Genomic DNA, 72,089 nt, shown 5'->3' with positions numbered 1-72,089 from the left:
ACATCTTTTGCTCTTCTACTACATAGAGAATCAAGTTTTAGCTACTATGGATCTCGACAATAAATGCGACTTAAGGATAGTACTAGAGATAGATTTATTTGGAATGCAAGACTTGGTTGCGGATGCAAATATTGATGTAAATACTCTTTCTTGAATAATTTATCATGGACAAATCTTTGTCCTTTCCAATTAACTTGTATTTGCATAATGACGTGTGATTTTTTTATTTCATCATGATTATATGAAGGTATTTTAACCCAAACTTTGTGTGGAAGTTCTCAATAGTTTGATTGTTTAAATGATCAAAAGTACATAGTAGTATTTTTATGGGAGGTATACAAAACCACATTTTGTAAAGTTTTTGTAGTCTTAGTGCCATTATAGATCTTGGTATTATTGTCAAAAGGGTCGTTCATGACCATTACATATACGACAATCATTCTGATGCATATTTCAAGGCAAACTTTGCTACCAAAACTCAATTATATTTTTTAACGAAACATCTTCTTTTAGTATAAGTACCTAAAACCATTGCAAATAAATGAAAAAACAGCCTCTTATGTAGTGGCAAATTTATGGATGAGGAGGCAAATAAAGACAAAGTCTTTCTCAATGAATTAGGATGCCATCACCCCACATGAGCATTATCAAAGAACTAGGGGTTCCTACATGAATCCAAAAGTAAGCAAAGCCTACATTTTGAAATTTTTTTTGAAAGATACTAAAGGTGTTGTACGTGAGGGGCTAAGCTTTAGTGTGGAAGTGTTCACAAGATCGTGATGTACTGGAGTGGTGCTTGCAAATGGTTGGTTTGATTATAGTAGCTAGCGTGAATGTCCATATGAGAGTTATGGATGGCCTAAGAAATGTCACAAATATTTTTAGAAAGGAATTAAGCTTTGGTAAGGTTTCTATTTTGGCTCCTACATCTTCAAAAAATTGTAACTCAACATGTATAACTCAAAAGCAAGAATGATTTGTCACAATAGAAATATAAAATTCCAAAGAAACTATTATCTAACATTGTATTGAAAATAAACTATTATTTAACACTGATAATGCTCACCCCACATGAGCATTATCAGAGGACTAGGGGTGCCTACATGAATCCAAAAGTAAGCAAAGCCTACATTTTGAAATTATTTTTGAAAGATACTAAAGGTGTTGTACTTGAGGGGCTAAGCTTTAGTGTGGAAGAGTTCACAAGATCATCACATACTGGAGTGGTGCTTGCAAATGGTTGGTTTGATTATAGTAGCTAGCTTAAATGTCCATATAAGAGTTATGGATGACCTAAGGAATGTCACAAATATTTTTAGAAAGGAATTAAGTTTTGGCAAGGTTTCTATTTTGGCTCCTACATCTTCAAAAAATTGTAACTCGACATGTATAACTCGAAATCAAGAATGATTTGTCACAATACAAAAATAAAATTCCAAAGAAACTATTATTTAACATTGTATTGATAAAAAATGGATGATTTGTTTTTCGAAAGACATTGTATTGACATTATTGTTACTTTAATTAGTATCAATGACTTCAATTATTGGGTGGTTGCCACTTTCTTCACTACTTTTTTAATTCAACTAAAACGTTATTTTGCATTGATACATGTTAAAGATATCCAACAATATTCAAAATTACATTATGTGTGCACACAAAGTTGCACCATATATATTCTTGATAGAGTCCTCATTAAGAGTTGTAATAGTATCATAGGTATTGAGACTTGAATGTTCTTTTTTTAAAAATTGTGTATTCTATTAAGCCCAGAAGATTGAGAGTTCTTTCTTTCAAAAGAGGATATGTCACCAACAAAAAATAGCCAATAATGTCTTTGGAATATCCTTCCCCCTTTCAGCTATCACAATGTCTTTAGAATAAAATGCCCCTAATAGTTACTGAGAGAGGAAAATTGCATGGGATTCACTTGATACAATAAGGGAAGGTGGTTTTCTATTGGGGGATTTTAACATGGTTGAGACAAGTAAAGACAAATAGTTAGAAAAAGGCTCAACTCTTAAAGGTGTAGAAATGGATGCTTGGGAAGATGTCAAGGACCTATTGCTGTTAGTTGATACTGGAAGAGAAGGAGAATTTGTTAGATATGCTCAATGCCCCACCATCCTGGTAAACCACCAGTGGTCCAAGGTGCTCAAGTTGTAAGGCCCCCATATGAGGAGAAGCCATGTGTGAGCCTGGGACACTGGATGGATCCTGACTTGCATGTCAGATGATGTCTATCAATGAGACCGTTGATGGTAGAAAGGCGATCTATGTGAGTCTAGCCTATGGGCTAGGCAGGGTAGGTAAGTTGGTAGCACAAGGAGGCACATTGTGTTGATTGTGTGGGAGCCCCTTGCTTTCACTGGGGTCTGGCGATGGTGTAGGGAATATTCCCTAAATATTCCATGGACGACTATCGGTTCCACCAACTAGGTTGACTGGTCGGCTCCACCGACTACGTTGATTTGACTACTGCCCTCATAGCTATAAAGAGATGACCTTCCCAGTCCGTTGCATCAGATCAGATCTTCCAGCTAGTAGCTCTTCACCTAGTATCTGTCTAGATCACCATCTAAGCTCCATTGTGGGAGTGCACGGGTGGACGGAGCCATCATTTGTACTACATCAGTATTGAAGGAAAATTTTGTTTGTTGTTGTGTACTCTCTATTCTTTGTTCGGTTTCTGTTCCACTACACCGTGTAATTTAACAGAATTCACATGGTGTAATATCCTTCCCCCTTTTGGCTATCACAATGTCTTTAGAATAATATGCCCCTAATAGTTATAGAGATAGGAAAATTGCATGGGACTCACTTGATGCAATAAGGGAAGGTGGTTTTCTATTGGCGGATTTTAACATGGTTGAGACAAATAAAGACAGATAGTTAGAAAAAGGCTCAACTCTTAACGGTGTAGAACTGGATGCTTGGGAAGATGTCAAGGACCTATTGCAGTTAGTTGACACTGGAAGAGAAGGAGAATTCACTTGGTGTAATAGTCAAACTAGGAATAATAGGAGAGAGACTAGACTAGATAGAATATACACATCCCACAATTTGTTGAGCAAAGTAAGCTCCTTCTCTTTGTTGGTTCACCCCACTGTCTCTCTCTCTTGGATCACAAACCTATCTCCCTCAAGCGTGACTTTGGGTTGGCCAAGCTGTCCCCCTCTTGGTTCAAAGATGACCCCAAACTCTTTAAAGAGTATACAGGAAGTTATCACTCTAATTTGGGATGCTTTCTTTGCAGAGAACAGACCTACAACAGTGTCTTGGAAAGGGGCGACCTACAACAGTGTCTTGGAAAGGGGCAAACTCAAGAAGTGCTGACACAAGCCAAGAAAGATAGAACCAAGATCAAAGTACAAAGAATGGACAAAATAAAAGAGTTTAACTACACTTTCTTTGTAGAGGGTAGACTTGCAGCAGTGTCTTGGCAAGAGGCAGTGGAAAAAACTCAAAAGGTACTGACACATGCCAAGAAAGACAGAACCAAGATCAAGAGCTCAAAGAATGGACAAAATAAAAGAGTTCATCTATACTTTTGAAAGAACAGCCAAACTTGGGGAGTCAAAAGCCCAAGAAGAGCTAGTGAAAGCTAGGAGAGAGCTGAGAATACAACAATAGATCAAACTATATGAGTGCAAGGTCTATCTTAGGGATTGGTGGGCGGGCAAACTTGATCAACCCACAAAAGAAACTTTTAAGCTTATAAGAAGAAAGAGAGTAAATGAAGAAATCCCTCTTTTAAAGAAACAGGATAACTCTCTTACTACTGCTAATACAAAAGAAAATATTTAATTCATCCAACAACACTTCCAAAATTTGGTCTCCACCATCATCCCTCCTAATGCCTCTGTTTTACAAGCTACGTAAATATGTCAGAAGGCCAGAGAGCATATGGTTCAAAAGTACGGTTTGAAAGTTTGAGAATGTTTACCTTGAGAAACCTCTCTCTCTTGAAGAGCTTAAAAATGTAGTAGATGCCATTGTAGATGGAAAAATGCTTGGTGAGAATGAGGTACTAATTGACTTTGGGAAAGTGTTGGCCCTTGTTTATTGTAGGTGTGGAATGAAAGCCTCAACTCTTCTTGCGCCCTGCTCACATAAATGGGGGAATTATTAAACTCATTCCTCAGGAGAGTCCCAAGGATGAATTGAGAAACTGGAGGCCTCTCACCATGCTCAATTGTAGTTACAAAAAATTTGCTAAGGCCCTCTCCCTCAGAATTCAGAATAGAATGGACTCTTGGATTCTCAAAGAACAAAAGGGTTTTATCAAAGGAAAGCATTTACTAGAGACAATTATTAACATTTGGGAAGGTATGAGTTGGCAAAGGAAACTAAGTAGGATATTTGCTTCCTTAAAGTTGACTTTGATAAAGTTTATGACTACTTGGATTGGGACATCATAATTCAATCCTTGCAGGACATGCGTATTGCCCCCGTATTTGTTTCTTTTGTGAGGCTACTTCTCTCTAATGCCTCAGCTAAAGTTTGTGTAAATGGCAAGATGAGTCAACCATTCACTTCAAGAAGATCTATAAGACATGGTTTTCGATTAGCTCCCCTCCTTTTTTCAAGTGCTACAGATTCTTTGGGTTGGCTCATCCACAATGAGTTGAAGACTGTTGCACTTTAAGCCATAGAGCTTCCCTTAGGCAAATAGCTGATTTGTCAACAGTTTGCAGATGGTATACAAATTTCACACCACAAAACAGTTAACAGGACATACAAAGAGTTCTTGAACGCATTGATGTTTTCTTCCTGGCCTCAAGTTCTATAATCAATCACTAAAAAATAAGCTATGCAACACTAAGTGGCACAAAGCAAGAGGTTTTAAAAGATATTGGATGCCTCAGAATCCCCAACGGTTTAGTTTTTCCTCTCTTAGGAATACCAATGGGGTTCAACATTACTACGAAACAGTGGTGGGAATGTTCCTTTGCAAAATTTAGAAAAAACTTGACAGGTGGAGGGGCTATCAAGCTAACCTTCTTGGTAGAAAGCTACTATTAAACCATATACGCTGTGGCCATTTTCTATCTTTCCTTCTCCTTACCTTCAAGGACTGGCCTTGAGAAATTCATTAAATTATGTAGATCCTTTTTGTGGGGAGGGCCCTCAAGAATCTCTAAAATGAGATGGACATTTTGCACCAAACCCAAGGGAGAGCAGTGGACATTGAAAAGGCTGCCAACAAACTTTTTGCCTCTTGGATAATTAAGGCTATCCTAAAACCTTTGGAAGATTGGACCCAACCCCTTCTCAGAAATGCTGAGCATATCCGACCCATTAGGGCACCTAAATGGAAGTATACTTCCACTCTCAGCTCTGTGCTGCTTGGAGCCCTGCAGTACCAAAGGGATCTGCCTCTTGGGTAATTAAGGCTATCCTGAACCCTTTGGAAGATTGGACCCATCCCCTACTTAGAAATTTTGAGCATACCCAACCCATTAGGGCACCTAGATGGAAGAGATACACTTTACTCTCAGCCCTATGCTGCTTGGAGCCCTACACCACCAAAGGGATCCCTCTATGGACAACTTTTGAAGAAATTAAGAGCTATATATTCTTCTCTAGTAAAGGGGAATTTCTAGCTTTGGATTCAATCATATTCAAAGAGAGCCCCTTTAGTGTTGGAGAATTTATCAGAGCTAGCCTACTCTTTAATAAGGGTTTCCAAAGCTGGGGACAATTATGGGACAAGACCAATTTGAAGTGCCTAAAATTAGAGGAGAATTTTCCCTATCCAACAACCAACAAGAATTAATCATGAATGGGATAGCCCTTTAGCAAGGTGGAACTCAATGGAAGGGGAGAAATCAACTGCTCTACAAGAGGGAGTTTAGTTGGGTGGGCAGCTCTCTTTTCTTCCCAATCCCCACACCAAACTCTACAATAAAGGAGGTCTACAGAGAAATTAACAAAAGATGGAAGCTTGAGGATAGTGTAGAGAGGTGGAAGGGCAGATTTGAGCTTATTTAAACAAAGGATATCCTAGAAAAAATGTCCACCCTATTCTGGCTTTCTATATGGTAGTCTAAACTAATGCTAGAAGCTTAAGAATGGGAAAATGTGATGGTCAATGCAAGAGATGCCTAGGAGTTAGAGAAGACACCTTCCACCTTTTTTTAGCCTATCCTCATGCTCAAAAGATTTGGAAATTGGTCCACATGCTCACAGGAGAACCCTTAAACTGGAAAGCTATTCTCGTAGGAGATTCTACCAAAGTTAAAAGGGTTAATTGGCTTCAAACTAGAGCACAAACAGTCTAGTTCATATGGATTTCTAGAAACAACTTCCAGTTTAATAAAATAATATTTTGGCTGACACTCTTTTTGGGGAATGGTGGACACAAAAACCAAAACATCTTTACAAGGCCATTGCAGTGTACAATAAAGCCCACTCCCAGCTAAACATGGAAATTGAGACACATGCTCTCAACTATTAGGAGGGATCCCATACAGTGGTGGTCAAGTACCTAGTTGAATCTAATCAACATGTTGCTACCAAGGAGATACCGCTATTCACAAATATGGACCCTGATACCTCTCCCCAGACTTAGTATCTTCTCCCCTTGTTACTTACTTTTTCAGAGCTCCCTCCCCAATAAGTTTTGCTTCAAGATCCCCCCCATTGCTGCCAAAGGACCAGATGCCAGAGAACATATTATTTCACCAAAAATTGAGGTTAGGATACCTATTGATGTTGAGCAAAAGGACCATCCAGAACTTCTGCTGCCCCTAAAGGTCCCATTAAAGTTGCCCCTAGAGGATCTATAGCAAAAGAAAGAGCAACTTTTCGAAAATCCAAATATGCTAAGAGGTAGGCGTCTATTTCCTAAAAGGCTAAAGATAAAGAGGAGTGATTACTCTCAGATGTTCTCTCTCATTTTTCTTAGAGAGTTTGTTGTTGATACTTTTTTTAAGATTTTGAAGATGTATAAATCATGCTATGTAAATAATATACTACAACTTTTTCTGCTAAAAATAAATAAATTAATGTCTTTGGAATATCCTTTCCTTAACTCTCACTACCCATTTAACTTTGATGCATCTGCTGGTAGACTTTAGCGTCCTAGTTTAACTTGCTTAACAGCTCATTGAAGATTTGAATCTATTGCACTAGCAAATCTTGTTCTTGCTCATCCATTGAAAAAAACATTACTTAATATTGATGGTTATTCTATGAAATCAAAAGCTATTTTTGGATGTCCAAATGGACCACAAAGCATGTGCACTCAAAATAAATCCTTGTTCCCACTTAACTTTGATTAAATCCCCCAAGAGAATGGCATTATAGTTGTTGATAGGCTCACCTTTGATCATTTGCAATACTTTCTATGCTTTGATTGCATGGGGACAAGTCAAGAAAAGGTGAGAGATGGCCTCTTTATGATCTGGGTGCTTCTTGCATCTCCCATCACCTTTGCCTATATTTTTCTAGTATTAATCCACACTACCTTGTGTAAAATAAGCCAAAGAAATGTGGATACCTTTACTAGGATTCCTATGTGCCACGTCCTTGAAAACCTAAACTTCCAAAGCCAATGATTATTAAAGCATTTCCATCTTTGATTTAAAACATGAACAATGTCACTAGGGTTAGCGTTGGGGGTTGGGATGAGAAGAAAAGAGGAGCTACCCACCTAGCTACATTCCTTTTCACAGAGCACAAAAGTTGCACCTTTTTGTTGGTTATTTCCTTGCCAAAGATCTAATCTATTCAAAATTATCTCTCTATAATTATTTGTGAGATAGAATTTCCTCCTTATCTCAAGTCATCTTTTCTACTTGAGTTCTCCTTTGCAACAAAGTTGTCCCTGGGTTTGAAGACCTTTCTCAAAGAGCTTGCTGGCCTTGGGGATATCATTATCATTTAAGTGTGAATCCCTAAAACTTAAAAAGAATCACATATAGTTATTAATCACAAAGTCTCCTTCCCTTGAAAGAAGACAACTTGGGCTTTAATGTCCTTAAATGCCAACCAAATTCATCTCTAAAAGGCACTACATTTGGTAGAGAAATGCATGCCAATTTGTTGAATATCAACAACCACTAGACCTCTATCTCCTTCCCTTAAATGCACAAAGGTCCACTTCACGAGAGAGATTTTGTTACTATTTGTAGGTAGCTTGTTGAATATCAACAACCACTAGACTACCACCTCTTTCTCCCTTGGATGCAAAAGGTCCACTTCACATGAGAGATCTTGTTACTATTTGGATTACCTTCCACTAAAATGACATACAGATCATGGAAAATTTATGTACATGAGCATGTGAGGGACACATGCACAATAAGTAGAAAATCCCAATAGGAGAGATTCACTATCTAAGGATCAAATTCCTTCCTCCCAAATTTCCTTGATATTCTTGAGTCGCCACCTTGCAAGTTTATCCTTTTTACAAACTATTTCCCCTTGCCTTTCATTGAAACTTAAAACCCATGGGGATGCCTAGTAATATGAAAACTTCACCTTTTGGTAGCTTCAAACACCCTTTACCAGCAAGAAGACGTTGGCCATCTTCGAGTACCATGCAATACCCTATCTTATTAGCATTGTTGATTAAATATATTTAGTCTAGGCAAAAGGTGTCCAAACATGCTAGAGCACACTCAATGTCTTCTTGAGTATTCCTAGGATTTCAGTTTGTGTCATTAGTGAATTATTGGTGTAGTAGGGATCCCCCTAAAGGTAGCTCCAACCCTTTGAGTTTTCCTTCACCCACTATGAGACTCCCAAGGGCATCTATAACTGTAGCAAAGAAAAGTGGAACACTAGGGCCTTGCCTTATGAACCTTTTAAATGAGAAAACCTCTAACATTTCTCTACTCACACAAACCTTTTCCTTGGCATTTGGAACTTTATGAAAATCCACTTTCGAAGAATATAAATCATAGTAAGTGTCTTTAGCATGTTTGCAGCCCTCCCATATGTTTACTATCACTTTAGTAAATGTTTACCTTTTATAAAGTCAAGGAGAATCCATTAGATCTCATTCTCGATTGAACCCTTAGATCTCATTCTCGATTGAACCCTTAGAGCTAGCACCTTGAAGGAGCCAAAAAACTACCACAAAGGGCAAGCCGTCTTGTTGGAGAGCTTCACCCCTTAGAAGCGGCCTGGGGGGGCACCACACAACTTCAAAATGGAGCTTTAGGGTGGCTCGGTCTTCAAATAGGTGGCCCAAAGACAATCAAAAACCATGCAACTGGTCTTAGCCGCACCAAAGGAGCTCGAGGGGGGGATGGATCCCTTCCAACTGATTCGCAAGATTTGGGGAGCCACCAATACCCCATGCAGGCCTGTGGGGGAGTAATAAAGGTGTCGATCAGGGGTATTGAGATCAAGGTGAGGCTACAAGGAGGATCACAAAGGCCAAGGAGAGGGGGGGGGTGGAGAAGGTGTTGCACGGGGAAGAAAGGCAAGTGAAGGGAGAGCTGAAGCGAGGGAAGGGAGAGGGGGGAGCGGCAACAAGTAGGGAGAAGCGTTATGCAGGTCTAGTTCAGTACGAGACACTAACACCATTATCATTAATCGCGATACCAAGTAAGCAATTTGTCTATATAGTTAGGTGCACAATAACACCAATCACAGTATCATTGTCAATCTTAACCCATGTCACCAAGTAAGCTAGCCTAGCAAAATATAGGTTTAATCTATGTCCCTAACTAAACCTTTAAAAATGCATTGCATAGCTACCTTGCCACATCTAGTGTAGTTCCATGGATCACATTGCCATACTCTCCCACTATGAGCAAATATAGTTTTAATCGAACACTCCCTAGCCAAATCTTACCAAATACTTCCTCTAGAACCCTTGCCACATTTGGTGCACTTCCATGGATCCCATTGCCATAGTCTCCCACTATGGTCTCAACACCTCATTCTTATATAAATAGAAAACAAGAAATAATAATGGAAAATATAATTTTTTAACAAGGTACTCATTCTTATATAAAATAGAAGAAACAAGTTCATCCACCACAAGAAGGAGATTATTAGTGTCTTCACACTCACCCTTTACCATTACGGATGTAGCAGTTTAGCTCTCCTTGTATACACAATGCCTTCCATGCACAAAGTACAATTTACATCTTTAACACCCAATTGCACTTCATACTTAAATTGCACTTAATAAGATGAGGATGGACTATAAAGGAAAAAGTGCTTCTATAGCAAAACTGGAGCATAACCAAGAGACTTTGTGAAACTTGTAAAATTGTCCAAAACCATTGAGCAACTTATCGGTCGTCTTAAGTTGCATGAGGTTTGACATATGCCAAGCTGCTAAAAAAGTAAGAAAACTTCTAAAGGCGCAATAACTTCGTAAATATATTTGCAAGTGTTCAATTGTTGAGCAATAGATCAAAGTAGTTTCTCTTAATTGTATCACTTTTCAGACGATATAATCATGCAATAAGCAATTTACATCTTCAACACTTAGTCATTTAAAAAACAAGCAAGTACAAGTACTCGTGAGCACTACCTTAGGTTCTACTATACGCAAATGGTCGTGAAGATGAATCGATGATTACTTTGCAACACTAATAAGTGATGGAAGCCTGTGTGTAGAACCATTGGATGCAACCGCTTGCAAACGCAAAGCGATGTGCCCTGTGTGTGTAGGTGTGTGAATGAAAAAAAGAGAGCACATGACATGCTCGACAACATTATCTTCCGTTATTTCAAAAATTTTAGCTTTTGTGGAGTGTTCGAGTGTATTGTTTGAGGAGGATGATGCTGATGAGTTGATTGGGGGGAGGAGAGAGAACTCACACAAGAGTAAAACTAAAGTAAAAAGTAGGTAATCAAGGTAGGGGTGTCCAAAATCTATTTGGAGGACACTTTTTGGCCTGCCCCAAAGAGGAAGGGGTAACCGGTGTGTGCTCACTAAAAGCCAAAATTCAAATTTTTGGCCTGCCCCAGGGTGGAAGGGCATAGTGACCAGGGTGTGTTCCATGAATGATGAAAGCCAAAATTGAGAGATTTCTTTTTGTGAAAGTCTAAATTTTATGATTAGTCCACCTCCCCACTTTCTATTTCTTTCCCTTGTAATCCTCCACCTTTTTCTCCACTTTCTATTTCTTTCCCTTGGAATCCTAAACCTCTCTCTCTCTCTCTCTCTCTCTCTCTCTCTCTCTCTCTCTCGTTGTGTCTCTCTCTCTCCCTTTTTCCGTTATCTCCTGCAGTGTTGCTACACACCATCTCCAGGGTATTCTTTTTCGCTTTTTTGATCTTGGGCAGGCCTTATGAATGATTAAATATCATTCACCTTGTTCTTTTTTGAAAGTCCTAAATTTTGTGATTGGTCCAACTCCCCACTTTCTATTTCTTTCCGTTGAAATCCTCCACCTTTTTCTCTGCTCTCCCCCCCCCTCCCTCTCTCTCTCTCTCTCTCTCTCTCTCTCTCTCCTTCCTTTATCTCCTGCCTCTTCCTACACACCATGTCCATTGTATTCTTTTTAGCTTTTTGGATCTTGGGCAAGCCTTATGAATGATTAGATATCATTCACCTTGTTTGCAGAAGTCTCATAACTCACACAAGAGAAAAGCCAAAATAGAAAGTAGTTAATCAAGGAAAAGGTGTCCCAAAAGATACTTTTTGGCAAAAGGCTGAGTAGAGTCCTGCCTTGCAAGGTCGTGCGAAAGAAGAAAATTTGTATAAGATCAAAGACAAGAAGGATTACAAAAAGAAAGTTGCTTTAAGCACAACTCAAAGCTAAATAGATGAGGTAAGCAAGTATATGCATAAGCCGGTCTGCAGTGTGCACTGCTTGGGAACGTTAATTCTGAACTCGAGGGGAGGCCTTGCTTAAGACCTCGATGATAAGTGGCAATTCAGATATGGAACAATACCACGGTCTTGCTTCAGCCACCCTCTCCCATTCGTCCCTCAGCTGCCATTTGATAGAAACAATGATTACCGAATGCATTCACCACAATTCCCCAGAACATTCCTCGTCTCCAGGCGTTGAGCTTGATCCTTTTGTCAGCTTCTCTGCAGTACCAGAGTCCACCGGTTGCCCCCCTTTTACTAGGCTTGCAATGAGTTCAACTGCCGGCAGCCCACCAGCTCAACTCCTTTTTCGTATCACAGGTCTCACATGCTGTTCTATCAATGCTTATGTTAGTCACATGGTGGTCACTTCAAGAAAGATATGTGCTCTTTGTCTGCATGCTTGCCACTCCGCTCCACTTTGCTTGATCTTGTTTTGGCTGGGGCAGTTCTCTTTGTTGATTCTAAGGTAGCCCTTGGATTGCCTCTCCATTACTTATGGGGCGACAGCTTAGGCTGCCCCTTTGGAGCCATTTTGGTGAAGGCAGAGCTGCAAATGCAGTCCACAAGAGGTTGCCTCAGCTGAATGAAGTTAGGGAAATTCATACTCATCCGGTGGAACGTTCAAATTCAATGGTTGAGGAAAACAAGTTGATGCATATGTATGTGAAGCGTGGGAGATTGCTGGATGCTCGCCATGTGTTTGACAATATGCCAACGCATGATGTCGTGTCATGGAACATTATGATCCTGGGATATGCGAAGCAGGAAGAGAGTGTGCACGCATTGGACTTGTATGCACGGATGCAGCAGGAGGGTGTCCAACCAAGTGATCGAACCTTTGTTGGTGCATTGAAGGCTTGCAGTAGCCTTGGAGCAGTGAAAGAGCGGAATCAAGTTGATAGGAGATTTGAGAAACTAGCGTGTCTACAAAAAGGTAGAGCTATCCACTATCAAGCAGTGAAGAGTGGCTTTGAGTCAGATGTGTTTGTGGGAACAACCTTGGTGGATATGTATACGAAATCTGGGAGCATGGAGGATGCACAGCGTGTCTTTGATGAATTACCTTACCATGATGTTGTTACATGGACTACGATGATCTCGGGGTACAGCAAACAGGAAGAGGGTCTGCTAGCTTTAGATATGTATGCACGAATGCAACAAGAAGGTGTCAGACCAGATCAGCGGACTTTTGTTTGCTCATTGAAGGCTTGCAGTAGCTTGGCAGCACTGGAAGAGGGGAAGCAAGTCGATGTAAAATCTGCAGAAATGGCATGCTTGGAGAAAGGTAGAGGCATCCACTCCCAGGTGGTAAAGAGTGGTTTTGAGTCAAATGTATTTGTGGGAACCACGTTGGTTGATATGTATGTGAAATGTGGAAGCATGAAGGATGCACAGCGTGCCTTTGAAGATTTGCCTCACCGCGATGTAGTTACTTGGACTACCATGATCTCGGGGTATAGCAAGCAAGAAGAGGGCGCTCTGGCTTTGGATCTGTATGCACAGATGCAACAAGATGATGTCACACCAGATCATCAAACTTTCATTGGGGCATTGAATGCTTGCAGCAGTTTGGCAGCAATGGAAGAGGTGAATCAGGTTGGCGGGCAAAAAGGATTACTGAAGAAAGGAAGAGCTATTCACTACCAAGTTGTAAGGAATGGCTTTCAGTCTGACACATTTTTGGGAACTACATTGGTTGATATGTACACGAAGTGTGGGAGCATGGAGGATGCACGGTCTGTCTTTGATAAACTGCCTTATCGCGACTTGGTGTCCTGGAATGCCATGATCCTTGGGTATAGCAAGCAGGAAGAGGGGGCACTGGCCTTGGATATGTATGCGCAAATGCACCAGGAAGGTGTAACACCAGGTCATAGAACCTTTCTTGGTGCATTGAAAGGGTGTAGTAGCCTGGCAGCAGGGGAAGAAGAGAAGCAAGCTGAATTTGCAAAACCAGGATGCTTGGAGAAAGGTAGAATGATCAATTCTCACATAATAAAGAATGGCTTTGAGTTAGATGTATTTGTTGGAACAACTTTGGTAGATATGTATGCAAAATGTGGGAGTATGGAGGATGCACGATCCGTCTTTAATGAATTGACTCATCGTAATGTGGTTACATGGACTTCTATGATCTCAGGGTATGGTGAGCAAGGAAGAAGTGAAGAGGCTTTTAGACTTTATGCACAACTAAAAGAGCAAGGTCTGGCACTAAGTAGCTCTACATTTGTTGCCCTCCTGAAGGCATGTGGCAACACAGCAGCACTGGAGATTGGAAAGGAACTCCATTGTGGAATTAGCATGCTTGGTTTTGAGAATACTGCAAATGTGGCAACCAGTCTTATTGACATGTATGCTAAATGTGGGAACATGATTGATGCCCTGCGGTTGTTTGATGCATTTCCCATGAGGGATGTTGTGCCATGGAATGCATTGATTGCAGGATATGCACGCCAGGGAGAGAGTGAAATTGTGTTTCAAATGTTTGAGAGAATGCTTCAGGAAGCCACTCAACCAAATAGGGTCACATTTCTTAGTATTCTTACTGTATGCAGTCATGTGGGTCTCTTGGACAAGGGCCAAAAGTACTTTCAGGCTATGAGCAACAAATATGGGATTCCCCCAACTATTGAGCACTATACTTGCATGATTGATCTCTTAGGCCGCTCAGGGCGATTGGATGAGGCAGTGGCGATGGTAGAGAAGATGCCTTTTCAACCTACTGTTGTTGTATGGCTGACCGTGTTGGGGGCTTGTCAAAAGTGGAAGAATGTAGAGGTTGGAAGGCGGGCCTTCGAGAATTTGCTGAGATTGGATGGAAAGTTTTCTGCTGCGTATGTCCTGATGTCAAACATCTATGCAGATGCTGACATGGAGGAGGACCAGAATAAAATCGAGGTACTAAGAAAGAATGCTGAAGCATGGAAGCAGCCAGAACAGAGTTGGTGGGCTGGTATTTATGGAATGGTGCATAATCTTGGTGGTGCAAAGGAGTCATTGCATTGCTCATGACTTCTGGAGTACCATAGAATGCATTTAATACGGAATACTTGTGCCAGGAGGGAGTGAACTCGTGCTTCAACTGTTGCAGGAAAGCACACAGCCAAATATGATCTATCTGTGGAGATACTTTCCATCTATGACTGAACAGCATGGCTTTATCTGGACTATTCTGCAATATACCTGCATAATGAATCTACTCGATAATGGACGGCTAGTGGGCAAGGCAACAGTGATGGCAGAGAAGTGCCTTTTCATGAAATGTTCATGGTTGACTGCATTGGGTAGTTGTCACAAACTGGAGACAATGTTGGGTGCATGCCTTTAAACAACAGTGAGATGAGATGAAATCTTATGAAACTTGATTTTAAAATTAAATAAATAAAAGATACTTGTGTCTCAAAGTCAAATATTTCTTCAGTGCTCGTCATGCAGAACCACCATGATCAAGCATGGAAGGTAGCAGGATAGAGGTGGACTCATCCCCAAAGCAAGGTATATATATGCAGGTCCTGAAGGGCTTCCTATACAAAAGATGATGATTTATTTTTTTTCTTGTGCTATGGGAACTGTGTGTGACAGTGCAAAGAATGAGTAACTAATTGGAGTCAGAAGCTGGTTGCTTCTTGTGCCCCAACCCATACACCTAGGGGACACCATTAGAGGTTATGAAAGGTATGCAGCTTTGTGTCACTTGCAGTTCATATTCTTAATTACAAGGACGGAGTGTGTTTTTGTGGGGTCTTGATCACAACAGTAATGTTCTAAGGGGTGTGTTAGGCAATCTGCTATTCTCTGGGCTCTTCATTGTAGCCTACAACACACTGTTGGTGGATTTTGTTGGAGATAACTGTTAGAAAAATGAAGTCACACCAGAAAGTATCTCGCAGCGGAAGACTGATAGATTAGCCGAGGAATTACACGGGGAAGTATTTCACTATGGAATCAAGCTTCATAATTATGTGTGTACTTTCACAACCATTAATCTATCTGCAGACTAGCAAATAGACTGTAAAAGGTTCTCCTACTATATGCATGTCACCTCTAGATCTCAGAGCCCGCATGCTCCACTGAGTGTATGCAAACTTTCTGTCCAAAGGATCCCTTCCACCTTGCTGTCCAGAAAGCCAGCCAGTGCCTTGCTCTTGGATGGACTCATTTCTCCCTTCGTTTCTGAAAGAAAACTCCCTATCAAGAGATTCTTGAAGGAGAGATGAAGGTAATTCTATATGTGGGTTATCATACTCAATATGTGTGTAACCCTCATCTACATTATCCTCTTCAGGAGGAGGTGATGGTGTTCTCTCCCTATGTCATTTTGGTAGTGGAGGAAAAAGGACAAGTTCATTATTAAATATCCCTTCTCCCTCCATTCTTTCCTTTTAGTAATACAAGAGAAAATGGCTTGCTGTAATTTCAGAAAAGGGGTTTATTTTACAGCAAAAGTCAAATGTTGTAGAGTTGGTGGTACGTATCCGACTCCCGCTTCGCTTGTGTCGAAAAACTACTTCATTTGACCTCTTCTTCCTTCTCTTTTAGCCTTTCTTCCTTGTTTTTATGCTGTAAACTGGTATACTCTGTTTGGGCTACTTGTTTTGAGCGGATTGATGCTCTAGATACCGTTATAGGGAGTACTAGATGGGTGGAGCACCCCCTTAAAATCTTGTTCCAATCCGACTTTCCGTTGGGGAGAATGGGGGGGGGTCTCTTTTTCCCACGGTTTAAGGGTTTTAAGGGTCTATTCGCACAAGGGGGGGAGTCATCCTGTTCCCTATCCAAAGACCCAAAAAAATCAAAGAAAGCCCTTGCCTCAGAGGCTCTATATTTCAGAGATTGTGATCCTGGAAAATTGGCCCTTGCTCCTGCGATGTAGAAACAGGATGTCGGAGATAAACTTGCATTGCAGATTGCTCCCCCGATGTAGAAACAGGATGACGGCCAGACTTGTGTGACAGATTGTTGTCCCGGGCCTTGCTGCCCGTACCGTGGCTTCTGCACCGCCCTTGTCAAAGTTCCTTCCGTCTACCCCTCACACCTTCTTGCACATGGTCTGTGAGTACAGGGCTTCGACGCTTGCTGTCATGCATCCTTTCCGTACGAACCCTTATCTGCACATTGCAGTCCGTGCATGCCCCGCTGGATTCTTCCTTGTGCGCCGCCTTCTTCATGTGGCTCCCTTCCGCGTTGATTGCTGTCCCGCACGCTTGCGCCTTGTCTCGTGCTCGCTTCTTCTCCTTCTCTTTCCGTCCCAGTAGTGGAACGTCAAAGCTCTGATACCAAATGTGAAGAACCAGCCTTCTCAAGAATGCAAATGTGTGCAATGCATGCAGAATTTTAATACCAATTGGCCCTCCAATAATGTGAAGAACCAGCCTTCTCAGGAATGCAAATGTGTGCAATGCATGCAGAATTTGAATGCCAATTGACCCTCCAATGGGGAAGAGCGCCCTCGTGAGAGTACTTGTTTCTATTTTAGACCTACATGCAAGGTGTGTGAGAGATGGCGGATGAATGCAAGGTGAATGAAGAATGCTAAGTGAGATTCACAATGAAAGGGTGATACCCTTTCATTAATGTCCCTTGAGATCACTCAAGTCCTATCTTTCCATTTACACTACCCTTAGCCTATGACCCATGCATCTACCATTCAATGCACCTTAATGCACCCTTCCCTTCCTATTGCCCCTAGGACCTAGACATGTGTGTGCACATTAAAAATAAGTATCACATGTCCAAATTCGATGCCGTCTGAAGCAGTGGCTCCAGCTCGACTAGTCATATCTACTCAAATGATCCACTGCCATAACAAATTGGTCAGTGTCCATCATAAATACATATACATGTTACACCATTGGCGTATAATATATAATAATGTTTTAATGTCTACTAATCACGGATTAGTGATTTCTCTTGTCATGACAACTAGTTTGGTACAGAGGTCCATCTTTGGTAGCACGTGATGGCACCCGCCTCTAAGCTCGAGCTCTCCAAGTACTAGTACCCTCTAGCCATCCCCCTCATGATAGGTGCTTGGCTGGTGTTACCGAAGCAGAGGGGGATTCTTCCACAATAACTGAGCGCCCAGGGTTAGACCATGGTTGTGACTTAGGGGGACAACAATACAGAACCACACTTGGAGCCTGAGGGTCCAGGTAATATGGATTTGTGCCTGGGATATGATGTCTCGTGGATTTTGTTTGGTTGCAGACCTAGATAGATGACACCCCCTCTTACCAACCCACATTGGCCGGATCCTAATCTGTCAATGAACATGCTCCAGCAGCTCCCGTGTCGTAGCCCTCTTGAACACTTTGGCATCGTCATAGTCTTCTCTTGGCTTTTGAATTAGTGGCTCCTACTCTGCCAGGTTTGGTTCTGCTGTCGCACACCTATGTGGTACACAAGTCCATCTTTGGCAGCACCTGATGGCACCGCCATCTTCAGTCACGAACCCGCCTCTGAACTGGAGCTCTGCACGTACCAGTATCTTCTTGTCGTCCCGCTCTTGATAGGTGAACAGCCTGAAGTCCTCCAGGCACCAAGATCTTAGGGTTTGTTTCAACCCGTCCTCCGTTTGGCTAGGCTGAACCAAACAACATACCCGAGACATCATATCCCAGGCACAAATTCAAATTACGTGGACCGTATTGTGGTTCTGTATTGTTGTCCCCCCCTATGTTAAAGCCACCGTCTGACCCCAAGTCCTCAAGTCCTGTCAAGAATCCACCTCTGCTTCAGTAACACCAGCCAGACACCTAGATGACTTCAAGCATTGGTCACTGTCCATCACATTCACAAAGGATCTTGACACCTCTTCTGACGAATTCCTAATGTCTCACATTTTGACAGTCACACCAAGGTCCACATATCTAATCTCAACAGCACACAGAGTGGCCACCAATAAAAGTTCTCCTACCACCACTTGAGATGACTCCTCTGACTCTGAGCTGGCACCCTCCTTCTGATCAGCCTTCTTCTTTTTGCAATCTTCCACAAAATGTCCGGGCTCATCGCAGTAGAAGCACTTCCTCTCTTTCTTTCTCTTCTTATTGTTGTCTTCATTTGAAGAGTCCGCTCCATCGTCAAATTTGGGTTGGCCTTTACCAAGCTTACCCTTGTCTTTGCCTTTGCTCCTATCCTGAGCTTGTCATCCTTATCCATACAATCATACTTCTTTTCGCGAGCTTCTTGTTGCAGCAGTAATGGAACCAGCTCCTCGAAATTCATTGGAGCCACCCTATGCCATGTGGGCATCATAGTCACAGAAGTGCTATAGCTTCGGGGGAGCATTGCCATCAATAGCCTTGCCATCTTGGTCGAGCTCGTCCTTTGACCAACTGCTACCAGTTGATCCCGCAGCACCTTCATCTTGGTGATATGTTCATGTACCGATTCCCCTTCATCCATCCTCATGCTGTCCAGCTTTGTCTCGAGGTTCAAGATTCTCGACTCATTGTTGAGCTCATACATATCCCTTAATGTTGTCCAGGCCTTGAAAGAAGTGTTCGCCATCTGAATATGTAGTAGCACTATATCTGCGTTGTAGCCACAATGATAGCCAAGGCTTTCGCATCCCGGATACGCCATGCTCCACCAATACAGGGTGTGCTCGCGTTTGTCATGGCCGTTGAGGAAGATTTGGCTAGAGTAGTTATAGTGACCTGAGGTATCAGGTTCATCCCCGTCACAATCCCCCACGACTCCCTCAACACTAAGTGGCTCCGAACATTCATTTTTCACAGTGGGTACTTGGTCCTATTGAGCTTGCCTATCTCACCAAATTTGGTATCTATTGGCCATGATAATGAAGTGAAAGAGGGAAAGAGTTTTAGAGTGTCGTATATTTGTCTGGACGTGAGCCTCCTGCTTGGGGTACAATCCTTCAGACGCTTGCCTGAACATGTGCCTCCCACATGGGTACAATCCTTAAGACGACGATACTAATTCCTCTGAGCAATGAATTAATGTTGTTCAAGCTCCACTTCCATCAGGGCTCTGATGCCATATTAGAATAATGGAGTCCCACCAGAGGGTATGCTGCAGCGGAAGACTGATAGATTAGCCTAGGCATTACACGTGGAAGTGTTTCACTATGGAATCAAGCTTCATAACCATGTGTGTACTTTCACAACCATTCATGTGTGTGCACACTAGCAAATACACTGTGCTGAAAGACACTATAGAAGCAACTCTTATATATTCCTATCCATCCACAAATTGGACAAGATCCAATACCAAAAGGTTCTTTTACTATATGCGTGGCACCTCTAGATCTCTGATCCCGCGTGCTCCATAGAGCGTGGGTAGACTCTCCTTTGAAAGGATCCCTTCCACCTTGCTGTCCGGAAAGCCAGCCTAGGTGGGCTGCCACTCTAGCTCAGTCTGCAGCTCCTTCAAGGTCACCTTCACCTCCTCAATGTAGGCCCAAGCCCCCCCGCTTGCTGCTCGTCTGCTGTCTAGAGGGCTTCTCCAAGTGATATGTTATGAGGCTCGGAGGCCTCCCTTTTCTAGGGCTGAAGACCCTCCCCCTTCTGGCCGACTTACTGCCCCCTCCCAGCCTACTCAGCAGCCTGCCAACTGACTGGAAGGTTTGGGGGCTTATAAATGCCCCCCTCGGCTCTCTTTCTTGGTCTTTTGCTGCACTACCTGGCCACGTGGCATCCAGCCACGGGCCCAGGCGGTTCCAGCCTTCTTTTTGTGGCTGGAATAGTTACGGTGGATTGAGGTATCAGGTCGGCCGTCCCCCTCGCAATCCCCCACGAATCCCTCAACACTAAGTGGCTCCGAACCTTCATTTTCCACAACAGGTAGTTGGTCCTGTTGAGCTTGCCTGTCTTAGCAGAATTTGGGATCTGGTATCTATTGGCCATGATAATGAACTGAAAGAGGTAAAGAGTTTTAGAGTGTCGTACACCTATCTGAACCTCAGCTTGTCAACTGTGTTGCCTTAACATGATCCTCCCGCCTGGGTACAATCCTTCATACACCGAAGCTAATTCCTCCGAGCGATGAATCAAGGTTGTTCAAGCTCCACTTTCTGAGAACTTCTGTCACGGCTCTAATACCATGTTAGAAAAATGAAGTCCCACCAAAGGGTATTCTGCAGCGGAAGACTAGGAATTACACGCGGGAGTGTTTTAGTGAAATCAAGCTTCATAAGCATGTGTGTACTTTCACAACCATTCATGTGCGTGTAGACTAGCAAATAGATTGTGCTCAATGACATTATAGAAGCGACTCTAATATATTTCCATCTGTCCACAAACTGGACAAGATACAATACCAAAAGGTTCCCCTACTGTATGTCAGGCACGTCTAGATCTCTGAGCCCACGTGCTCCACTGAGGGTATGTAGACTCTCTTTCCGTTCCACCTTGCTGTCCGGAAAGACACCCTAGTGTTAGAAATCAACCAACAGAGGGTACGCACAGTTTTAGACTGATAGAGTATCCCAGGAGTTAACACAGTGTGTGTGGTGTGGAATCACAAAATTCTTAACTTTATGTGCTTCAAATAGATATGCAGACTAGTAAATAGACAATGATCCAGCCAAATATAGAGACCACCAAAATAATATATTTTCATTCAAAGCTATGGACCGAATACAAAAGAAAGAGATCCAAAGTAGTCCCACCAGAGCGTGGTCCTTTGATCATACCACAAGGTACTTCTACTATCTGCTGGATATCTCTAGGACACTGAGCCCGTGTGCTCCACCTCGAGCTTATGTAAACTCTCCGTCCAAAGTCCTCAGCTCCTTGCTGCCCTAGAATACAGCCAAGGTCTAGCCTTTGATGAGCTCCTTCTGCAGCAATTCCTGGACTCCTCTGCCTCCTGGATGTAGGCCTGAGGTTGTGTGTACAGCTGCTCCTGCTGCTCCCAAACTTGCTGGCTTGCTGGATGATGTTATGCCCCCCAAGGGGACCCAAAAATACCGACTGATCTGCCCCATTCTGGCCGACTCAGTCTGGCCCCTTTGGCACACAAAACTAGGCCCTTTATGGCACACACTTCCAGCCCTATGTGGGCCGACTTGGCTGCCCTACTGGCCGACCCAGTGGGCTATAAAATATGTCCCTAGGGCCAGTCCCTTGCAGCCCTATTTGCTGCTGCTCCTGGCCACCTGGGTGCCACCCACTCTCCAGTCCTAATCCAGGGCCTCAGAATAGGCCCAAAATCTGCTCCAAATATGCACCTATCTGGCCTGCACATCCCGTCATGTGTCCACCTCTTGGGTCCCTGTTGCTGCCCTCTGCTCTGCCATATGCTCCTGCAGATTCTACCTAACAGTCAGGTACCCTTGTTCTCTCCTCTCTTTTCTGCGCATCGGATGCCCTAGGTCTCCCTTCCCCACACTCCTCAGTTGGGGGCTTACAGATGGGGAGGTGACCTTACTAACACCTAGGTGGGTTGCCACTCTAGCTAAGCCTGCAGCTCCTTCAGGGTCAATTGCCTCTTGAATGTAGGCCAAAGGCTCTCCAACTTCTGCTCCTGTTTGCTGTCCTGGGGGCTGCTCCCAACAGATATGTTATGAATCCTAGAGGCCTCCCTTTTATAGGGCTGAAGACCCTCCCCCTTCTGGCCAACTTGCTGCCCCCTGCCAGCCGACTCAGCAGCCTGCCAACCGACTGGAAGGTTTGGGGTCTTATAAATGCCCCCTTGGGCTCTCTTTCTTGGTCTTTTGCTGTCCAGCCTGGCCACATGGCATCCAGCCACGGGCCCAGGAAGTTCTAGCCTTCTTTCTTAGCCCCAAGCCTGCCCATAGGGTCCCAAAACCTTTGCTGACCTTTGCATTTCTGTCCTCTCCATGTGTGGACAGCATCTAGATGTTCCTTTGCCAGATTTGCCCTCCATGGCCTATGCCAGGTACTTGTCCTTTCTCTCTATTGCCCACATGACAGCTCATGTGCTGTCCATGTGGAAGCCCCATGCCTATTACTACTCTATGTCCCCATGCCGATGCACTCCTCATATGGGGGCTCACAAGGTGAGGTGACCAATTCTATTCCAACACCCCCTCTCACCGACCCACATGGGCCCCATCCCAATCCGTTGATGAAGATGCTCTAGTAGCTCCCGTGTCGCACCCCTATGGGACACTTTGGCGTCGTCATAGTCTTCTCTTTGCTTTTCAACCAGTGGCTCCTGCTCTGCCAGGTTTGGTTCCGCTTCAGCCACGAACCCACCTCCGATCTTGAGCTCTCCAGATACCAGTATCCTCTAGACGCCTCCCTAATGATAGGTGAACAGCCTGAAGTCCTCGAGGGACCAAGCTCTCAGGGTTTGTTTCAACCCGTCCTCCATCTGGCTAGGTCTGCAACCAAACAACATACCCGAGATATCATATCCCAAGCACAAATCCAGATTACCAGGACCGTTTGGCTAGGTCTGCAACCAAGCAACATACCTGAGATATCATATCCCAAGCACAAATCGTGAGCATATCATATCCCAAGCAACGTACACGAGATATCATATCCGAACCTGGACCGTCAAGCTCCAATTGTGGTTCTGTATTGTTGCTCCCCTCTATAAGTCACAGCCACCGTCTAACCCTGAGTCCTGAGGTCCTATCAAAGAATCCCACTTTGCTTCAGTAGCACCAGCCAGGCCATCAGATGACTCCAGGCACTCGTCACTGTCCATCACCTTCACAAAGGATCCTCGCTCCTCTTCTGACCAATCCTCAATGTATGACATTCTCATAGTCACACCGGGGTGAACATATCTAATCTCAGCAACACATGGAGTGGCCACCAGAAAAAGTTATCATACCGAGCTGACTCCTCTGACTCTGAGCCAGTGTCCTTCTGGTGATCAGCCTTCTTCTTTTTGCAATCTTTCACAAAATGTCTTGGCTCATCGCAGTAGAAGCACTTTCTCTCTCTCTTTCCGTTCATCTTGTTGACTTCATCTGAAGCACCACTCCATCGTCAGATTTGGGCTTGCCTTTACCAGGCTTACCCTTGCCCTTGCCTTTGCTCCTGTCGTGAGCTTGTCATCCTTATCCATACAATCATACTTCTTTTTGCGAGCTTTTTGCTGCAGCACTAATGGAACCAACTCCTCAAACATCACCGGTGCCACCCTATGCCTTGCAGTCATCCTAGTCACAAAACTACTATAGCTTCGAGGGAGCATTTCCAGCAATAGCCTTGCCATCCTGGTCGATCTCGTCCTTTGACCAACTGCTACCTATTGATCCCGCACCACCTTCATCTTGGTGATGTGTTCCTATACCGATTCCCCATCATTTATCCTATTGCTGTACAGCTCTGTCTCGACGAGTCCCAAGATTCTTGCCTCATTGTCGAGCTCATACATATCCCTCAATGTGGTCCACGCCTTGAAAGAAGTGTTCACCATCTGAATATGCGGCAGCACCATATCAGCCGTTGTAGCCACAATGATAACTAGGGCTTTTGCATCTCGGGTATGCCATGCTCTCACTAGTACAGGATCTGATGGCTTTGTCACTGCCGCTGAGGGATATGTGGCTGGCGTCCACAAACTGGACAAGATACAAAACTAATAGGTTCTTCTACTATATGCATGGCACCTCAAGAACTCTGAGCCCATGTGCTCCACTAAGCATATGTTGACTCTCTGTCCGAAGAATCCCTTCCACCTTGCTGTCTAGAAAGCCAGCCTAGGTGGGCTGCCACTCTAGCTCAGTCTGCACCTCTTTCAGGGTCACCTTCACGTCTAAATATAGGCCCAAGGCTCCCCAACTGCTGGTCTTGAGGGCTGCTCCAAGTCATAGGCTATGAGGCCAAGAGGCCTCCGTTTTATAGGGCTGATACCCCTCCCCCTTTTGGCCGACTTGCTAACCTGTCACAGCCGACTGAGCAGCCTGCCAACGGATAGGAAGATTCGGGGGCTTATAAATGCCCCCCTGGGCTCTCTTTATTGGTCTTTTGCTGGCCTGACTGGCCACGTGGCATCCAGCCACTGGCCAGGCAGTTCCAGCCGTCTTTCTTAGCCCCAAGCCGGCCTATAGGGTCCAAAAAACATTTGCTGACCTGTGCATTTTTGTCCTCTCCATGTGGATGTTCCATTGCTAGATCTACCCTCCATGGTGGGTCTCCTCTACTAGGTACCTGTCCTGTCTCTCTACTGCCCACATGAGAGCTCATGTGCTGCCCATGTTGCAGCCCTATGCCTATTACTAGTCTGTGGTCCACCCCCTGCGATGCACTCCGCATATGGGGTCTCACAAGTGAGGATGTGACCAGTCCTATTCCAACACCCCCTCTCACCGACCCACATTGGCTTGGAGCAAGAGCCCTCTGTAACACTTTGGCATTGTCATAGTCTTCTCCTGGCTTTTCAACCAGTGGCTCTTGCTCCGCCAGGTCTGGTTCCGCTTTCGCTCACCAGTTTGGTACACAGGTCCATCTTTGGCAGCACTTGATGGCACCTTTACCTTCAATCATGAACCTGCCTCTGAACTCAAGCTCTCCATGTATGAGTATGCTCCAGCTGTCCCCCTCATGATAGGTGAACAACCTGTAGTCATCCAAGTACCAAGCTCTCAGGATCTTTCAACCTTTGGCTAGGTTTGCAACCAAACAACATACCCGAGACATCATATCCTGGCCACAAATCCAAATTACCTGGACTATCAAGCTCCAACTGTGGTCCTGTATTGTTGTCATCCTCTAAGTCATAGCCACCGTCTGACCTTGAGTCCTCAAGTCCTGTCGAAGAATCCCGCTCTGCTTCAATAACACCAGATGACTCCAAGCACTCGTCACCATCCATCACCTTCACAAAGGATCCTGACTCCTCTTCTGACCAATCCTTGATGTTTGACATTCTGACAGTCACACCGGGGTCCACATATCTTCTTATCTCAACAGCCCATAGATTGACCACCAAGAAAGGTTTTGTTACAACCATCTGTGCTGACTCCTCTAAGTCTGAGCTGGCACCCTTCTACTTCTGATCAACCTTCTTCTTTTTGCAATCTTTCACAAAATGTTCTAGCTCATCGCAGTAGAAGCTCTTTCTTCTATTATTCTTCTTGTCTTCATTTGAATAGTCCCCTTTGTCAGAGGGCTTGCCTTACCAAGCTTACCTTTGCCCTTGCCTTTGCTCTTATCCTGAGCTATCAGGTCCTTGTAAGTTATCAACCTTATCCATACCATCATACTTCTTTTCTGAGCTTCTTGCTGCAGTAGAAATAGAACCAGCTCCTCAAAAGTCACCGGCACCGTCCTATGCGCTGCAGTCATCATAGTCACAAAACTACTATAGCTTTGGGGGAGCATTCCTAGCGATAGCCTTGCCATCCTAATCGAGCTCATCCTTTGACCTACGACTACTAGATGATCCCGCACCACCTTCATCTTGGTGATGTGTTCTTGTTCCAATTCCCCTTCATCCATCCTCATGCCGTACAGTTGTGTCTTGAGGTCCAAGATTCTCACTCATTATTGAGCTCATACTTATCTCTCAATGTCTTCTAGGCCTCGAAAGAAGTGTTCGCCATCTGTTATGCGGCAGCACCATATCCGCGTTGTACCCACAATGATAGCCAAGGATGCGCATCCCGATATGCCATGCTCTCTCTAAAATAGGGTTGGCTGGCATCGTCACCGGCATTGAGGATGATGTGGTTGCAGTAGTTACGGCAGCTCGAGGTATTGGCTTTGTCTCTGTTCGCAATCCCCCACGACTCTCTCAACACTAAGTGGCACCGAACCTTCATTTTCCACAATGGGTAGTTGGTCCTGTCGAGCTTGCCTATCTCACCAAAATTTGGGATCTGGTATCTATTGGCCATGATAATGAACTGAAAGAGGTAAAGAGTTTTAGAGCGTCGTATACTTGTCTGAACTTGAGATTCCCACCTTGGTACAATCCTTCATACGCCTGCTTGAACTTGAGTCTCCCGCCTGGGTACAATCCTTTAGACACCGAAGCTAATTCCTTCGAGTAATTAATCAAGGTCGTCCTTTAGCAAGGTCCTTGCCTTCAAGCTCCACTTCATGAGAACTTCCGTCACGACTCTAATACCATGCTAGAAAAGCGAAGTCCCACTAGAGGGTTTCCCGTAGGTGGAAGACTAATAGATTAGCCCTGCTATTACACGCGGAAGTGTATCAAGTTTGATAACCATGTTGTACTTTCACAATCATTCATGTAGACTATGCTCAAAGACAATATGGAAGCAACTCTTATATATTTTCGTTCGTCCAGATTCTGGACAGGATACAATACCAATAGGTTCTCCTACTATATGCACGTCACCTCTAGATCTTTGAGCCTGCCTGCTCCACTGAACGTCTAGACTCTTTGTTCCAAAAGGTCGCTTCCACCTTGCTGTTCGGAAAGCCAACCTAGGTGGGCTGCCACTCTAGCTCAATTTGCAGCTCCTTTTCAGGGTCACCTTCACCTTCTGAATGTAGGCCCAAGGCTCCCTAACTGCTTGTCACAATCTGTGACGTATTCCTTTCTCTATATCTAGACTTATGGATGGTTTGATGAATGGACACTTGTGGAAGGGTATGCCCTTTCGACGGGACACTTCCTATGGAAGAGACACTTCTATTGTAATGTACCCTCTCATCAAGGGAACCACCTTGGTGTATGAACATGAGACATGGCCCCAGCTAACCTACGACATGTGGCACTAATCAGCCCGTTAATTGTATGGATGACACACTACAGCTACACTATAGACACTCAAGCAATACAATTATTCCTTGTTCTCTGCTATTTCAGTCTCCTTTCTGTTCCTTAGCACATTTCTAAATATAGTAAATCTAGGATTTCTTACAGTGGTATCAGAGCAAATTTCGTTTCTGCCTGTAGGAAATGCCCCCCACCTTCTAGCGCCTATCTGATACATCTCTTTCTGCTAGAAGGATATCCGTGCACATTGTGCATGGAAGAGATGGAGAGAATGAGCATAAAAATTTTTAGCGCCAACCCTGCCTAAAGTCATCAATGGCCTCTCCATCTCCCACACATCACGAGTTGATGTGAATGGACACGACAAAAATCGTGTCTTTTCATGTGCTTGGGCTGTCCCAAAACCAAGGGACGCATCTTTTCCACCATTGGATACACCTTTTAATGAAGAGTTTTGACTCCTCACCCAAGGGACACACCCCATCGTGGAAAAAAGGACACACCTCTTCATGTGGGGACACCCCTTTTAAAAACAAGGACACACCCCTTCATGAAAAGGTGCGCCTATTTCAAGGGTCACACCCCTTCGAATAGGCACACGTTTTGGCACCAAGCACATTATAAAAAGGGTACCTAGAGGGGTTAAAAAGAAAAAAACCTAGCCCCATACCTTAGGTCTAACCCTAGACTACCCTTTAAATTTTTGGGCAACCACCCACCATGGGCAGCCACAAACGAAAAACAAAAGGGACGCTCCATTTTCAATGCCCGTACAAGTTTCGTCAAGGAGGTCTGCCTCCCTATGCAGCCCCTGCCCTCGCCGTTTTGCTACCCTGCCCCTTGCCATCTCCAGCCTCTGCCCCTTGATGGTTTGTTGCCTTGCCCTTGCCTGTTTTCGGCCCTAGTTCCCTGCTAGCCTGCAGCGCCAGTCCCTGCCATTGCTGCCGCAAATCATCCTTTGAAGCCTGCAGCCTGGTTTCGCCAGCCTCTATTGCGATACAGCCCTTGGAAACCTGTAACCTGTTTCGCCAGTCTTTATCACGATACAGCATTGGAAGCTGCAGCCTGTTTCGCCATAGACAGCCTGCCTCCCTTTGTTTCGCCACCTTACCTCCCAGATCAGCAGCGGTTCAGCCTCCTATCACGAAGAAGACAACCTGTTAAATGTGCCCTATTCCTGTTTTCCAATCCGGACCAGCCAGGCCCAGATCTGCTCCTCGCCAACCACTGCAACATGGACCTCCAGACAGAAATCTGCAGGCCTTTTCTATGCAACAAATTGGCAGATTAAATCAATGCTAGGTGGATTCTTTCCATTCTACTTCTAAGGATTCTCTTGTCATTATCAAATTTCAGCAAATGAAAGATGCTTCCTTAAAGCATGGAAACCCTTGGTAATTCACCCGGCCTTTCAAGGACACCTCAGGCATCATCTACCACACAATATCATGTTCAGATTGCACAACCAGCCCATTTCGGAGCTTTGGCATCGTGGGTCTTCTGTGTCACGTGCCCTCCTAGTGATCTGGATCACATCCTATACCTTCTGCGTGAGGCACCTCAGTTACATTACTTCCTCAGCATAGTCCAGGTTGTGTTCCATGAGACACGAAGATACCTAGAACCCGATATTCCTCACGAGTTTGCTATCCATCTTTGGAGAGATTTTTACCCCTCAACTTCAGCATCTTTAGGGTACTCTCCACCTCCTTCAGCTCCCAGATATCCTCCTATACAGGTTGTACCTTTCCCAAGATAGTATTTACACTCTGAAGGCACTCCTTCTCTTGGATATCCTCCACTTCCGATAGCAGCTCCTTATCCCTTCTCAGATCCGTGGACTTTGCAACCTACTCCTGTACTCTCACGAGCGGTAACACCCATTTCGGCATCACCAGTGTTACGTCAGACAGGACCTCCTTTACCAGATTTCCACGGGTGGTTCTATTCTGCCTCGCCTGCCCCCTCCAACATGAGCAACCTCAGGGAGCAGCCCGAATCTTCTTCCAGGAATGGTACAAACTAGAGCGCAGGTTCGTGCTTTTCTCACGGGGACCTCAAATATGTCGCAACGCTCGCGTGCAGCCTCTCCGGAAATAAGCGACTCAAGTCCAAAAAAGACCCCTGAAGTCAACGTATAAGGCGAAACACTACTGCAACTTCAAATTTCCCAGCTTCAAGACAGCATCTCCGACTTGGTCTAGAAAGTCCAACAACTCCAAGATTCTTGCAGTACCACACATACAGAGAATGACATGACGCAACCAGACGACTATGTGGACTCATTCCCACCAGAGGTAGAAAACACTGAACTGTGTGCCCTCTACTGTTTACTCCAAGCTTCCAAAACTAAAAGACTTGACATTAAACTTCCGGAAGCCTACACTGGTCAACAAAATCGCCGATCAGTTGGCCAATGGCTCGCAAAATTGCGCATGTACTTGATATTGTTGACCTCTCTGAAGGCAAAAAGATTGCCTTGGCAGCCTCCCTCCTTAACGATATAACTTTTCTATGGTGGCAAAGACGCTTAAAGGATGGCAAAAGTGTGATAACATGGGAATGTTTTGAACACGTGCTGCATAAGCAGTTCATACCTGCCAAAGCGGACTTCCAAGCACGTTCAAAACTCCGACAGTTGGAGCAAACAGGCTCCCTGTCTTCCTACATCTCTCAGTTCACCACATTGGTGCTGGAGATTGATGGGTTAATCGATGATGATCGCCTTCATGCTTTCATCTCAGGCCTAAATCCCTCGTTACGCAATGATGTCCTTAAAGCAAACATCACCACCACAGCTGGCGCTATTACTTACGCAGAGCGCATAACAGATTTCCAAAACACAGGGAAGCGGAGTGCTAATCGAACACAGAACTCTACTATGGCCAAAGGTGCTCGCTCTCAAGATAACCCCAGGTTTAGAAAAAACTCGGGTAATCAAGGTCAACAACAGTCTCAAGATCCCCATAAGTCTCAGAAATCGTATGCTGGATTCCAACAGAAGCACTCCTCCAAGGATCGCGCCTCTTCTTCTTCACAAAGTCATCACCGTCATCCCTAAAATAAAGGTGCGGCCACTGACAAGAAGAACAACTCCAGCACAAAAGGACTTTGCACCATCTATATAGGCGACCATAGATGGTTCGATTGTCTCAAGCGATCAAAGCAAGATATTAATATGGAGCCTAGCACTTCCCAAACAGAAGATGCTACGCTAACACAAGACAAGAAAGACAAAGCTGTTCGAATGGCAAATACCATCCACCTAAGCCTTGCCAACAATCCTGAACCTTCCCTGGCTACTCAAGTACTTTGTGCTTAAGGATCGATTCGTGGAACAACGGTCACTATCCTCATCGACAGTGGCTGCTCTCATAACTTCCTAGCTAGTTCTATGGTCAACAAACTTCAGTTGATCACCAGTCCTACTCTCATGGACTATCAAATTGAACTCGCAAATGGAACTACCTTCTTGTGCAACACTAGAATCAAAAACTTATCTTTTCGCATCCAACATTATATGGACAAGTTGAACTTCGACATCATGCCTCTTTCTCGGTACGATGTCATACACTTGGACAACAGTGGCTCTACGACTATGATCCATCAATCAGTTTTCGCAGCCATACTATCCAGGTTGTCCACCAGGAAAACTTATTGAGCTAACTGGTTCTAGGGACTCTCCTTCAACCCTGGTTGCCTCTGCCCTACAAGTAAAGAAGTGGGTTCGTAAACGCCAAGTAAAGACTTCACTTCTGTTGGTTACGGCAGTAGAGGAGACACCAATAAAGGATCCTCCTGAATACCTCAACCAACCTTTTTTCCAGCCCTACCTGGATATTTTTCCACAGGAATTGCCAAAGCGGTTACCACCTCGACGACCAGTGGATCACCCAATCGAACTTATTCCCGGCAGTAATCCACCGTCGAAACCTCCTTATCAAGTTTCTTACACTCAAAATGAAGAAATCCAAAGACAGGTGACCGAACTACTCGACAAAGGTCACATTTGGCCTAGTCGCAGCCCTTTCAAATCTCCTGTACTACTTGTGGAAAAAAAGAATAAGTCAATGCGCCTCTGCATCAACTACCGAGTCCTCAACAAGCTCACTATCAAAAACAAGTATCCATTGCCTCGCAACGATGATCTCTTCGATCAACTTCTACATGCAACACAATTCTCAAAGATTGATCTTCCTTCAGGTTATCATCAAATTCGCATACGAAAAGGCGATGAGTACAAGACAGCTTTTCGAACAAAGTATGGACACTATAAATGTTTGGTCATGCCTTTTGGGTTAAACAATGCCCTGGCCACATTCATGACACTAATGAACGACATCTTTAGGCCTTTCCTCGATAAGTTCATCATCGTTTACCTCGATGACATCCTCGTTTTTAGCAGATCCCTACATGAGCACAAACAACATCTTCACCAAGTTTTTGAAGTTCTCCACGCAAATTCTCTCTACATCAACATTGAGAAGAGTGAGTTCTTCAAGACCCAACTCGAATATTCGGGACATGTTATTTCAGCTCAAGGCATCTCTGTGGATCCCAAGAAGGTCGAGGTAATCCGAAACTGGCCTACTCCTAAGAATGTTCATGATGTCCGCTCTTTTCTCAGATTGGCAAACTTCTACCATACAAAGGTCTATCAGTTTTCCGAAATCGCAGCTCCTATGTTCGAATTATTGAAAAGCACAACAATTTTTCAGTGGCTTCTCGAAACAGAGTATAGTTTCCAACAACTCAAGCAAGCACTAACTACCACACTAGTTATGGCTATTGCTGACCCAAACCTTCCATTTGAGGTCATGACCGACGCTTTCGACAAGGCAGAGTTATTTCTTTTGACAGCCATAAACATTCTGATATCCAAACCTGATACCCGGTCTATGATAAGGAGTTTCTTACCGTTATACATGCTTATCGCTTTTGGAAACATTATCTCATGGGAGCCGACTCTGTGGTCAAGAAAGACCATCACTCCCTAAAGTATATCTTTATTCAGCCAATCATGAATGCTTGACAAGCACGCTGGGTTGAGTTTCTGGCCAACTTTCACATGACCATTGAGTACATTCCAGGACTACGCAATGTAGTTGCAGATGCTCTCAGTAGGCTAACTCTAGCATCAGCTATGGTAATCTCTACATTATCTGTGGATGTTTCGAATTCATTCAAAGGGAAGTATTTCAATGATAAAGACTTCGGCATAGCAGTATAAGTTCTTTCAAAAGATCAACCTTCGACTTCCGAACAGAAGATTTTCTCATCCTATTCTTATACAGACGACCTTCTGTATTATCAAGATCGTGTCTGTGTACCACATGACAAGGATGTTTGACATCTTTTGTTAAAAGAGCATCATGTAGTTCCTTATGCTGCCCATCCAGGCATCAACAAGACTTATCGATTACTCAATGCAACATACTACTGGCCTCAGATGAAAAGAGATGTCATCAAAATGGTTACATCTTGCTTATCTTGTCAACAAATGAAAGCAAGCCGACGACTTCCAGCAGGACTTCTTCAGCCTCTTCCAGTTCCAACTGAAAGGTGGGAAAGTATTTCCATGGATTTCATAACAACACTACCACGATCCTCCCGAGGTAATACTCAGATTATGGTAATTGTTGATCGATTGTCCAAAATGGCACACTTTGTTGCTTGCAAAAGCAGTGCACAGGCTCCGGACATAGCCAAACTCTTCATACAACACATCTTCCGACACCATGGATTGCCCAAGAATATCATATCTGACAGAGATTCTAAGTTTACCAGTCACTTTTGGATTTCATTGTTCGAATCTTTGGGAACAACTCTGCTGTTTAGTTCAAACCTACCACCCGGAATCAGATGGCCAGACTGAGAGTCAACCAAGTTCTGGAAGAAATGCTTTGACATTATATTCAGTCACGCCTAGTAGCTTGGGAAGAGTATCTACCACTCCTTGAGTTTGCTTATAATAACTCTTTCCATAGTGACATTAACATGACTCCATTCCAAGCAGCTTATGGACACACTCCGATTGTACCAACGAATTTTGTACTTCAACATCGAGTGGCCCTAGCCAATCAGTTGGTTCAAGAAATGCAAGACATTCTACTCCAAGTCAGGGATCATATGCGAAAAGCGCAAGAGCGGTATCAACGGTTTGCCAACAAACATAGACGTCACCTGGAATTTGACACTGGTGACATGGTGCTATTATTTGTAGCCCCACATCACTATAAGACAGTTAAGTCTGTGTTTTCTAAGTTGCGATCAAGATACTATGGACCTTTCTGGATCGTTAAGAAAAATTCACCTTTAAGTTACAAATTGGAATTACCACCATTATAAGGTAAAATCCATCCGACATTTCATATTTCTTGGCTAAAGACGGACATTCCAGGCGATGAAGCAGTTCCTCTTGCAGGTGATTATGTCCCAGAAATCGAAGACGATTATGTTCTCCTTATTCCTGAGCGTATTCTGGACCATTGATAGCGAGAGACTCGACATCGACTTATCACAGAATTCCTTGTTCTTTGGTGAGATCTGGACGACTCCGATGCTACTTGGCAATCTGATGAAGACTTACAGTAGTACCCTGACATTTTACAGCAGTATTTTCAGAATTTACCGTGATATTTTCTACATCAGTTCATTATCTCCACCAGGGTCTTATTTTGAGTGGGAGGGGATGTCACGATCTGTGACATATTCCTTTCTCTATATCTAGACTTATGGATAGTTTGATGAATGGACACTTGTGGAAGGGTATGCCCTTTCGACGGGACACTTCCTATGAGGCACAACCCTTCACAAGAGACATTCTATGGAAGAGACACTTCTATTGTAATGTACCCTCTCATCAAGGGTCACACCCTTCACAAGGGGTACACACCTCTTCATGCACATACACTTTGGAGTACACACCTTTTCATGTGTGACTCTTCACTCTCTATATAGAGAGGCCCAATTGTATGGATGACACACTACAGCTACACTACATACACTCAAGCAATACAATTATTCCTTGTTCTCTGCTATTTCAGTCTCCTTTCTGTTCCTTAGCACATTTCTAAATATAGTAAATCTAGGATTTCTTACACTACTGCTCCTATCTGCTGCCCTCAGGGCTACTCCAGGTGATATGTTATCAGGCCTAGAGGCCTACCTTTTACAGGGCGAAAGACCCTCTGCCCCCTCACTGCCGACTGAGTAGCCTGCCAACTAACTGGAAGATTTAGGGCCTTTTAAATGCCCCCCTGGGCTCTCTTTCTTGGTCTTTTGCTGGCCTACCTAGCCATGTGGCATCCAGCCACTAGCCCAGGCAGTTTCAGCCTTCTTTCTTAGCCCCACTGTGCATTTCTGTCCTCTCCATGCGGATGTTCGTTTGCCATATATGTCCTCCATGGTGGGTCTCCTCTGTCAAGTACTTGTCCTTAGGGCCGAACCACAAAGAAAGCTGATGCGCGGTCCACAGCTAAGTTTTTATATGAACAAGTAATCACGTGGTTTGGATGTTCCTTAGAACTAGTTAGCGATTGAGGAACTCATTTCCTCAATGAAACAATAGCAATCCTAACTAGTGAATTCATGATCATACATAGGAAATCTACGTCGTATTATCCTAGAGCAAACATCGTAGCCAAAAATCCAAAAACTCAAAGATGCTGATGCCATTGCATGCTCAACCCACTCTACCATCCTTTGCTCAAGAAATCCATGAGCGGCAAGTACAAGATGCTATCCTCTACGCCCAATGTCACTTTGATCGAAACCAATGCCCCGAGAATGGTAATGCAACAGCAGCAGCTCAAGTCACCTCAAGATCGCTTCCTCCACCCACATTCACTACTCTGAGAAAGCCGCGTACAACGCTCACACCTCATCTGTCACCATGCCTCACCAACAGTTTGAGCAACACCGCCTACTCGGGCTGTCGAAACAACAAAGTTGCCTGGATCCAAAAGAAGATATTGCAAACCCCAAAGGTGACAAAGGTAGCACCACAAGAACTGTGTCCTCCCAGGATACAATCCCACAAGAACCTACCAACGATCCGGACACAATAGGCCAGCCTCAAGGTATTGAATACGCAATGGTGCCACGAGCAGTTAGACTCAACACAAGCATCACCACCACTAGTCGAGAGACCCCTCAGGATCTGAATTCCATCCCACCAAGAGTTACACAAGAACCTCACCTTGGGAACAACTACTCGACGTTGGAGCCCACAACAGCATCAAGGTTCGACACAAAGGTGCCTCTGGCATCCAAGGTGAAGAACAAATTGGACACATACTATACATGGCTCCTTACTCGCTATGCTGCAATATAGCGTTCGCCTCCACTTCATTCATTATAATCATCACATCTAGGTCTAGGTGAGTCAGTATGGTAGGCATCTCACCTGACGCACCAGCAACACACTAGTCCCAGCCATGCACATCGCATGCGCACACGGTCAGCACTACGTGACTAGGGTCTGCTCTTTCATTTTTTATAAGGGCTCATGTTCTTGCACGCTGACCTCCTTGTTGTCACATTGCCCAACACAAGCGCATTCCGCTCCACCCACATTTCACCCACCCCACTCCCCCTTCCTTCTCTTTTTTCTTATTTTTCCACAGTCACTACAGCACTGACCGTCGCTGAAGAGTTCGTCGCCGACCATCGCGGAAAGGTTCGCTGTCGATCGTCGCTGAAGAGTTCACCGTCGATAGTTGTTGAAAGGTTCGCCGTCGACCATTGCTGAAGAGTTCACTATTGATTTTTGCCAAAAGGTTTACCGTCGATCGATGCCATCACAATCCCCACCGGGTCATCGCCATCCAAGACCTCACCACCCGTCGCCATTTGGGTACCACGTCAGCTGTGGCCCAAGTTACTTCACACCGATCATCGCCATCGATGTTCACTACCAACCATCGCCATAAATTTAGCACCGACCGTCACCATACCAGTATCCCACCGGTCGGGGGGATAAAATTCTATAAAAGTAGGCCTACCTCGCCATGTCATCGCCATAGCAATTGCAACCAAACTCTATCAAAATTTATCCAAAAATTTGACAGTTTCTTACCCACTTTCCCTCCATCGCCATCAACAAATTGATGCCCTCTTGTTCTTCCTCATCTAGTGATTCCCTCGTCACGCAACTCCCACTTATTGTGGGGGTTAAAGGTCACTGTGCCTTAACCCCGGTTATGTACAATACTCAAACACATATATAAATGAATGAAAAAGAAGATTAGGGTGGTTCTGCACCCACCAAAACTTGTGTGGCTCTCTGTTTCTCTCTCTCCTTCTTTCATTCTTGCTTCCGTTGAGAGCACTCTCAACTGGTATCAGAGCCCGGGTGATCTAGCTGAGCGTGCGTGAATGCTTGAAGCTCAGCAGCTCTATGGGAGGAAGGAGAAGCTCTGTGGGAAGCTTTGTGGGTGACTTTACTTGCATCCGAGTGTGCAGAGACCTTGGAGGAACCTTTGGAAAAGTCACTTTGGTTTTGCGAAGTGGTTTTGAGAGCCTGTTAAGTGTTTTCAAAGAAAAAGTCATTTTTTGAGCTTTTCCCTGTTCCATTCGATGATAGAGACTCTGCATTGACTTATAGAGGCAACTATTGCTTGCTTTTGGTGTCCACTTCACTTCAGGAGCTTGGAAACACCTTCATTCTTGAATCTGGGATCATTTCATTGGATTTCTGACTCACTGTGTCAGTTTCTGCGTTTTTTTCCTGGGTGTTGGAACTCAAGTTTGGAGCAACCATTTGCAGATCTGTCAGTTCCGGTGGACTCAGGAGGTCCTAAAACTTTTATGTTGCTCATCATTCGCACTCCGATTGAGTTTACAAACAGCTTTGTTTCCAAAAACGTTTTTCAGTCCGTGTGTTGGACCCAGTGATTGAGACCACGGTTTCCAAAACCGTCTGTCCCATTGCGTTCCGGACGCCCAAAAACCCCTCCCTGTCAGTTCTTGCGCGATTCGGTGGAGTATTTTCAGAGTTATAGATCTCTGTGTATTCGATTTCGTCTCTCTGTTATGCATTTTTCATTCTAAGGTTTTGAAACCTTAGATTTATGCCACATGGCAGTGGATAAGTGTTGACTCCCATTTCTCACTCATCGGTTGGGATTTTGGAGTTCTGGCAGAAGAGAGATATTTGCAGATTTTCTTGCCGAGTCTGATTATGCAATGGCACCCATGTTTTGAGGCATCTCAGGTTCTATTTTCAATAGCGGTCATTACCATGGGACCATGATTTCCTGAGCATACCTTATGTAGATCACTCTGGTTGCAGTTTGAGCAGTGTGCGCTAATTTGTGGTGTGCATTTGGTTGCAGTGGATGATTTGTAGGCCATTTGGATGCATTGCGGTCCTTATTGGATGCGCTGATAGGCCCAAATTGCCTTATGGGATGCTATTTTTTATGGACGCTTTGCACATGGATGCTATTTTATGCTGAGGGACAGCTTTGACACATTGCAGGTGATGCACTGATAGTGCTATGTTCTCTTGGATGAGATATTATTGATGCATATGCCAGTGGACGGTGTTTATGCTTGAGTCATTTGCACTTATTGGCATTTCCTTTTGGGCCAGATTTGCTCATATGGATGCATAGTATATGCACATGAGTCAGATGCATCTTTTGATGCTTTGAGCTTTGAGTTTTGGTGATATTTCACTCTATTGTGGCATACACATTTGGGTGCACCTGGTATTTGGTGTGATTCTCTCTTGCAGGCACTAGCATTTGGGATTTTGTTTCATTTGCATCATGGCGTCCTCTTCCATGTCTGAAAAGGACTTTTTCAACATTAAAAAGTTTGATGGGACAAACTTTTCTTTGTGGAAAGAACAAATAAGGGATGTGCTTATTCAAAAGAAGCAGATTAAACCCTTGGCAGGGATTGAAGCTAAGCCTGCAAATATGTCTGAGGATGATTGGAATGAGTTGGATGCATTAGCAAAGTCTACTATTAGACTTCATCTTGCAGAGTCAGTTTATTTCACAGTAGTGAATGAGCAGACTACGGAAGATTTGTGGAAGAAACTGTGTGCCACTTATGAGAAGGAAACTGCCTCTAATAAAGTTTACCTCATGAAGAGGTTGTTTGAGCTGCAGATGAAGGAAGGGGTCTCCATTGCTTCTCACTTGAATGAATTCAATATTATTTTCAGCCAGCTTCAGGCTCAGAAAATGAATTTTCATGCGGAGACTAAGGCAATATTTCTCTTATGTTCATTGCCATCCTCATGGGATACCTTCCGTACAGCTGTCAGTAACTCTGCACCTGGTGGAGTACTGAAATTTGATGATGTTGTGGGTAGCTTGTTGGCCGAGGAGATTAGACGAAAGTCTATGGATGGCAACAAGCAGGATGCAGCCTTAAATGTGCAAAGGGGCAGATCACAGTTCAGGGGGAAGTCCCAAGAAAGAGGGAAGTCTCGTAGCAAATCCAGGGCACAAAACATTGAGTGTTACCATTGTGGCAAGAAGGGCCATATGAAAAAGGATTGCTACAAGCTGAAAAGAGAGTAAAAGGATAAGAAAAAGAATGCAAATTGGGGTGCAAATCAAAAGGAAGAGAGTCCAAGGGAGGACAAAGGAAAAGTGAAGATCGAGGAGATCAATGCAGTCACACATGATAGTGACAATGACGTTCTCTTCATGTCTAGTTTATCTGCAGAGTTGCTTACCACTTCAGATGATGCATATTCCCAGGATTGGATTTTGGATTCTGGCGCTTCATTCCATGTTACTCCCCATAGGGAATGGTTCTCCACTTATGACAGTGGAAAGACAGGTTGTGTGCATCTTGGAAATGACTATGCATGTGACATAGTGGGAGCAGGTGACATAAAGTTTTCTTTTGCAAATGGGTCTGCATTTGTTTTGAAACATGTGAGACATGTGCCTAAGCTGACCAAGAGTCTTATTTCAGTGGGTCAGCTAGGTGATGCTGGTTTTTACACCACTTTTGGCTTTCAGAGTTGGAAAATTCAGAAGGGCTCTATGCTTTTGGCCAGGGGTGCCAAGTGTGGGACTTTGTATCCCTTACATGTATCAGGGGTATTTGATCATGTTGTTGCAATAACCGAGCAGCCAAGCACTTCTTTGTGGCATTGCAGGTTAGGGCACATGAGCCAGAATGGAATGAAACTCTTATGCCGTTTGGGTTATGTATCGCATTTGAGTTTCTCTGATTTTGAATTTTGTGAGCATTGTCTCTATGGGAAGCAGACTAAATCAGCCCATAAAAGAAGGGGAAAGAAAGAGTTTGAAATGCTTGATTTGGTGCATTCAGACGTATGTGGTCCCATGCCTACACGGTCATTAGGCAGGGCTGAATACTATGTGACATTCATTGATGATGCAACTAGGAAAGTGTGGGCTTATGCTATAGCTTGGAAGAGTGATGTGTTCCAGGTATTTCAGAAATGGCTGGCCTTGGTTGAGAATCAGTCAGGTAGAACGCTTAAATGCCTACGGACTGACAATGGTGGAGAGTATCTCTCTCATGACTTTCAGCATTTCTGTGATACACGTGGGGGATACATGTGGGATTAAGAGGGAGCTCACATCCCCTCATACTCCAGAGCAAAATCCAGTTGTAGAAAAGATGAACCATACCATTCAAGAAAGGTTGCAATGCATGCTTTCCAATGCAAGTCTTTCTGGTGGTTTTTGGGCTGAGGCAATGAAGACTGCAGTGCATGTGATCAATAGATCACCTAGTAAGAGTTTGGATGGTGGTATTCCTGAAGAGGCATGGTGTGGCAAGAAGCCCTCTTACTCTCATTTGCGTATATTTGGGTGTGAGGCATATGCACATGTGCCAAAAGAGCTTCGAAAGAAGCTAGATCCTAAGTCTAGGAAATGCATCTTTCTGGGTTATGGTGAAAGTGGAGAGATGGGCTATCGTCTCTGGGATCCAGAAGCAAAGAAGATCATACGCAGCCATGATGTGGTCTTCAATGAGAAGAAGATGCATAAGGCACCCATGAGGGATGTGGAAATGAGGAGAATCACTTTCCAGGATGTGAATCCACCTGCATATGTTGATAGACAGCAAGCTGTCCATGCACCAAATGTGCAAGAAATGGTACCACCAAGTACTCCCACAGGTATACAATCAAGGGTAGATGATGAATCATCTATTGGTGGAAATAATGAGCCAAATGTGGCTGATATGAAAATGGGACAGCAAGCTTAAATGCCTTTGAGAAGATCATCTAGAGTGCCTAGACCACCTGATAGGTTTGTTCCAGGGGTAGACTATGTGATGCTTACTGATTGCGGGGAGCCTTCTTGCTACAGAGAGGCTATGATGCGTGAGGATCAACGCAAGTGGGAGTATGCTATGCAATCAGAGATGAGTTCACTTATGAAGAATAAGACTTGGGACTTGGTTTCTTTGCCACATGGAAAGAAAGCATTGCCATGTAAATGGGTCTACAAAATGAAGGTCACAGGTGATGATGTGCCTAGGTACAAGGCCCGTTTGGTCGCTAAAAGATTCAAGCAAGAGAAGGGTGTGGACTTTGATGAGATATTCTCTCCGGTTGTAAAGATGACCACACTTAGATGCATGCTTGGACTAGTGGCATCAGAGGATATGGAGCTTATGCAGATGGATGTCAAGACAGCTTTCTTGCATGGGGATTTGCATGAGAAAATTTACATGGTGCAGCCAGAAGGCTTTGAAGAAAAGGGCAAAGAGCATTTAGTTTGCAAGCTGAAGAAGAGTCTCTATGGTCTTAAGCAAGCGCCTAGAGAATGGTATCAGAAGTTTGATGCTTTCATTCGGTCCCAGGGTTTTAGAAGGAGTGAAATTGATCACTAGAAGGGCTAAGGATAATAGCCTGATAATCCTGGCACTATATGTGGATGATATGCTATTGGCTAGCAAGAATACTTATGAGCTAGATGCATTAAAGGTCAAGTTGCATGAGGCCTTTGATATGAAGGATTTGGGATTTGCAGGTCATATTCTTGGTATGCGCATCACGCATGATCGGAGTAGGAAACTCCTTTGGCTTTCACAAAAAGAGTATGTTACAAAAGTATTACAGCGTTTCAATATGGAGGGGGGGAAGGCAGTGAGTACTCCATTGCCTCCATATGTGAAACTGAGTCATACAAATAGTCCCAAATCAGATGAGGAAAGGGCCATGATGGCCAAGGTTCCTTATGCATCAGCAGTTGGGAGTCTTATGTATGCTATGATGGCTAGTAGACCAGACATTGCATTTGCAGTGGGAGTTGTTAGCCGGTATATGGCTAATCCAGGAAAGAGGCATTGGGAGGCAGTTAAGTGCATCATGAGGTACATGAAGGTACCAAGGAGATGTGCATCTGCTTTGGTAGAGGAGACATGCGTGTACTTGGGTACACAGATTCAGACTATGCAGGGCATGTGGATAGTAGGAGATCCACTTCTGGTTATGTGTTCATGTTTGCAGGTGGTGCAGTGTCGTGGATGTCTCATGCATAGAAGTGCATTGCTTTGTCTACCACAGAGGCTGAGTATGTTGCAGGTTGCAGCCACAGAGGGTTGCAAAGAGGCTATATGGCTTGATCGGCTAGTGGGAGATTTGGGGATTCATACAGGTGTACCGACATTGCATAGTGATTCCATGAGTGCTATTCAGCTAGCACGGAATCCGGTCTTTCATGCAAAGACCAAACACATTGAGGTTAGGTACCATTTCATTAGGGAGGTACTTGAGGACAAGCGCATAGAGCTTGTCAAGGTTCATACAGATGATAATCCTGCAGATATGCTGACGAAGAGTCTACCTAGTCAGCGGTTTGAGTATTGTCGTGTATTGATGGGCATTGGATAGTATGCCCACTGGTTGTTCTCCCTTAAAGGCACATTGTCCTTTAAGTGGGAGGTTGTGGGGGTTAAAGGTCACTGTGCCTTAACCCCGGTTATGTACAATACTCAAACACATATATAAATGAATGAAAAAGAAGATTAGGGTGGTTCTGCACCCACCAAAACGTGTGGCTCTCTGTTTCTCTCTCTCCCTCTTCCTTTCTTGCTTCCGTTGAGAGCACTCTCACTTATGTTCACCATGGAGTCCGACCATGACTTTTTCGAGTTCAAGACCCACCTAAATCTCCACCCTCACCCTATTCTAAAGACCACTGGCCCATCAGACTCTCAGAGCACCCCTTCAGCCACAATTCGTATGCTGGGCGAATCCCTTAACTTTTCACGCTTTCAGAGAGTAGTAAACCACTTCCCATGCCACTTGGACATGAAGCTACTGGTGGAGTTCTCAAGACATACAGCAATAACACCAAAATCGGTGTCTTGAGAGATGCAGCAAGCAACCCCCACCACTACTAAATCATTCAAGACACGGTGCGAGCAGTATTCAACCTGCTAGTGGTGGCAGAAAAAAGAAGAGCCTCGACTCCCTGAAGAAGGTATGTCCCTACGACCACCACAAGTGCAGAGGCCACATCCAGTTCAACACCATCTACAAGCTTGAGGTAGAGCGCCCAGCAAGAGCCCTACAATGGCTCACTCAAGTAAAGCACTCGGAAGCCATTGTACCCAATATCTTGCTAAGGATGGCGAACTTTCAAAAGACGAACTGGCCTGACTACTACTGCAACCAGATATGAGAGGACCTCAGCACCCACGGGGACGTCATTGGCAGCCCCATGTACATGCCAGTCTTCTACTACCTCAAAATCAACATCTGCCCATCAACTTCGGACTTGCTGAGAAATGCAACATTGGTCCCGTGCTGACCGAGCAGGAAGAGATAGAAACTAGGCCTAAGAGAGCGAGAACAACGTCAAGTGCCACTCCAATCACCCAAGTGCAACCGGAACCAAGTCAGCCACTCAACTAGTATGAGGAAAGCCAGTTGCATGAATTCATGCAACGACAACTACGCATGCAGCGGCTAGGTCCTTAGGATAAGGGCAAACAGGTGTAAGGAGGGCCTATTCTCATTTAAGACCTACAAGGTGATGACACCATTGAAATCGGCCTCCATCTAGGAGCAAAAACTATGCCAACAACTCTCATCGCACCCTTCATCTCAGTCTCCACCTCAGCTCAGAAGACAACATCCTTTGCCATAGGCACCTCTTCCTCACCTTGGGTAGGCCTAGCAGAGGCCATACAATTTTGCAGTGCACCCCAGTACAGGGCAACGGGAGGCTATAGCCATATGACGGCAGAATAGTTGTCACGCACTGACGTCATGGAAATGAACCTCTTTGAAGCCATGGCACAACTGTCGCAAGTCACCCGCACAATCTTACAATGGAGGCAAGAGCAAGCCTCACAAGTCTCCTCCAACTTCGTCCAAGCCCAACTCTTGGCACAGGAAAGCCAATCGACAACAATCGCAGCTCAAGCAACAGGCCATGCCACACTACATCGAGCTGAAGAGTACCGGGCTGAGGTGGAAGAGCTCGAGCTCACTCTGACGAAAGTCAAAGATGACCTTGCCACCAGAAAATTCCTGGTCCATATGAATATGGAACTGGTGGAAAAGGCGGAATCAGCCCTGCGCACGTCGTTGGAGCAGCAAGCACAAGCAGAGTAGCGGTACACCTGCATCTAGGAGACCCACGATGAGCAGATCCGCTCCCTACAGGATCTCTTGGCACAAGAGAGGCGCCTCACGGTCTCCCTCCAAGAAGAAATAGAAAGACAGTGTGCCACTGGCCACTTGAAGGAGTCAAGGTTGGAAGACCACGAGTAGCAAGAGTTCACAATGCACTGGGAGGTGTCTACACAGTTAGCCACGTATACACTTGCGCCATGCACCATCACCCAAACCCTCCAAATGCACTTCGATGCACTCCGCACACAAAACCTCACCCTCCACCTAGACCTCACTACTCCACTACCACCTAATGCCCTTCAAACCAGCCTCCATCGTAATCCCGACCACTACCGCCTCATCTTAGCCATGTTGTATTTTTCTCTTGATCTTCAGTGCACTTCCCTATCTCTTCTTTGCCTCTCCGATCTCCAAACCCTATCCTCCCATCCCATTCTTCTCAATTTTCAAGGTTGGTGCCATGTTATCTCACTGAGTCCCTTAATTATCCTACAGACGATGAAGTGATGCAACTTGCAAAACCTGAGGAACTCACGCCATGGATGTGTACTCTAGAAAGTCTGCATGCAAACATAACTTGGATGCAAACCTATGGCAGGGTCTCCGCAGTCCAAGCTTAAGGACACCATGCGGCATACTAGACCACCACCTACCGTCCCCTTGGAATAATAATACTCTTTAATTAGGTGCTACAAGCTCTCCAAGACTCACTTGAGTCCTTGGTGAGCACTTTTGAAACAATTCATATAGCATACCCCGAAGAAATAACCGAGGATGAAGAAGAAAATGCAATCACCCTCTTTCATACCACTGCCCCCCCTGCATATATTCCATTACCACCTCCACTAGATCCCGCCCAACCCACTCAACAAGCTAGCCAACCTCCTCTTCCTCAGACAACATTGCCCGAGTACTCATCCAATGCCTCCAACACCACCATCGCATAGCACGGACCCTCCCCATCCACCATCACCTCCAATGCTTTGATCGACCTCCCTAATGAGGCATTCAACACGCTGCTCAAAGCAGCACATTTTGTACAAAGCACCGACGTCGTGACACCTACAGGACCCACAGAGACAGAGCCAATGCCACTGGTTGATGACGAAGCTCTACCATCCCTGCCAAGGTCCCCTCCTAAAGATTTTCATTGGCGTCCGGTCTTGCAGTCCTTCCAAGAGATATTGTGCTGAGCACCACTAGAAGCACTAGCTCAAGGGCTCCAACCTCCATCTCTACAAAATTCAAAACTACCACATCCAATTTTGAGAGAGAAAAATGATGATAGGATAGCAAAGAAAAGTACAGCCAACAAAAGGAGAGTGAGTGACCTAACAGTAAGAAAATGATAGAAAAGAAGAGAAAGAAAAGGAGAAAAATGAATTGAAATGTAAGTAACAAATAGAGAGAATTGTGATTTACAACTAGAAAAATAGAGAGGGAGTGAGTGACCCAAAAAGGATTATAGCCAAGAAGAGAAAGAAAAAGGACAACATGAAGTGAAGCATGAGCAACTAAGACAAAGATGTGTGCGCCAATCAAAAGAGGAAGAAAGAGAAAGTTTGTTAAGACCAATGACTAAAGACCTCATCAATTTTGCAAATCAATTCCAAATTGAGCAATTTTGGCAATGTTCGATTTCTTCAATGTGGACTACAACTCTTGTTTTTGAAGCTCTCTGAAATTGAGAGAAAGAGAGTAATCGAAAGGAATGGACACTAAGCAACACAAAGGAGAACTTTGGCAATTGGAGACTACCCATAAAGAAGGAAAAAAGAGGAAGCCAAAGTGAGGAGCTTCTCTCCTCATACAAAGAGGAATTGTAAAATGAAAACAAGAAAGGATGAGCTTCGTAACTTAAAATCAAATGCATAAAGGGTGTCATAGGTAATCATTCCTTCCCTTAAGCATACAACTTTTAAGAACCTTAAAATAAGCACACAATGTAGGAGAGAAATCACATCCTACACACCAGGGGCACATGTAATGGATATAATGATATCAAACACCAAGAATGGTGAGAAGTACCCTCCTTGCTTTAGTTATTAGAAAAACAAAAAAACGTGTAAGCATCATGAAGTTAAAGCTTTTAAAACTCTTTTCTTTTGAAATCTCGCTCTCAAATTACACAAACCTTGCATTACCCCATACATACTAGACCAAAACTTTTCATGAGAATCCTTAGCCTCACAATCACGCTGTCATATTTCCATAGGCATCCTCACACAAGAGGAGATAATCACAATCACACAAATCTTGCATTACCCCACACTTACTAAACCAAAATTTTTCATGAGAATCTTTAGCCTCACAATCACACTGTCATATTACCACTAGGCATCCTCACACACAAGGAGATAATCACAATCACACCATAGCTTTGTTCTACAATCAAAATGCTAGAAATATAAAATCAACCAAAAATCTTGTGCACTTATGAACTTGAATATATATATGTTATCTAAAGGTCAAAGGGTTATTATTTTGCAAGCGTCAATCTCGAGTGTTGCATGCTCACCCAAGCAATAAGGCGCACAATTCTCACCGAGCCAAATGAGAGAGGACATGAGATAGAAGAAGAGGCTTCAAGAAGGAGATGAAGGTCAAAGTAGAGGCAGATGACAGAGAACAAGAAAGAAGGTCTAGAAGGGGAGGAGAGGTGGTCGTGGACGAGGGAAGGAGACTTCTGAAGAGAGAGGAGCTATGAGCTAAGATCTCAAGAGAGATTAGAGGCATGCTTATGTGAGGATTAATATGCAATCCATGAGAGTAGGCTCTCATGGTATCCCACATGGCACTAGCTAGTGAAACCCTTTCATCTCATAGAGCTCCCTTTGAATTGGATGATCCACATTGATCCATGTCTACAAATATCTATACTAAGTGGAGGATAAAGGTGGGTTGGCACTTGTCATGGATATTACTTCTTCCTACCTCATAAAATAGAATATCCCTCCACTAATTTCGCATCATTCTTGTCCTCTTACATTTTAGATGGCTAGTAGATAACTCAAAGAAATCAACTATTATATATTTTGAAAAACATGGTCAGATTGGCCAATCACGTTATTGGAAGTACTTAAAACTTAGAAAATCTACTTAAATACATAGGTCTAATGTTAAATTTAAAAAATAAAGGTTATTTTTAATGTTTTGATCCAATCTATGGTAAATTATCCTAGTGGTTAACTCTCATGGTTTTTTCAATAAAAGAAATTGTATTATTTTCAAAACATTAAAAAATCTACAAAGAAGATAGCATGAATGACTTTAAAAGATTAAGGAATTCTTTTCTTTTGCATAAAGTTCGCTTACACTTACATGAGGATCTTACATAAGGCTCAAAAACTTCAATCCCAAGTAACAATCTAGATTCTAAAGATAGATGTTTGTGTAAAAGTAAAGCTTTTTCAAAATTCACCCCTTAGCATATGTTTGAGAGGGTGTAATATATATGTTTGAGGGCTATAATTTGTAAAGGGAGAGAATTTTGACCCTCTTGGTCATCATTTCACAAAAACGTTTTACCCATCCTTGTAGTTTTTTGTAGCTGGCCTTGCAGCACAAAGTCACCTTGCTCACAACTTCAAAATAGCAAGGGAGGGATACCTCCCACATTTCCTACCAACCTTTCTTGATCATCATTTATAAATTTGAATGTCAACAATGTGGTGACTTTAATTATCAAAGACAAGGCAACAATTGTAGATGCATGGAAAGCATTGAAGAACACACTGGCCAAAAATACATCAATGATCTATTGGAAACTATTTGAGCTTAGTCAAGAAAAACGTGATTAATCAAGCCTGGATTGTCTTGTTCAATAAAGGACATGGTCAAGAGAATTAAGGTGAAAGAGAAACAAAATAAAGGTGAAATATTGAGAGAATAAAAGTGAAAGAGAAACAAAATAAAGGTGAAATATTGAGAGAATAAAGGTTAAAGAGCATGGCAAATTGCATTTAATAGACTTGGAATGGTCAATAGATTTTATTGGCCAAGAGGAGAAAGAGTGCGTACTTAGGATTCATAGGATAGGGGTGTTGTCGCACTGGCCTACATCATCCATCATGGGGATTGTATGCTGCACTATAGCGGCACGTACTCCCTTTTTGTCCGTGTACTTCCAAGCCATGCAATCCTTAAATTCCCGAAGGAGAGCTAGTAAGGCATTCTCCTCATTGGGAGTGAGGTCATCAGTGACGAATATAGGTTGTGGGTCTTGGCCTTCTAGGGCTAAGTTTACTTCTTTGACCGGGGCTAGCAGTCCATCATATCCTTGAGAACAACCATCCTCTTGGGTTCTCTTGGCCTGTAGGTATAAGATCTTGCGATCCTGAATCGTATAAGACTTGAAACCCTACTCTTTCTTGGACATCCATGTTGGCTAAGATGTGCATCCAATTTTGTGAGAATTCCAGCTCAGGGAGAGGTGCATACCAGAATTCGTTAGACTCCTTCTCATCCTCTTCCTTGTCACAAGGTTGGAATAGCTTTACGAAGGTGGTTTGGGTGGTGGTGTCAGACTCCGTAGTAGCAAAGAGGTGTCCTGACAATGGGTGGGCCTTGTAGGTATGCAGGTCCAAGAATGGTCTGCCTAGGATAGCTTCATACCTCGGCTATCATGTGAAGTCCATGACCACGAATGTGATAGGGTACGTGAATCCAAAAACCTTAATGTTTATGCCGGTCAGTACTCCGAGAGGTTCAATGGTTCCTCCATCTGCTAGCTTTACTACAAGATGAGTCTGTTCGAGTGCGGGCTTTCCCCAATTTTCCTAGCATTCCTTGGTGCAGACACTCACTCCTACTCCCCCATCCAGGATGGCTTCTACCTTTTGGTTTTGGTAGACTATGGGGATTGAGGCGTTTGTGTCATCACCCTTGAAATACTGGCCTAGCTTGTTGATGGGAATCTTGGGTAGGTTCTACCCCTTATCTAGCATTGATTGGTTGGGCCTAGGGCTGGCAGGGGCTAGAGGTAGGAACGGCCTGTTCATCCAATTGGACAGATCATGTCATAGGATGGGATTTCTTCTTAGCAGAGACGCGATCGGCATTTTCACTTATATAGATAGGAAGGCAGCCAACCTAGCACTATCGCAGGGTTCCGATGAAGCTTCTTCCTCCATGATAACATGTCATCGAAGCCGTACAGGTCTCCTTTGTCTTGGAGGTTGTGTAGCACTGGATCCTCTTGGAACATCCTCTGCATCAGAGATCCGGAGCTTCCGACTGCTCCAAGCTGAGGTGCTCTTCTTCCTCCACTCTTTTTGGGACCTTGAGAGATTTCGCTCCTCGATGCCCCATTAGGTGGGCTGGATGGATAGTATCTAATCCCCTACTGGCCCTCAGTCGATGCTTGAACTTATCCTGGCACTCATGCGCCAAGTTTCGGGCATCCTTTACGTATTGTTTTTCTAAGACCGAGTCAGGGTAGGTTTGTTTATAGGTGGGAGTCGGTGCTAGGCCCTGAGGTTGCACTAGTTTGTTTACTTCTAGAATCAGAGGTACCTCAGGGTCACCCTGGATGGAGGACTGTTCGGAGGCAGAGGAGGTGGCAAGGGTAGCTGTCTCCTCATTGGAACCATCATGGATGAACAGCTGATCGGGTCCGTCACCTACTCGAATGGCTTTCTTGGAATGACTTAGTGGTTGGAGAGGGATCTCGGAACCAGGCAATGGGAATACCTTGCCCTTCTTGTTGAGCTTCTTCATGGCCTTGCCTAGTGCCTTGGCCTACATCCTGGTGATGACTTGTAGTGGCACGGTGGCCACATGGCCTTGTTCGATGCTAAGCATATTTGGTGGACAAACCAGGGCAACGATAGAGCCTCAAATGGCAGTCCAACCATTGATATCACAAGCAATACTCAGGGAACCAAGTCCCATAATAGCTACTGGCAATTAAACCCCATTGTATCAATTCTTTAATGATAGACAATCCTATTGGGATGGATTGGGACTCAAATTCTCATAAGGGTCCCAAATGCTAGAACAAAGGGAGCGTAGGATTAGTGTGGACCCTGGCATTTGAAATAGGACATCGACGGGTTCGAAGTGCCCTGGTAGGGGCATTCATTTGCTCTATGGGGACCTTGGCAGGTATAGCATTGGAGCGGGGGCCTCTGAGCCATTGAGTTCAAATCTCTCGCCCTTGCGTTTACGAGGGTAGTCTGGAATACGGGACTTGTTGATCCTTTCGTGGCAGGTAGTGGGCTAAGGCTCCACTTCCCTCCTCGTAAGGGTAATAATCATGAGGCCCATGATCAGGGTCCATTTCCCCCCAGTCGTTGGGCAACTCTTAAACCAACACTTGATTTACTGGAGCGATGTGTGGTAGCGAGGGTTGCGGGCCCAGTATGGGTGGAGGAAGTGGAGCGGGTTGAGCATGATACTAGCTAGAGCTAGCTCCCAGGCCACCTTGCGGGAGTTGGGGGTTGGGTGGGGCGGTTAGGCCAATGGGGGTCGCATTTGATACATCCGTTGGGGAAGGGACCTCGAAAAGCGACCTTGGGAGGTATCATGGTTTCCCCACCTATGGCAATGTGCACAGTAGAGTGTTGGCCTTGCCCTTAAGCGCGGGCACTCATTGGAAGGGTGGTTGCCATTGCATACCCCACACCAGACATTGTCTCATCGTGGAAACAAGTGGGGGTTGCTCGGCACTTCTTTGGAGGTTCTACCCTCCATCGTTGACCTAGCTGCTCCAACAAGGTGGAGGCTATAGCTCACTCACATCCAAGATTTTGGGGTCGTTGGCTTCCTTCTTACTTGACTCTACACTCGAGGACCTAACTAATGGGGCTACTTCGAAGGGGGCCGAGGCCTTATCTAAATCCACTTTATCCATCATGTTGTCACATATATGGATGGCCACTTTGCTGCATAGATCAAAGGAGGTGGGGTTCATCACCATGCGATGGTCGTGCAACTTTGGGTTTGCTAATCCAATAAGGAAGCATGGCAACAGTCGTTCATCACTCATTCGCTCATAGGGTTCACAACGGGCATTGAGGTGCTTAATCCTTGCAATGTAATCCGTAAGGAATTCTTTGTCGTTTTGCTTCACCCCATACAACTGGTTGATGGGACTCCATTTATGGCCCTTGGGAGCGAATCCCACAATAAAAGCCTTTCTCAACATCTCCCAGTTGATCTTTTCCTATGGGGTGAGAGCTCTATACCCTTGACTTGCATTGACATCCAGGCTAAGGCCGAATGCATTGGCCATTTGAAGGTCGCATGGTGCACCAAAGGCTTCACAAATCTACTCGAACCTTTCCACGTGAGAGACCGGGTCTCCTTCCCCGAGGAACTTGGTCATCATCTTGGAAATGGCTATGGGACAGCTCCTCAAGGGATTTGCCATCCCTACAGGGAACACTGGTACAAGTGGCTGCCCCCCTTCCTAGAGTGTTCACCAAAATACGCATAGCCTCATCAGTCAACATCGTTTGAGCAACTAGCGGGGGTGGTGTGGCTATGGGGGGCCTGATGGGTGGCTATGGTGTGGCTATGGGGGGCCTGATGGGTGGCAGGGCTGGCCTTAGGCCATGGTGGTGTCCATGTAGTTGCTGGTGTCGACTTCAGGATAGAAGTACCCATGCCTGCGTTCATTGATGCAACTGGTATAGGCAGGAAGGAACGGAGTCCCGATGGTGGGGGGTCCTGGGGCATGGTAACATTGGTCCCATGCTGTGGGCGGTAGGGTGGGAATTGAGGTGCTCCAAAATTGACGAAGGCTGGTGGAGCCGGGGCGGTTAGAGGGTCATAAGGCATTCCACCTTGGAAGTTCCTAACATCCCCTCGACTTGGGTCTTGTCTACAGAGTTCCCTCATCCATGGATCCTCATCATCCATGTTCTCCCACTGGGAGGGTCTGGCGTAAGAGGAGGAACCTAGATTGGCGAAAGTAGTGTCTAGCCCGGTTTGTGGCTTGGGATCTTTATGTTGCTAGACTTCCCTTCCCTTCTCGCGGACATGTCGACAAAGGGGTTCTCCATGTCTACCAACTCTGTCCTTCCCAAGCGGCCGAACATATTAGAGAACATACCTCTGAGCTTGGATGCAACTGAAGGTGCAAGAGAGTTGGGAGAGGCTACACTTGTGAAGGGGGCTTCCGATGCCCGTGGACCCATGGGGTCTTGCATCACTCCTTCAAGACTCTCTGTTTCATATGAACTAGATTGAGTTCCTGGATGGGGTCCTACGAACGAGTGGAGGTGTGGGATTGAGCTATCAGACCCCCAACTAGGACGGGGGGTGGGCTGAGCATAGCTCAAAGCACTTTCCTTTGGCACGAGACCCTTTGGCAATATCCTTCCGAATAGGAAATAGCACCAGGCGGTGCGATGGATGTATGGCGACGATCAGTGGGGAAATAAGTGCCATGTGGTTGGTGCGATCCAAAGGACGAACTATCCCCATAGGCGTAGGGATATGGTATAACACCAATCAGTAGGAAAATCACTCGGTGGGAGAGTATAGCGACGGTGGTGTAGTACCTGGACAACACCAGACGACGGGAAAAAGACTTGGCAGGATAGTATAGCAACGATGGCATAGTACGTGGACAAGAGCGGATGGTGGGATTTTACAACGATGGGTGGTGCAATGTAGTAACGCAACGGCGAAGGGGAACGATTAGGACTACGAGCAAAGGGATAGGTTCACCGTGCTGGCGATGGGATAGTAAAATAGCAACGGTCGACGGGGAACCACTATAGCACCAATCAACGACCTATCAGATCAGTGCAGAAGTAACTCCAACAAGCATTAACTCCGATTGGCAGGGTGAACCGTGGTTAGGGGTTAGGTCAACGAGAAAGTACTATGACATTGGGTTAATGACTTTTGGCCGACGGGATCTGGCTAACGCACCGGTCGGTGGGAAATTTGGTCGGTTCGATATGCTACCATGCCGACTCGATGGGATAGTCAAACACAGTTGCGCCGATTGAGATTGGGTGATTTCTAGAGATTTTGCAATTTTTGTTCCTTTTTTTTAATGATGGGGGGGTGCTACACTACCTAATCTACCTATTCATTGAAAAAAAAAACTTGAAAACAAACAATTTTTGGAAGTCAAAATGCAAAAACTCAGAAAAGGCAAGTCTTAGAACATGAAACTACTTCAAAACTTGATAAAAATCCTTAGTTTTGTTGTTTTTTTCGATGATTAGACTACACACACACCTTAGCAATCAAGTTTACTACATTCCTATCAACTTGAAACACCAAAAAGCAACCAAAACAAGCTTCCCAAGCTCAAAAATGGCATTTCTATATGAAAAAGTAGATTTCCATCCTCTCTCTCTCTCTCTCTCTCTCTCTCTCTCTCTTTCCACCTCTCTTCTCTCCTACAACTCCACTAACAAGCTCCAAGTTAAGCTTGAAAACTTGTGTAATGTGGTCTCAGCAATGACTCACATGTCGTGGGGTAGTTGAAGCTATGCCGACGAAGCTTCCACTCCCGGCTACTCCTTGTGGGAGCAATGCATAGCACGAGCCGTCTGCAAGTGTCACTCAAGCGGCCTCCGCATTGTTGCAATGTGGTTTCATGCGAGAAATAGGGAAGGGGAAGAGGGGAGGGGAGAGGGAGAAGGAGGGGAGAAGGAGAGAGGAGAAGGGGAAGAAGGAGAAGGGAGTGAAGGGGGATAGAGTGACAACCACAAAGGCACTACAATGGAAACAAGAGAACACCCAAAACACTCTCTTGGAAGAGAAGAGGGAGCTTGTATTCAAACTTGTGCAAACAACAATGAAGATGAAAGTCAAACTTTTGGCCTTTTATACAAGTCAGCTTTTGAAGGGAGGGCCAACCTTTTTCCTTTTTAGCACTTTCCCTTACTTTACAACCATGGGCTCTTGGGCTCGTAGGGCGCCAAGGCATATTGCTCTTTTTACCGACTCTCCCTACTAGCGGAAATAGCTTGTGTTAACCATATTAAAGCGCTTGGGACAAACCTAGTGTTAGGAGGTGGTCCTAACCGTTCCTAAATAGCGCTTATGTTAGCCTTGCCACTCATAGGCTCCGGTGATTTAGGGCTCAAACTCCCTGAGCGCCCTCACACCTTCACCTATTTGGTGTCATGCATGATGCATGAGACTCAAACGTGGAGTGGCAAGACTCAGCTTCGTCAAGACACTCAATGGTAACCCTGTCCTGGGATGATATTTGGGGAACAAACTCCTTGAGTTTGAGTTGTACTCCTTTCATGGCTATTTTCGTTTGGCATCGCTATTTCCTGTGGATGTGGAGTTGAATAGTGCAAGGCATATGCACTCTGAAGTGTGCATCTCCTTGTTCCAACACCTCCTTATTCTGGGCGAGGGCAGCTAGAACATACAACATGTGCACGTTGCCTGGAATCTTTGGACTTTTGGGCGGGGCTTGGGGTATTTGGGGATGAAACTCCTTGAGTTTGAGCTATACTCCTTCTGTGTGCACATTGCTTGAAATCATTGACCTTGGTGTATTTGGGTACCCACTACGTGTCATCTGTTCACTGCGCAGAATGTATGAGCTGCACTTCTCTGGCTTCATAAGCGAAGATCACCAGATCATGAGGGACTACGCACTGAGCATTTTGCACATGGGCAGGAGATCTCGACCCCGATCCTAGCACAGCTGTTCAAACATGCCATATGCCATGGCTTCCCACCTACTTGGAGCACCACCACCATAGTACCGATACATAGGGTAGGGGATCCCATAGACACTCGGAACTACGGCACTCTTATGATTGGCCACACTTTGGCTAAGATATACGGGTCGGTATTAGAGAGGGAGATCAACAGCCACACGAAAGGTAACGGGCAGCGTGCACTTGGGCAGTGAATCACATTTTCACTAGGGCCATTATTGATGAGGAGGCGAAGTTGAGGCATGAGAAGTCTACACGTGTTTTGTAGACTTTCGTAAGGCATTTGATACTGTCCCACGCTCTCACCTGATCAGGAGGTTATAGGAGTTGCAGTTCCGAGAGATCAAACTGCAGAAATGAAGAGAGAGAAACTGCAAGGTATCTCTGGGAAAAGCCCTCAACTACTGGGCAAAACCTCCACAACAAAGAGATGAATACAACAATGGGAGGGAGGCCCTATATATAGCCTCACCCCCTCTAGTCGGCTTGCTGAAAAGGGTCGACCAGCCTTTCCTAGTGGTGCCGACTAGGCTGCCATAGTGGCCGACCAGGAGGTCGGTCCACCCCTCCCTACCAGCCGGTTGCTGGGGTCTGGTAACCCAACCGAGCAGGTTGCTGCCCCAAAGGGTGGCCTGAATGGCCCCCTATAAAGGCCCACACAGGCTGCCTCCAAGGGTTGCCATTGCGGCAGCAAACAGGGCCCCCAGGGCCCTGCCAAATTGGCCCGCACAGGTCTGCTCACCTCCTGGCATATGCACAACACCCTTGTGGAGCCTCCACATAGGCAGATCTGCACCCAGAGGTGGCTGGATACACCACTAGACCCTGGCAGATACACATGCCCAGGTATGCACCAAACCCTCATCCTACTTTGTCCTCACAAGGGGTGGGTACACCCACAACAAAAGCCCTCATCATACTCTACATATGGTACATCAGGAGATGCTCACCCCCTTTCAGTGGATGTAGCAGCCACAGGTACTGTCGGAAAAGGCTCCCCTATTGGCACGAAGCGTCTTAGGACGAAGGAAACCTGTACTGCATGCTCCCAGGCTGTAGGTGCAAGGCAAACTCCTCTGGTCCAATCCTGTATTGAGCTGTGGTTGAAAGATCTGCTATCGTGCGTGGTAGTATGTACTATGCACTATGTTCAAGTTACAGGTACACTATAGGTTGTTACCTGTAGCATTCTAAATGTGTGTGTGCTCATTGTGCTGAATGTAATCTCAAAATCCCCTTTGTACACTCCCTTACTGATGTGGCGTTTCCCCATTTCAGCCCTCCCAGAAATCCCGAAATGCTTCTGTTTCCATTTCCCGTTTCATTCCGCTAACTATGATGTAGGGTGGGAGAGAGATGGCGGATGAATGCAAAGTGATAGATAGAAAATGCTACGTGAGATTCCAATGAAGGACCCCAAATAGAATGGAAACTCATACAAGCCTCAAAGGGCTGAAGCAAAGGGTGCTCTAGGGTCCTTGCTGAGCGCTATGCTAAACTAAGCTATAGAGCTCAAAAATTTTCGAGAAAAACTGGAGCTGAGAGACTGAAGCTGAAATCAGAAACCCCAAATCCGGCACCGTGGTGGCTCTCCAGTAGGCAGCAAAGATCTCCCGGTGGTCTGTCGAGCTGTGGAAGGCTGTGATGGAGGGAATAATGTCCTTGACCTTTGTATCCGATGGCTATGTCAAGTGTGACTTCTCGTCGAGAGGTATCTGATGGGTATGTCAAGTGTGACTCGGGGAGAGAGAGAGAGAGAGAGAGAGAGAGAGAGAGAGGTGTCCCAGTCCTGGTTCAGATTTTGTGCAGGTGTTATCCCAGCGTACGCTTAAGCTTTGCTGCTCACGTGAGCACTGTTTCCCACAGCCGTGGATGAACACTTATCTGCATACTTTCTCTACATCTTCTCTATTTTCTAAGTGGTGATTTGTGTGTGTGTGTGTGTGGGTGCATGTGCACATTTTCCAAGTCTGAGTGATAAGGGAATTTCCTGGGTCTGTCCGCTGTTGTTGAGGTTGAAGAATCAGTACCTCTGTTTTCTAAGATTGTCGTGATGAGTTTTGTGCGTTTCTGTAACTTTTGAGGCATTGGGGTAATATTTTATTCTTTCATCTGTGAAGACAGGGTCAGCCTTGAGTTTTTTTGTAATGTTCTTTGAATGGATTTTGCCAAAACAACCCTCTCCTCCACCCATAAACACACACACCCCACATATAAATGCATGCACACAACCCCTCTGAATGCACACCCTCCCTCCCATCTTCCTTGAAAGAAAGGGACAACTAGTTTTGCCTTTTGATCACACACAGACCCCACATACACAGGCATGCACACAACCCCTCTGAATGCACACCCTCCCCCCGATCTTGCTTAAAAGAAAAGGGACAACTACTTTTTCCTTTTGATCGTGAATAGTTTTTGTGGGCTGAAACAGGCCAAAGTAAATGCATTGGAAGCAGAGTTGACTGCTAACATACTGGCTTCGGAGCGAATGGAGCAACGTTTGCTGAAGGGGATGGCTGACTTAAATGCAGTCCAACTCAGTTTGATGAAGTCATCTATAGCTGACAATGATGCCTACAATAGCCTTGTTTTCAAACAATCCAAGTTCAGAGAGCCAAGCATTGATAGGGGTGGTGACGATTTGGATAACAGAGAATCAACTTCAGCTGGAAAATGGGAGAGATGTTACACATCGTGATGGAGAAAACGTTCAGGAGCATTGCGATCTGCCTTGAATACAAAGTAGCTTAGAACATAAGTCAAGCATCTTCCCAGTGGACGTACAGAGATCACTGAAATCTTCTGCTATTTATGCCATATGGGCAAAAAATGGTTGATGCTGTTGGTTGAGCCTCCGCTTCGAGGGGGGAAAATGCTTTAAAGGAAGGTGTCTCTTGATGAAATTCCTTTATGAAGAGGTACACCCAGTTGATCACAAGGAAAGGCTTCTGGTGCAATGGGTCAGGTTTGTTCAGTCTCTCTGCACTTGTTTATAATTACTGCTGATTTCTGTTATATTTCAACTGCTATTGTTTGTAGTTGATTCCAATTATTTCTGGGAATTTTTTTTGACTCAAATTGTAAGGTGGTGGACCTAAACCTAGAATATGCCCCCAAGTCTAAATATGATTTGGAATGTAGGGCTGATGAGAAATGACGTTTCTTCTTTAGTACCTTCTGTGACTTCTGTGATTATTGTTGATAGCCGCATTGTGAGATCTATATTACCTTTTTTCACCCTATTTTTTTAATTTTCGCAGAGACAGAAACTTGTTTGTCTGCTGCATACAGATGCTGTGTGACAGGTCTCTGCCAAGGTGAGGATTACCTCAATGTTTAATGCTTTGTCTTGGGGAGGAGGGCTCTAAGAGCCCAGCGGTGGCAGCATTTTTAGATTGGGTAGGGGTTAGTACTCGTCACTGCTTACTAAGCTGGCTTGTTGAATTGACTTTTCTTGTATGGTTTTAATGGGGGAAACGTGTAAAATTTAAGAGTCATATGCTAAACAGAACATCAATGCTTTTTGTATATCATTTCGGCTCGGGATGCTCTTAACAAGTTCTGCTCCAGACACTGCCCAAAGTTGCATTACTACATTTTGATCTGGAATACTCGTGCAACATTTTTGTGAATGCTGTATTGATGCTTTGGAATAATCGCTCTCTCTCGTGTTACAGTCACTGATGTGTGCCTTGTGCAGTTCTGTTGGAATCCCAAATTTTAAATTCTTGACAAAGGGGAATTGGTTGTGTAAGGAAGGCATTCTTAATCCAGGGATAAGATGGCATCGTGAGCAATGTTAAAGTAGATCATTTGGCTTGGTCACCTTTACTCATTGATTACCATACATTTAGCAGTTGTACTTGTGGATGTTAACAGCTCAGAATCAGGGGAGTCAGGCACAACCAATGTGATAGTCACATTAAACAAGGTGAGTTACAGTGAATAGGCTGCCCATTAGGCATTTAGGTGATATTGTTTGTAAGGGATGCGTATTGGATTGAATGGTTCAACCAATATGTATACTATGTTCTGATAAGATGGTTTTCAAGAAATGTGTTCGTCCAAATATGATCTAGCATGGAATTATGAATTGTATTGGAGTCTTGTATGATTTGGTTTGTGTTTTAGCATCCAATGAACATCAAGATTTTTTCCATGTTATTTGGTTTAATTCTATAGTCAATGTTGAAATCTCCTAAGAGTTATGTGGGAATGTTCGTATTAAAACTATCGAGCAATTGTTCCAGTGAGTGGATAAGATTTTTTTTCTTCATAGTCGGTGGCTTATAGATATTTATTGTAGCTATGGTTTGTGAGATTTTACTTTGAAAAATTTCTAGCAAGCATTAAATGCCACCATTGAAGGTGTATTGTTCTTGTAGTAGGGTCATTTCATCTCGGTAGTAAGTTGAAATTCCAACCCCCATTGTTTGCGTGACATGGTTGAACTATGGAATCTAAGGGTCATGGCTACGGTTGAGGTGTGTTTCTTGAAGGCAAAAAATTTGGGAGGCAATAATGTTTTGGTTGGAAAGAATATCTTCTTTGTGTCTTTGGACTGTCCTTGTGTTCAAGGACTACAACATTGGCAATGAGGCGTGTTGGTGGGTGAAGTTGATGCAGTCAAACTTCCATGCTCGTGTGTATGCAAGCATTCAATCTCTTGCAAGGTAGCCATGTCTACTTTGATGTGTCTCATCTCCAAAGCGTTTAGCATGTACAAGTTTCTTAGGTCACGCACACAAAAGTGTCGTGTAAGCAAGACCGTGTGTTCTGACACCTGCCAGGTCAAATGCCAAGCAATCGAGGGAAAGTCCTTGCGATTGATGGATTGTTCAAGCTGCTGCTAGTTGTATTGGAAATTGGTGTCTCCACATAGTGTTTAGAAAGGTTTTTCCTATTTGGAATTCATGGGTGACTTAGAAGATTGGTATCCACGAAGGGTGAGGCTTTGATGTGTAGAACATTGAGTTGTTCTTGCATGTTTTTCTCCCAACTTTCCTATCATTGTAATGCACCAATTGAACAAATGGTTTTCTCGATGTGCTTGAGTCCATGAAATGGCATCCACTCCATTCACCACGCCATTTGCAATGTCAAGATTTCCAAAAGAAAGTTCAAATATCATACCGGGCTTAAGTTTTAGCTCTTCTGGAAGACCTCGTGCTCTTCGGATCAATTGGTAGGTTGATTGTCTTGTTGCAAGTTTTGTATCTGATGTCAGTTGCTTTAAGGATGTGTGGTTGACGGGTCAACAAATGGAATACATCTTTGTTGTGCTTGTCTTTCGTTGCATTTGTGTAGTAGAGGTGTGGGCTTTCTACCCTTCTTGGTGGCTCGTGATGATAGTGGGTGTCCAAGTATGCACGATCAATTTATGTCTGTGTTCCAATTTGAATGCGGTTCAAGATGTCCAAGAATTCACTTTTGGATTGTTGCATTGGCTTCTTCAAGTCAAAGTACATTACGTAGTCTTATGGAACCATGGATAAGGCTATGGCCTTGTCTAAAAAGATCCATGCATCTTTTGTTGGGCTTGCTTGACATAAGTCTCCACAAAGCAACACGTCCATGCCACCGAACAGCTCTAAGTGATTGTGTTTAATCTCACGCATTCGCATGTCTGCCACACGATAAAGGTGTTATGTCCAATTAAAGAACCCTCGTAAAAACTATTAGATCCAAATATTTATATAGCATTGGAAGTGTTTGGAGTGTCTCTGCTTAAAGGGTTTTGTACATAGAAGTCATGAGGGGCAAGTGGAGTGTAGAATGTATGGTTGTGCCACCCACATTGTAAGCTGCCTTTCTAGTGTACACCATAACTAGTATCCTTGGTAGGGTAGCATCCATGGTATTGCAGTGGTTGTAATGTCTTAGCAATGCATGGATTAGGATAGCAATGTGAAAGTTTTGTCTGTGCCTGCATTGCTAGATAAAATATACGCAGGAGGGTTGTTGACCTTAGACATTTCTTGACCAAAACGTCCTCGAGTATTGTGCATTGGGTCCAAATTCAAGGCACGGATGAAAGCGTAGTATTGATCATTTGGTTGAGCATGTATGTGAAGTGTGTATTTTCAACGAATTGTTTTTATTTTTGTGTTTTGAAGTTCCATGTCCAAGTCAAATTCTTGTTTGTTTATGTGACAATCATGATGGAAAGATGACGAAGAATTGGTTGTATTAGATTTCAAAGCCATCTCATTTAGTGCTATTAATTTGTTAAACAAACCTCTATTTGTCTCTATCGGGACCTTGTTACATTCGTACAGATTGCGCCATGTAGGGAATTTTGTATTAGCATGGGCTCAAGACAAAAAAAAGGCAAGTATAGCAGACATAGTTCTCTGAAATGATTCTCTCTGTCCTTGTTCTTGTTATAGTTATTGAAACGGATAATTCTTTCATGTTTGCATTTTTTCATCGAGTATTTTTTAGCTCCATAGTGGCTCACAAAAGATGCCAAACACACATGCCATATGCTTGGGCTGTGTTGCAAGTACTTTGTGACAAAGTTTGGGAAGAAAATGTCATGACTCTAGGGGTCTAGCTTCTCTAGTTCTCCTCTACACTTGAGTGGCAAAGTCCTCTCATCAGAAGGGCTAGTGTCAATGTAGGAGAAAACTAATGCTTGTAGTAAGGGGCAACGACAAGCATAAGTACACCACTTGTTGGGTGCTTATGTGTGGCATGTGGAGTATTGCATTGCCAACCTTGTGAATGTGCTCATTGGTAGGTCCATTTGACTAAGCACCCTTGGTGAATGCTTTATGGACAGATTCAATTGTTTCTTTTTCTATCTTTGTCATGTACGATGTGCAGTACAATGCTGCGCCATGCAGATTCAAGACGAATTGAATGTTTGTGTTAGCTTCCTATAACTTGGATATTGTTGGGCTGAAGTTATTGGTGTACACATCCTTAGGATCGCATCACAGAAACATTGTGGGTCAGCTTATGTTAGACTGCAACATTAGAATGTATTCTTCTTCATTGATTGGAAGTTTTGCTAGGTACTCATCAAAGGTTAGTTACAGTGTCGATGGGTTCTCTAAAATGGTGGTTATACTTTTCATGTCTTATTTCCATGTATTATGGGAATTCACCTCACTTAAAGGAATTAAAAGCATGGTTTTGCGCATGGGTGGGCAAGGGAATCCAAAATGGCAATGCTTTCATCTTTGTTTGCAAGTTTTCCTATGCTTATGAGATTGGATTTCTGGGTAAGGAAGGTAAAGCTTTGACATGTCACAGGATAAGAGCTTATCTGACGAACTCTCCTATCTCAATGTTCGATGATTTCCAAAGGTAGGTGTCACTTGAAATGATACCAACCCCCCAGGGTCATGCTGGCTACTATGATTTTGAAATTTTGTGACGATGAAGAAATACATGACCTTGCCTATGATGGTTGGGTCTTGTTTTAGTAGCCGTTTGATAGCTTGGAACTTGTGGACGTAGTATTGAGTTGTTGTTACTGGGTCGTTCCAAATCAAATTGCGCACTTTGACAGGAGTTGCGTGGGAGTCATCTATTGGGTTGGCTCAAACACTTTCTAAGCACTAGATCAAAGGGCCCCAAAGTCTCTCAGCTACTTAAATGGTGACGAAGAATGTAGGGTGACCAAGCTAGTGCATCATGGCAAAGAGGTTCTTCTGTAATTTGATTTTGTAGTCTGCTAACATATGCATGGATGCAAAGTCGCAGTAACCAATGTTGGAATGTAGGAGACATTCCACATCAGTGCCTTGCAGTGTGTCTTTGGCCTTCAATGTGTATGACCACGTAGGTGAGCTTTGCGCATGTGAACCCATGTGGAAGATAGCACTTGACGCACCAGTATTTTCATTATTTTGAAAAAAATATTTTTTGTGGACAATGTGAAACATGTGTTTGTGAGCTCCCTGTACGCAAATTCTTGGTATGAAGTGCAATCAGGAATAGTGTACGTGCGTGGGTAACCAAAGAAGAGGGTAGAAAAAGCAAGCTCTTTCCAGTGCTTGTCCTTGAAGACACTTAAAGGTGAAAATCCTTTTGAAGAAGCAATGACTATTGTTTTGTCCTCGAAGTCAATGACTTGTTGGTTGGTGTAGATTTCATGTACAAGAGTGTCAGTCTCAACTTCTTAATCGTGTTCGTCCATGGGCATTGATGGTGGAAAGTCGTGCTCTAGTGGCTCTTTTTGCAATGACTCAATGTGTTGAGTCCATGCGCCATTCATTGTCACATTCTATTCTTTATAGAGTGGAGTAACCAAAAGTTCATGTAGTGCATGCATTGTTGGAGGAGGTCTTACTAACCCACTCATATAATAGTGTGCATATTGAAGCTTTCTTTTGATGGCAACTATGGCCTTAGCACCATTAGTAAGAAACCTTGGAAGAACACGCTGTGCCCTATCAACTTTGGCAAAAGGGGGTATTTATAGATTGAAAACAAAAAGGATGTGTTTTATTCTTTAAAATATCAGAGATAAGGGGTTTTAAAATTAGTCCTTGAATGCGCATGACATAGAGGGTTTACATATAGTGACCCCCCTGAGGGTGTGTGGACATACATACATTCATACATATGTATGTATGTACACACACACACATGAGAGAGAGAGAGAGAGAGAGGGAGAGAGGGGGAAAGAGAGCGCCAAGAGAAAAATGCTTGTGCCCAACTTGTTTCAAACATATTAAGAACAATGTAGTGCCAATGTTCTGCCATACAAACATGCCCCATGCAAAGAAAACCAAACATACAAGCAGTTTGAATGACATTGAAACATGCCTTATTTTTGTCCGAATCCCTTTCGCTCAAATACGTGAATTAAGCTTTGACAAACAGTATGGACTCATGGATGATCTTACTGTCTTTAGCTTTGGGAGGAACGTTTGCAAGCATATTGTGGAGAGTCTTGTATTGCTTCAAGTTATTTCTTTTGAGCGTTAGGTTTGCTTTTTGTTTCTTGAGGCTATGATTGTAGGTTGTTCTGTAGAACGAGCCTTTGTACTTGTAGCATGTTGCACAATATGTGTTGTAGGTAAGATATCCAATGTATTGGCTCTTATTAGATACGCCTCCTTGATTCAATAGATCTTGCGTGTGATTGATTGCATAGTGTAAGGTGCATTACTGCAATTTTGCATGAAAATGTTAACAACTTCCCTAGCACTTGAAGTGAGATTGTTTTGAAGGATTAGAGCAAGATGACTTTCATGTTCTCAAATATACATGTTTATGTGTAGTTTCTATCAATGAAGAAATTTGCATAGGGGTACTTGTTTCATCAAGCAAAACAATGTGGAATCTAACAAAAGCAACGACGCAAACATGGAAAGATTTATATGCATGCATAGTAGTTTGGCAAATCAACTTGAACGAGCAATGCAAGCGTTTAGAAAAATTTGTTATAACAACGACCTTGAGCAACCATCACCCCAATTTCAACAGCATGGGCAACTTCATTGTTCTAGTTAATGCCAATGTTGTGAAGGGCATTCCAAGGGCAATTGGAGGAGTTTGCATTTGATTGAATGCATTACATAAGGATTCCTAACAATGATGCATACGAGTGTGAAGGAATGAGGTCAATCAAACATTTAATAATGTCTGTGTTTCGAGGGTGCAAAGGGCACCTCGAAGATGTTAGCTTTTCCTTATCTTGAGATGATACTACCATGATTGTAGCACCACCTTTCTTCTCCAAAGGTCATTCTAGATTTTCACCACCTTAATTTTTTGTGTCAATGAGTGCACACACATTACTCCAATTCATTGATGTGTATACTTTGTAGCTGGCTCACCAACGCAAATACTACATGGTTGAATAAGCGCATAAGAAAAAGCAATATCAAAAGGACTAGCCAAGAAAAATACAAAAGGGGAAGCACCTTACGTAGAGCACTATTGTTGGCAAACATGAAGAACATCAACAATAATGTCAACTGTGATCTTATGATGGTTTCCATACATGGTACATAATTTGCCAAGTAAACTAAGGAAGAAAGCGTTGTTTACTACTTAGCAATGAAGCATCTCAATTTAGTAGCTCACTTTGGTTTTGCTTTGCCTAAGCAAACGTTATGTAATCATTTGTAAAAAGTAGTTTTAGAGTACTTTGAGAGTTTGAATCTAGAGTTTTGGTCCCAAGACCTCAACCCTAATAAGCCCAGATCCACCTTTGTACCTATCTGGGTAGAGCTCCCTGACCTTCCTTTTTCTTTAGTGAACCAAGCTCCTAATCTTTGCAGAAGATTAGGGCAAGTGATAGATGTAGAAAAGGAGCAATTCATTAATCCTAAAGGCCACCCCTAGGTGTGTGTTAGGTTGGATGTTGCTAAGGAGCTACCAGAGACTCTGGTGATAGTCAATAGGAATGGAAGCGTATATATGGAGCAACCCCTGGTATACAAGAACCTCTTGGCATTAATGGAGAGTGGTTAAGGGGATGGTTAAGGAGGGTCGAAGGGGGAGGTTAATGGGGGGGCCTAATAAGGGAAATGAAAGGGAGAGGTTGCAGGCGCAATAGGTTGGGGGGAGGGCTAATGCCCCCTCTTATCCCCCCTTTCTTTTAAAAAGCACCCCCTTAAAAATCTTGATGCATTTGATCTTGTTGCTAACTCCGATTTGAAGAGCCTTCCAAGCCATATCCTCTGTTTTAAAAAGGAAAAAGAAGAACCATTTTCTTAAGAATCTAACACTAGTGATCACAAGCCCTTTCCTTATCCAGTTGTTTCTAAGCCATCCCTCTAGAAAAGAAGCTGGGGGTCTAGGACAAGGAAGATATCCTATTAACGCATGGGATTCAAGCCAATCAATGGATTGCTCAAGCCTATCCTCATCAAGAAAAGCAGCTACTTTACCTTTAGGAGATGGCTTCTCCTCAATTTCACGCTATTGAGTCTCCGATTGATGTTGTCGAGGGTCCTCTGGTGCAGTGCTTTCAGCTTCTCTTCTGAAGTTTGGTGTCTTGGTTCCTCCACTTGTGTTTGTTGCCTTGGGGCCTCTGCTTGTTCCATGCTTGGATTGAGAGTTGGGGGGCCTGCCTCCTACGTCTCTATCTGCATTAGGGCCATCCGTGAAGCAAGGAGAGGTGCTCTTGATGGGCACCTGTAGATTCTCTTTTTTCTGGCTCGAAAGGAGCACATTAGCCTTTGCGTCGACATCAAAACCATCTGACCTTCGTTCAATGATTCCTCCTAAGTCGCTTGTTGATCTCCAGTCCTCTCCATTACCTACGCTTCGTAGTCTAAGGGAGCTATGAGTTCTTTCTTGTTCTCCTTTGCTGGCAGAGTTAGCTAGATGACGCGTGAAAGGGGGGGTGAAGAGTCCGCCTCTGAACTCCTACACCATGCCCGCGTATGAGGGCCTTGGAGCCTGCTTGGACTTTCCATTGGGATTGCAGTGACAGTTCTTGATGGTTCATTCTCTGAAGGTGGCAATGAAAATGTCTCTTTTAGTAAAGTAAAGTGTGTAGGATCTCCATTCCAAACATCTTTGTTGAAAAGGTCTGTGTCGAATCCATGCAAGGGTGGTGTCGCGTCTACAATACTTTGTGAAGTAGCTAGACTTGGAGGACCTCTACCTCCGATGTCGGTCCCCATCCTCAACTCCTTAGCGTTCCTTTCCAACAACTCCCACAAATAGGATTTTGGGTATTGCAATGACAGTGACTATTTGTCATTGGGCCAATGGCATGTGTAGATTTATGGGACTCCAAAAATGGGATTTTGGGTATACGAACGAAATCCAGGGTTTTGATTTGATAGTGCGTGAATGCAGATTAGCAAAGTTTAGCCGAGTTGAGATAGTTGGGAAATTTTGTGAAATTGTTGACATTTTCTCTATTGCTTGAGTGTTACTAAATTAGGCTAGTGTAGGAAGACGCATTCTAGTTGGCCTTCGAAACTGTTCATGAAAGTAGATTTGGGTCTATGGCTTTGATTTCAAGGAACAATGAAAGCTACCTTGTACTTGTGGCTATTAAAATTTTTGTCATAGCAGGGCCTTTTCGATCTGTTCTATTTTGGTTGGAACTTGCCTTTCCATGGTCTTCCACACGCAACAAAATGTATGCTTTAAACCAACCCATGACGATTTTGTTTGCCCTTGCTTTGCAACGCTAGTTCAAATTTCTTATACAAGATTAGAGTGAAAGTTCTATTTCTTAGAAAAACACTCTCTTCTACTTCAAAGTCAGTCAATGCACACATTTGTTTGCCTTTTGAATACATGCATGCTATCTTGTGTGGCGTTAAAAACTTCATGCATCCTTGGGGCAACTTGCTCTTGATTAAACCTTCAACTTTTAGTAAGACAGTTTGACTTAAATATCATGCAAAATCAAGAAATAACGTTTACTTTATAAGCACTCAATAAGATGCAAAGTAAGAAAAAGATTTTCATTACATGGTTATGCAACATAATATAACAAAATTAGTGTCAACAAGATGACCCACACGCGCTTCCCGTAGTATACATATGGCAACTCACAGATTGTATTGGCCATAGGTTTGCCTTTGAGGGTAGACTCTTAGTAAAGTACGGAACATACAAGGCATTACTTAGTAGTCTTGAGGCCGGTTTCACAGATAGGCACAATTGCGAAACTATCACGTTCGTTGTGCCTCATTCATATGTGAACCAATTCAAAGAGAAGATCTGCAACGTATACTTCGAAGCCCGGGATCTACATTCTCTCATTGTAGAGAAATTTGGGGCATGACAAGGCATGCCAAAAATGCATGTGGCAATCTTTAAGCCTCCAAACATCCATTTTACATCCAAACGCCATGCATGTGGCCGGGCTCTTAGGGCCCTTTCCCACGGTTGGGCATGTGTGATGGGCTTTCTGGACATCGTGTCACCCTGTTCAAATCCTCAAATGCTGAAATGGATTACTATGGCCACCGGAACCCAAAGTCACGTGTGAACCTAGAGAACCCAATTTGTGAGACTTGAGTTGTGGGCACACGTTCGCCAATTGAACTACAAAAGAATCCCGCACTCTCTCTCCTTAGTTGATTTCTGTAGGTCTTTTGTGGATAGTTGAGATGGAGCACAACAGCTCAGAAGCGAGGCGACGTACCTCAGTCGACTTCTGGCAGTTGTCCCTCGGCTGGGCTCTGGCAAACTCCAGGACACTGTCCAGACTGTGCCTGAATGCATTCAACTGCGTGGTTTGTATCACAAAAGACGCTTATTGGGCGATTGTGCCCTCATACAGCGCCTGCGTTTCGCGGCCCTTTTACCAGCTTCTCAGTACTACAAGAATCCAAGTGTCGTCCCCTTGTACAAGGCTCGGACTTAGCTCAATGCAAAGCTCATAAGCTCCAAAGGTCGCCTACAAGAGTGACGGTGTTAAAGTAACTATGTCCTTGCTTCCTCATTAGTAATGGGTCCAATCTGTGGGCTGCCGCTCTACACTCTTTCCTGTAATACAGAAATGGTAGTCCACAAGGGCTTGCCTAAGCTGAACGAGGTTAAAGAAATTCTAAATGGAATCCCTGTGCTCGAGGCAAATGCTTTGATGCATATGTATATGAAGCGTGGAAGCATGGTAGATGCTCGCAATGTGTTTGACAATATGATAAAGCCCAATGTGGCGTCATGGAATATCATGATCCTAGGGTATGCAAAGCAAGAAGAAGGTGCACGGGCTTTGCAGTTGTATGCACGGATGCAGAAGGAAGGCATTCAACCGAATGGTCGAACCTTTATCGGTGCATTGAAGGCTTGCAGTAGCTTGGCAGCAGTGGAAGCAGGGAAGCAATTTGACGGAAATTTTACAAAATTAGGATGGCTGCAGAAAGGTAGAACCATCCATTCCCTGCTAGTAGAGTGTGGCTTTATGTCACATGTTTTTGTGGGAACCACCTTGGTGGATATGTATGTTAAATGTGGGAGCATGGAGGATGCAAGACGTGTCTTTGATGGCTTAACTTATCGTGATGCAATTTCCTGGAATGCCATGATCCTGGGGTATAGCAAGCAGGAAGGTGGGCTGGCTTTGGATTTGTATGGACAAATGCTCGAGGAAGGCATCCAACCGAGCGATCGAACCTTTGTTGGTGCACTGAACGCTTGCAGTTGCCTTGCAGCACGGGAAGAGGGGAAACAAATTGATGGGGAATTTGTGAAAATCGAATGCCTAGAGAAAGGAAGATTCATTCATTCCCAAGTAGTGAAGAATGGCTTTGAGGTGGATGTATTTGTGGGAACCACCTTGCTGGATATGTATACCAAATGTGGGAACATGGAGGATGCACACCGTGTCTTCGACGAATTGCCTCATCGTAATGTGGTCACATGGACAACTTTGATCTTGGGTTATGCTGAGCAAGAAAAAAGTAATGAAGCTTTTGGCCTTTACATACTAATGCAATTGCAAGGTCTGTCACCAAATAGCTTTACCTTTGTTGCCATTCTGAAAGTATGTGGAAATACATCCGCTTTAGAAACCGGAAAGGAACTCCATTCACAGATTAGTAGGGTTGGTTTTGACAGTGCAATCGTGGCAACCAGCCTTATCTGCATGTATGCTAAATGTGGGAGCATGGCTGATGCCCAACATTTGTTTGATGAATTGCCCTCAAGGGATGTTGTACCATGGAATGCATTAATTGCAGGATATGCCCACCGGGGATGGAGTGAAATTGTGTTTCAGCTGCTCAAGAGGATGAAGCAGGAACACATACACCCAAATGGGGTCACATTTCTTAGTGTTCTCACTGTATGCAGTCATGTGGGTCTAGTGGACAAAGGCCAGAAATTCTTTCAGGCTATGACCAAACAATATGGCATCATCCCAACTGTTGAGCACTATAATTGCATGGTTGATCTCCTCAGTCGTGCAGGACAACTGGACCAGGCAGTTGTGATGTTGGAAAAGATGCCTTTTCAACCCAATATTATTATGTGGTTGACTGTGCTGGGTGCTTGTCAACAGTGGAAAAACGTAGAGATTGGAAGGCATGCCTTTGAAAATTTGCTTAGATTAGATGAAAAACTTCATGCAGCATATGTCTTGATGGCAAATATATATGCAGATGCTCACATGCAAGGGGATCACGATAAGATCTACTTCATAGAGAGATTGCTCGGGAATGGACGAAGCCAGGACGGAACTAGTGGACTGTGTGAAGCTGAAAGATCTGTCTTTCGAAATGAATAATGATCTTGATTTTTACCGTTGCGGTGTCTGGGTATACAGGCATGGTGGGAAGCTGGCCATTGGTATTGTGCAAATTAGCAGACCACCTGTATGTGGCGTAAAAATTCTGTGCCTTGTAACACTTGTCACAAGTCCGTTGCTCTGAAATCAAAGATAGAAGAGCAAAGTAGTACTACTTAACAGGGCTGGAAAGTATTCTCATGGAAACTAACTACATGCTCGTCTCTGCTTGTGTCTGAGAGGAGAGATGAGAGCTGGGCCATGGAGAACGTTTTCTTGTTAAGATAAACATCGATGGTCCTTTGACTATGGGGTAGTTGTGGGGTGCAGTATCTACTCAAGTGGCTCTGGAGGTAAGCCTTGCTTTGATGAGGGACTAGTCATGCTTCCTGATTTTATTTTTTGTTTTGTCCTCTCTGTGTCTCTGTCTCTGTCTCTCTCTCTCTCTCTCTCTCACACACACACACACACACACACATTTTTTTTTTTTGGGTTGAAACCAAGAAAATTATATTATGTAACATTCATTTACATCAGGGCAGTGCTTGAGAAAAGAGCCAATGCCCTATCCATCAGAAGCAGTAAAAGAAAAGCTGAATACAAGAAACATCCAAATCGTCCTCATGTAAGGCATCATATAAAGACTGCCGCAATGAGGCTCGGAAGAACTCATAAGGGTGCTGAAGGGGAGAATTCAGATATGCATGATTTCGCTGTAGCCAGAGGCTCCATAAGGCCCAGTATCTGATCCATTGAAAGAAAAGAGAATACTGTGACAAGGAAACTGATAATTTGCCATACATCCAGAAAAACCTATAGACCCTGTGTGCAGGAAATCTGAGAGATAAGAAATAGGAGATCTTGTCTAGAAGGTCTCTGGAATATGAACAAAACCACAATAAATGCGGAATACTCAGGAGTATGATGACATCTTGGACAAAGAGGTGAGGCAATCCTTCTTTGAGCCAATTTCACTCCCACTGGAAGAATACCAACTATGCATCTCCATAGAAAGAGTCTCTGCTTCAATGGCATTTTCAACTTCCATATCAATTGCAATTTTTCTTTCCACCAGGCTGATGACTTATTCAGATGCCATAGAGAGTTAGCATGATGAGCAATCCAAGGAGGAGGTAATATCAATCGATAAGCGTGTATAGAAGTCAATAAATGCAAAGGCTGAGAGGATATTTCTGGACTTGAAGATTGAAGGTGTCAATCTTGAAGCCTGTCTCTTACATTTAATGTTGGAATCGGAACCAAAGGAAGTAAGAGATCAGCAATGGCTTTCCAAATAGTTCTGTGATGCATCCCAAGATTGTATTGTCGACATGCGATCGGAAAAAAGAGAAAATGTCCTTGCGTATCTACCACATCATCAATGAACCGGATGCCCAACTTCATAAGATTGTAAGCTCTGATTGGTTGTTGTACAGCAAGGGGAGAGGAAAACACAGCACTCCAATGAATGCTTTCCATTCTGAGTGAGGAAGCTATAGAAGCAGGATGGGGAGACCATTTGATGTGAGAGAGAACTTGCTTCCAATCTTGAATCAAGGAAGTAGAAAATGGACAACCAGGGATTTTACCTTGAAATTTGCCAAGTACTACTTCCGATGGATCAACTAGCCAATGTCCATAAGCATTTGTGCGCATCTGACCACACAGAATTGCCAACATGATAGACCAAGGCTGCTCTTGTTGAAAAAAAGTCTTGAGCATAGTGATCTTTCTTGCCAACACATGAAATTTGATGTTTATTATATTTGAACCACCATGCATTCTTGGTGAGCAAAGAAAGTCCATTTTGAGTAACCTTAAAGCTTTTTTATGAAGCTTAGTTTTCCAGAAAATCTCCATGGCTTGAGACATTAAAAAAGTGAGATCTCGAGATGACCAATGTAATAGAGGAAGATAGAACTGGACATAAGCTAGAACAATGGACTGAACAATTCGAAGCCGTACATGCAGGGGCCAAGTGGATATCTTCCAATATTCTAATTTGTCCTGAATCTTGTTTAACACCCATGATATTTATTGCTTATTTCTGATTTTCCAGCCAATGGGATAGCCCAAATGTCTTACTATGTTTTCCGGATAAATAATCTGGCCGGGCCACAGGATAGCATGCCAGTCACAATGCTTGAGAGGCAAGAGTTTTGATTTCTGAAAATTAATTTTAAGACCAGCTGCCAACCCAAAATCTGAAAGGGTATCCATCAATAGGTGAAGCTCCAA

General features: G+C 44.1%; 2 protein-coding genes across 2 annotated transcripts; both read left to right on the top strand.

Moving 5' to 3' along the window:
- Positions 1-11,781: 11,781 nt before the first annotated feature.
- Positions 11,782-57,644, top strand: LOC147887383 (pentatricopeptide repeat-containing protein At3g16610-like). Its single transcript, XM_087394008.1, has 2 exons — positions 11,782-15,289; positions 57,117-57,644. The coding sequence occupies exon 1, from the start codon at positions 12,290-12,292 to the stop codon at positions 14,804-14,806; it is 2,517 nt and encodes an 838-aa protein (XP_087250134.1). The 5' UTR covers positions 11,782-12,289; the 3' UTR covers positions 14,807-15,289; positions 57,117-57,644.
- A 10,479-nt stretch (positions 57,645-68,123) lies between these two features.
- On the top strand, positions 68,124-69,851 carry LOC147887382 (putative pentatricopeptide repeat-containing protein At1g68930). Its single transcript, XM_087394297.1, has 3 exons — positions 68,124-68,490; positions 68,779-69,214; positions 69,419-69,851. The coding sequence occupies exons 1-3, from the start codon at positions 68,124-68,126 to the stop codon at positions 69,849-69,851; spliced, it is 1,236 nt and encodes a 411-aa protein (XP_087250423.1).
- The last annotated feature ends 2,238 nt before the right edge of the window (positions 69,852-72,089 follow it).

This window comes from Dipteris shenzhenensis, chromosome 23, assembly GCF_047967505.1.
Source record: "Dipteris shenzhenensis isolate YYH24624 ecotype China chromosome 23, Dip_SZ_1.0, whole genome shotgun sequence".
Taxonomy (NCBI): Eukaryota; Viridiplantae; Streptophyta; class Polypodiopsida; order Gleicheniales; family Dipteridaceae; genus Dipteris; species Dipteris shenzhenensis.
Note: the sequence above shows the minus strand (reverse complement) of the source record. Positions and strands in the feature narration are given on the sequence as shown.

Excerpts from the sequence above, each read along its gene's own strand:
- LOC147887383 (XM_087394008.1), top strand. The coding sequence starts at position 12,290 with ATGGGGCGACAGCTTAGGCTGCCCCTTTGGAGCCATTTTGGTGAAGGC.
- LOC147887382 (XM_087394297.1), top strand. The coding sequence starts at position 68,124 with ATGGTAGTCCACAAGGGCTTGCCTAAGCTGAACGAGGTTAAAGAAATT. Across the intron at positions 68,491-68,778 it reads ATTAGGATGGCTGCAGAAAG|CACGGGAAGAGGGGAAACAA; the intron begins GTAGAACCATCC and ends GTTGCCTTGCAG. Across the intron at positions 69,215-69,418 it reads GCAACCAGCCTTATCTGCAT|TCATGTGGGTCTAGTGGACA; the intron begins GTATGCTAAATG and ends CACTGTATGCAG.